Genomic DNA, 72,089 nt, shown 5'->3' on the forward strand with positions numbered 1-72,089 from the left:
TTGCTAGAGCAATTAGAACTCTTTATTATTTGCAGTATATTTGGTGAAACGAATTTATTTTCAGTTGATGAATTTTCTATAACTTACTATTCCATTTGCTGTTTAAAAAATTGTTTTCAAATCACTGTTTTAAAGATCCTATTTTATCCAGGATTATTTGAAAAACTGAATTTTGTTGACATTTGAAATTTCATGGAAAAATATCAGTCAATTGCAATCACTTCAAAGAGTTTTCAACCAGGTATAAGCAGATTTCTAACACTGATTAAAGAACTCACCTTTTAAAGAGTTTCCACATAAAATTCTTTTTTTTCATCGGAAACCTGACTATTTCTTGATTCCTAACTATAAACTATGTCCAAAACCTTCTGCATGGGAATGGTACTGTGAATAAAACTTTAGCCAACTGATCTTGTTGCAAAAAAGAAACAAAATTGAGCAAAAAAAGAAAATGATTTTTGTTTTAGTAATAATAATTCCTATTACTACTATTATAACAGTTTGGTATAAATCTGGTTGAAAAGTTTTCAAATGCAGGATTGTATATCCTTCGTTACAGTTTCCCTGGGATGACATGTACCAATACCTGGAAGTCAGCGTCATCTAATGCATGAAGCTCAGGAGTGACACTCAGGAAATCCAAATACTCTTTCCATATTTGCCACTTATTTCAAAATTATATAAAAGAGAAATTTACTGTTTTCAGTACCTATATATAGATTCTTGCTTTCAGGTTCCAAAGCACCAGATATCAAAGAAGTTCTGTTGTGGAAATGGTAGATGTGTGGTACTTTGAAAATCTGCTCCCATATTCACTTGCATATATACGGATGAGCTTTCATTTTCTTTTATTTTGTCTTTTGGACTCCAGTGCCTTGGTGCAAGGAGTGTGGACATTGGCATGACCACAGAAAGAAAACAAAAAGGAGCTTTAGAAAATGGAGATAGATCACATTGCTGAGGAGTTATGTATGTTGGTTGCATTTTAAGTACTTGAAATTACCTAAAATCTTATTTAGATCCTGGTTTGTAGCTATTCAGAATGTTTAAGAACAAAGTGTGATTTTAATTACAAGTTAAAATCCATCATTTGCCTTTACTTCCTATTTAATTTTATGTGAATCAAAATTTCTTTACATGTCAAAGAATAAACTAGGGCTGATTCTTTCTTCCTAGAAGAATTGAGGACTTTTGAGAGTAAAATAGAAAAGTAAGCACAAGGCAGTTCTGTCTGTTCATATTCTGTTCTCATGGACCATCTCTCTTCTGTGTATATATGTATATGTACAAAAGGAAAGAGCCAGCCCATTGTTACTTCAGCTGCCATCTACTTACTCAATTTTGGAAGAACCTTGGAGTTATGAGGTAAAAAGAGTAGAATATTATTTTAAAGCATCATGTTCCATCTGTTTTTAAATTATATCAGTGCTTTCAAATTCTCCATTTATATTGCCCAAAAAGTGACTTACTCTTTAGTGAAGCTGTCTTTGATTATGTTCCTTATTTTTCTTGCTAGTTAAATCCACTACCTTTTATGGCTCAAATAAATTCTTAATCTTTCAGAATTTACAATGGATCTACTTTTAGAAAATCTATATAACCTGATGAAGAAGATAATAATTCGGTAAGTGTGTTTAGGCTTCCAGCCTGATGAGCTTATAAAGTTTCTTTTGTGAAGAAGATATCTAAAGGATACATTTTTCAAGCTCCTGTTAATGTAAGTTATGAAGGGAATGATTTCTTCACATTCAGAGTAATAAAAGTGGGCCTAAGTCTAGATGATCCTCTGCAGGCAGAGGTTACTTGCTCCACTCATGCCCTGAGTCAAGCAGCAGCTGTCTGGCCCCAGCTAACAGAGTATAAAGGCTTGAGCCGTGTGTATTGGATGCAGCCACATAGCTTTCATCTAAAAACATGGGAAGAGCTAGCTCAGGTCTGCCCCCAAAAGACCTTGTAAATCTTGCCGAGGATATTATCTTGAGTCTGACTCTGTTAAATGATCAGTTGAGCAAATTGTACAGTAATGTTTTGCCACATACAGACAGTCTTGAAATATTGTAGTCTCTCTCTATATACATGCTGGTATGGGCAGGGTGTCAAGGCTGGATTGTCGTAAAAGATGTCTGCTTTTGCCTTGAAGTCTACTTAGAAATGTTTAAAGTGAATGCCATTTGTTTGGGAAACCTCAGCTATACATAACTTTGCAAGAGAAATCTAGTGTAGAGGCACTCTGTGTAACCACGTTTGACTTTTAGGCACCACGGACGGAGTGTTGATGGCTGCTCCTTTTCTTGATCTCTCACTTGTCTCCTTGAGTGGAGCCATTTCCCCGAGTTATGCCTATAGGTTTTCCAGACAGTAAACGGGGAAAACTGGGCATTTTAGAATGGGGTTCACTAAAGCCAACACTAAGTGCCCAATGCCCAAATAAATGAATGTCTTGAGCATTTTCACCTTTGGGGAAGCAGGCACCTGCTTGTTTCGTAGGGGGCAATACCTGCCTGATGGAGATTCCTGGCACAGACTTTCCCTACAGTTAGCTACCTCTGTCATGACTTTGGAAAGCAGCATCTCCTTGTATAAATTCACCCTTTCCCTTCACTTTTACAAAAGAATCAACTTAGGTGTGGATCACTTACCTAGGCATGAGCAAGTTATATTCATCACCATCATTTGTCTGAGGGATCTCAAACAAACCTGTGTCTCCCAGGGTAGTGTTGTACCTGCCTTGACTGCAGTCTCTTTTCCCATGACATATTTCTTTATTTTAGCCATAATAGTTTAATGTAGAATACAAAAATGGTGCTGAGAGTTAGGGCAGGAATTCAAGTCCCCCCTGTGACACTAAATGCTTCACTACACAATCACGTGCCCTTTTTGCCCCATCTGCATTGCTAAATTACAGGTTTAGAGGGGGGCATCAGCTTCTCATGTGTCTCTAAGGCTTCACTAAGTATCACCTTGCCCCTGCGTCAAGCAGTCCTGTATCACCAAGATACTGAAGCATGCGTTTATCTCATGCACACATTTAACAAGATAATTTAACGTAATTTTGCAGACGGACACTGGACAAAGAAAGATCTTTAGTTTTGGGAATCAGACAGAAAATTAATTTCAGATGAGTCTGTTTTATTCCAGTGATGTGTTTCTTTGACATGGGAAGAAACTGAACACAGATTTCTGCACCTTCCCTTATCCAGTCTCATCTAGCTTGCTTACAAAGGAACAGTTATAATTCCAGAGTTAGAAGAGGTGTACAGTGAGGTGTACTCAGATGATTTAATGAGACTCTCCTGGGCAAAGAGCACAAGGAGAAATGTGAAATTTCAGAGTCCAGGTCAAGAGGCATTTTTAAATTGTCAGCCTGCCTCTTGGATGTTCTATACATGGTGTTGAATGTTTCTGTTGTATCACTCAGTAGCAGGATAATGCAGCATCTATTGAATTTCTTATTTCTAAGAATGTCCTGGAACATACAGAGGTACTCTGGTGTTTCAGTGCTTCATCAATAATTGTGTTAAAGTGATACTTGATGAATGAAATTTGAAAACTGCTTAAAAAATCTAAAGCCTGTTCTGTCTAAATGGTGTAGGCTAACCTGGATGTCCAGTGTGCCTGCTGTATTTTCATACTAAAACTGGTTTTATCTCCTCTTAATTTGTCTTATCAGTTGATATTCAGCAGTCAATATTTTTCCTCCAAAATGTTCTTATCCACCTCCAATGGTGAAGTAAAATTCGCTAGTATAAACAGTTTTAAGGCACCAAGAAATAGGGCAGGTTCACATCCATGAACAGTTACTGCAGCTGGGCTGAGCAGTGGTAACTTGCTAAGCTGCTTTGACCTGTGTGCCTGGAAGGCCATCCAGTAACGAGGATGGTAGCCCTCCTCAAAAGCTGCCTAGTGCGGCGGATGCTGTAGCTCACATAGGGGGATGCAATGCTGCTCTGTAGACGCCCCATCACTCTGCAACTGTATCTACCCTGCTAAAACAACATATTACTTTGAAATGTTATAGGAAAGTTAGTTTTATTAATCCTCTAGTTAAAATGATCAGTGATCCTATTTTAATTCTACAAGATACAAGTCTTTCTTACAAAAATATTTTGTCATTCTGTAACACCAGTGAGGTTCTCAGGGAGAATACATTCCCTTGCTTTTATAGATATGCTCGTGTCCTTTTTTTTTTTTTAATGCTAAAAACATTGGATTAGGAGGAGGATTATAAAATAAGCTATTGTTTTAGATAAAAGAAATCTCATATGCAACCAGGAGGGCAGCTAGCAGGAGATTTGGATCCTGCTGATAAATTTTAAAGTTAAGGAACACAGTTGCTAAGTGGAGACTTGTTTTCTTCCTTCTTGGATCTAGCAGTAGATGATAACCTTTTACAAAATAGTAAAATCTTAGATATGTTTGGATGGTCCTACAGGCATCATATCCTTTGTCCAAAAGTCATGAGAAGAGGTGGAAAATCTTAGATGGAATAGAAGCTCCCATAAATAATGGGAAGGTGCTGTTGGTGAATGTACTAAAGATGGAGATGATAGTCAGAGGTGTCAGAGGACCACGGAAAGAGGGCTGGGAGGGTGGATAACCTATCCACATGCACTGTAGGGCATTTCTGATTGTCACCTGTCTGACCTGTCCTTAAAGATCTCTAAAGCTGAAGACTTGGCCACCTCTCTAGCAATTCATTGCTTCTCTACCCTTTCTTATTTGGAAATCTTTTCTTTTTATCTAAGTATCATTTTGCTTTGTCACACATAAGCAGAATAATGTTATATAACTACAAGGAAAGATCTATTAAATACAGAGTGCTGTAAAAGATTTTGATGGCATCAAAAATGACATCAAAGTGTTTTCCATTTCATGATGAAGTCTCCTCTGAATAAGGGTTTCACATTAGAAATAGTCTTCCTTTAGCACAAAGATAATTTTGCATCTGACTAAAATGTATTGTATGTTTGATCCAGAAAGAGATTTTTTTTCAATGGCTAATCAGATTTGGCATGTGTGTTTATCATGCAAACTGCAATTTTCATTGTTGAAAACCTTTGCATTTTTGTACAACTCTAGCGCATGTTTCCATACATTCAAGCCTTCATTTTTAAAGGCAAAACCATTCCAAGTGTTTCTATTCCAGCAGTATTAATACATGACCATTCTGCACATGCCACGTACAGGATCCGGTGGTGCCTGGCTAAACTAACTTGGCATAGGCAAGTGTGATCTGGCAAAGAACAGATATTTCTTTCGCTAATGAATCAGTGTGAGCAATTCAGTTTGGACAGAAACAAACTGTAAAATGCCAGATCAGCAGGAACACTTCCTCGAATACATCAAAGCTGTTCCTTTTTACATGGCACAGCTGAGTTCTTTCCAAGAATTTCTAGGCCAATATTCTTGCTTTTCAAACTGCTTTTAAATGGGTACAAATCCACTCCTCCCAAATGCCCCAAAACAAACAGAAAAGGATGTAAAATTAGAAACATCAAATATTAAAATCATCAGTCATGTAAAGCATCAGCACAGCTGGATACAGTGTCCCCCTTGAGATTTGCTTATATCCCAACTGTATTTAAAATATACTTTATGCAGTTATTTCTGGGGAAGCAGATATGCTAAACATCCTAGTTTTCTCTATCTGAGTACTTACACTAACTTTTTTTTGTAATGTTCAGTTTCCTCTAAAACTAAGCACTAAAGCACTTGCTGGATTATTGGTCTGGTACAGATTTCAGCTGCTGTATTGTAACTGGGTAGCAGTTTTGCCTATTTCAGCAGAATGTGATAGAAGAATCAGAAGTAATGGCCAAGTTATAACAACTTACAGTACTTCCAAGGCCCTGGCCCAGTTCCGTGGCATATGTTACTGTGCCCAAGAAGTGCAAAGGGGTAGAAAAACAGTGAATAAATGTGCTATTAATCATAAAAATGAGAGAGTAGTTGATGTCTCCTGGTTGTCCACCATGTCCTAGAGTATGAAATGGCACTTCTGGAGACTTGTGGGGACCTGATGAGACTGCACTCAGCAGAGATGGGAGTGTGAGTCATGGGTGAAGGGGACAGTGTGCAAGGAGAAAGAGTCTGTTGTGAAGGAGAGGGACACAGCTGAACTTCTGAATTGGCTCTTTGGCTGAGTGTTAAAAAGTCTTTGCCTAAAATACAGAAGAACTCCAGGAGAAGACCATACACTTCTCTGTCCCTTTCCTTGAATGAGCAACCCAAGCACAGGAAGAGGGCCAGTCTGCCTTTCACCTGTACATCAGCCCATGGCCTCAGTTGCTTGGTGGTGCAGGAGGTGTTCACTAGTGTGGCAAGTAGATAGAGAACATCTGGATTTAATTTCCCTTGGATAGACCTTCACCCTTGGTATCACACTTCTTGTACAAGTAGTGGCGCTGGCTGGTTGTCATGAAAAAGATGGGGACAGTCAGTTGTGCAGGCAGCAGCGATGGGAACATTGGGCTCATGGGAAAGGACTTGCGGGTTGCCTGGCTCTTTGCCTCTCACTGCATGCATCAGCGCAAAATAGGGAGGAGATGGCAGAGCTGAGTGGGGAGGTTTCTGGCCAAGTCAGGCTGGATTTTCATTTAAATCCCTGAAGAGTGCTGGCCCTGTGACTTAACTTCAGAAGAATTTAGGTGGACTGGATCAGACCTAGGCATGCTATGGATTAATGATCTGTTGGAAATAAAATGGATTTTTTAATGCCAAACAGAAATTTGCATATGTAAGAGGTAAGAAGGAAAACTTGGACATGTTGACAACTAGGCTAAGGTAGGTCCATCGGATAAGGTAAACTGTGCTAAGTGGCATACCATGATTTTCAGGTATTACTCTTGAAGTCTAACATGCTGGACAATGCTCCCACCAGAGCTGGGGTAGAATGCCCTAACCAGGCTCCCAGCAGAGACTGCTGGGCAAAAAAAGAGAAGCTCCTTGGCACATTTCAGGAGTTTTCAAGCACTGAAGGCCGCAGCTATTGCTGATTACCTCTGAGATCTGCTGTCAGATGTGGCTTGAAAATGAATTTTTGTACAGGATGCATCATTCCTGTGTGAAGGAAGGGTCCTCTGACAGCTCCTGGGATTAAAACAGCTCCTGTTACTTCTGGGTGAGCAAAGCAAGCAGTTTGCATGGTTTGGATGGCTTGTGCTGGCATCCCAACTGGTTCTGCTGAAGCCGCCTCAGCAAATCTTGATGTGTCAATAAAGCTAAGGGCTGCCCATCTGTTTCCATTAGCTGTGCTGAGCACGACTCTTCACAGCTGCCCCCGCGGCGCTTCCCACTCCTCAGCCTGCTGCTCAGGCCTTGCCTGTGCGCCACTGCCGCTGGCACGGATGAGCTCTGGATCCACAAAGCAGGGCGCAGCTCCCCACTCAGGGAGAGAAAATGCCTTTAACCTCAGTGCAAATGTTGGCAGGGAGAGATGACACAGATGCACAAAGATGGCATGGAGGGTATGTAGAAAAACAGGAAATAGGATGGAGGGAAAATGAGGACCTGGGAGGAAAAGAGTTCTGTGGGCTACTGAGACCTAAGGAGAGGAGTAGGTCTATTAAAAAAACAGTGAAATAATAAAATATGCAGAAGTAGGGCAGAGAGCACAGCTGAGAGGATCTGAGAAAGACTGACAAAGGAAGATTAGAGAAGAGAGAAGTTAGCAAAGCCAACAGGGAATGAAATGAATAATAACCACATTAAAATGTGCAGGGTAGGAAATGTACTGGAAATGCTTAGGCAAAGGGAACACAGTTAATCTTGTAAGCAAGGCAAAGGACTAGCTCTGACTCAGACTTACTATGTGACTCTCATCAAAAGTCCCACTCCTCAATTTCTCTGCATGGAAAATGCACAAATTTCTATCGTTAACTGTAAATAAGTAACTAAAACCATGAAGAATTTTTAGCAGGTTACTAAGAGTGCGATATGTTCACCACCATTTGTGCTCAGATTTATCACTAGCATTAGTTACCCAACTGAGGTATGAAAGTTAGTGGCCAAGGGCTTGAGTAGCCAGCAAGGTGGATATTTGCACAGAGAGTTTCAGGTCTGATGTCTCTCTCCTGAGAGAGAGCATGTAGGAAACCTTCACTCTTAACTAGAAGCTTGAGGTGGGTGGCAATGCAAGGTGGGATAAATCCAGGACGTCATGCATTCAGATCTGTTGTGTACTTTCTAAACCACACACTGTAGCTTCTCACAAGCTTCTGATCTCAGTGCAGGAATTACTGGATGATTTGTTTATGTGCCAGAGGTCAAAAAGATGACCATAGTAGTCTCTACTGGTCTCAAAAATCTTCATTGATGTTCATAAGTCTGCAATTTTTTTGTCAAAATGATTCCTTAGCAAAAATACATTTTTTTCCCCACTGAATTTTTCTCACTGAAGATGAAAGTTACCAAGAGAGTTTCCACCTAGAAACTTGAGAAGGATTATTATCAGAATGTTTCTATTTGTTACACCAGTGCTGGCAGTTTTGATTTACCCCTGTTTAACAGCATGTGGTAGCTGCAGTTGAAATTCCTGATCTGAAGTGAGGCTCTTTCTCAAATGACCCAAGAGAGGCCCTGCTCTGACCAAGCTGCACAGCAAGTCACAGGAGTCACCTGGCTGTAGGTGAACCACAAAAGATATGGGCTGGCCAGAAAAGGGGAGCATCAAATTTTCAAACTATAATTTCCTAGATTTTTTTCTTTTTATGATTAATTTCTGAGTCACTTCAACATAACATTTTTCTGTTTCTGAACTGAATCAATGCTCATTTTGAATATTTTAACAGCTCATTTTCATTTGCAACAAAAAAATCTTGACTTTCCCATGGGACAAATTCTGTAGTTTCCATTCACATGACAGTTGTTTTGAAGATGCTATTAAAGTTTAAAGTATTGCTCAATAAAGAAATGAAAGATATCTGTAAATCCTTTCTGATATCTTAAATAAGCAAATAAAACATTTCTAAGTTCAGGGGGGACATAATGATAGGCAAGCATTTAATTAAAACCTTTGCGAATATGCTTCATGTTATATGTTTAAGTCCAATAAAGAACATATAGGAGAGGAAAGTGGGACTCTGTCTACATGCAGAATGGGCAGAATGGTGGTTCAGATTCTTCACCCAACCTTAGAGGCACTTCGCTTCAATAGGAGCCTTTTTGTGCGATTTGGATCTCCAGATATTGAGAGCCTACTCCTGGGCATACCCATAATTGCTCTATGCTGAGTATTTCAGCACCTACCCCTTTCTTGAGAGCAATTGGGGTCCTGAAATGAAGTGCAGCTCTGTGGAAGTGAATTGTCAAACTTATCCTCCCTGACAGAAAGAAACATCCATCAAAATTAAGTAACTGCAACTAGTGATGGAGGTGGTCGTTGCTTTTTTATATAATGACCTTAACAAGGCGTAAGAAGTTTGGGTTCAGATCTGTCCTCAGCCTGTTCTCTTCCAAGCCTTGTCAGTTCAAAGTCCCATCCCCACCTGGCCAAAGGGTACTCTCACAACTGGGGTATAAATCATTGCAGAAGGAGTGGAAGGGCAAAGAGGACCTGAACAAGCTTTATTAAAGCTGTGACAACTTGCTGCAAAGCATGGCTCTTCATGGGGCCAGAGAGAGAGAAATAGAGGTAGGGGACACAAAAGGCACCTGGACTCTGTATCCCAGTTATTTGGTGTGGCAATATTGCAAAAGCAATACTTAGAGCAGGAGCTTTAACATTCACACCATCGTTTTCGTAAAATAGGCACCTAAACAGGCATTTGGTGTAAATCTGGTTTCAGTCCTTCAATGCCTTAATTCTCCAAGTAGAAAGATAGGAAAAATAATAGATGCCTTCTCACAGGGAGGATGTGAATATAAATTCTTGAACGTGCATGAAGGTCTCAGGCACTATCTTGATATTTTCCATAGCAATAAGTGGGATGAAATGAAACAATGTGTCTTTAGGTAAGGCATTGAACAAGTGGGCAGCTAGTAAGGATAACACAAAACATTAAATAGCCGCTTATGGCTTTGCAGCAATGTGTTATTAAAAAGAAGTTTAAGTGATAACACTGTGACAAAGAGTGTGATAAAGCTCTTTACTAGACAGAAAACACTGTTCTCTTTAACACTTCATGTCTCTGAAGGGATGAATGACCTAAATTCTGATCTCCAAAGAGGGCTGTTTAAAGACTCCATGGTTAGAATATGTTCTACTACTGATATTTAAAAACAGAGAAATGTCTTGAAAATACACAAATTTTCCCATGTTCGATACACAGAAAAGTTAGCTGGCACAGTCCTGTCAATGTGTTTTTCAGATAAACTGTTTATGTAACATGTCAAGCAAGAAAATATAGTATCTCCTGCAAATGGGTGGCGGTTGCATCTTTTTCAGTATGAAGTCATGTCTTTGTGTGACTGAACGTGACTGCATTCTCATATTTACTCTCATTCTGCCATGTGGCATATGCTGGACACATAAATATTTTATCTGTTTTTAGACTAGAATGGTCTAACAAGAGGTAAAATTATTTGAGTATGCAGAGAGGGTCTTGTAACAGATGGGATCACAGAGGAAAATACAAGCCACACAAAGGAGTTACTGACTTGTCACTAAGCTCCATTTAAGAAAGGGTCTAAGAGCATTGCTGAGAGAACCACCCACTTCCAGTTTACTCAGCATTTCATGAATGGTCTTGTTTATAGAAGTGGTTAAAATTTTTCAACCAGTCTCACTTCTTTGCACACAAATTACAGCTCTACATTCCTAAATCATACCTGTTTTTTGAAAGTTCCCTTTAGAAGTCACACAGAACGCTTGTGTATTTCTGTATTTACTGTACATAGATACATATTTTAGTAGCCCAAAATAATTTCAGTAAACAAACAAGAAATTGGTATCTAATAAAACCTTACATTCAATAAATTAGGGGTTTCTTTTGTTATCTTCCACCAGGATCTTAAAGCCCTATCTAGCTAATGCTTTCACTTTCCAGGATTAGAAATGCTTTTTAAAGTCATTTATCTTTTACTTAGCTTTTAATACAAACGATTAAAATGTACTAGATAGATATCAAAGAATTAATTCTATTTGATTTGCAAATGGCATGACTTTGGATCTTGAAAATCTGACCAACTACTTCCGTAGCTCAAATCTTCACTTTTTAAGATTTTTTTTTTGCTGAAATAACAAGAGTATTGCTCAGAATTTCTTGTTTACCCGTATGATTCTATAGTGTGGGAATTCAGCCTGTCGTGTAGGTAACCTTTCAGCATACTTAGGTGTCAAGCATTGGTATTCATTCTTTCAGAGCTGTCAGCAGTATCTGGGAGACTCTGAAGTCCAGCTTTTTGAAGTTTACCTGTGGGCACTGACTGCTTAGGAATTTCTGTTCTTTTATCCCCGAAAGGCCTCAGAGGAAGCAGATGTCACTGGTGAAGTGCTCTGCAAGGTCTAGCTCCCAGCTTCCGCTTGCACTCAGGAGAAACCACTGGAAGGGTCAAACTGACTTGGGCCACAAAGCCATCAGTACATAGATAATATGCAGCTCTGCCTTGTTTTCCAGCTGTTAAACTTTTATACCAGTTTCAATATGACATAAAACCCATCTTTGCATATGCTAGGTTGTTGTGTTGTGTCCAGTGTGGAGCTAACTGCCTACCACTTGGCATGAATTTTTGTTGGAGATGGTGTGCGAAGAGCTAAATGGAAGATAACCCATGAGCTATTGAAAGTTTCTTCTGGCTGATGAGGGATTTCAAAAAGTAGAGCAGTGCACCAGTTGTAGAGCCAATATACTTGAATCTAGCTCTCACTCTGTCATTCCTGGAATGGCAATGCAGAACAGCTGAAGTGCTTTTGCTAATAATTTCTACATCTAAAGTCTAGATGTGAGATATTTATGGTAGACAGATCATGTGATTTCGTTTTACTCATGGAGCTGCCAGAATTTGCTGATCTTCAGAGTGTGATATAGAGCTCATCCTAGCCCTCAGGCTTCTGCATAAAAACATCTGGTGTGCATGAAGAAAGTGTTGAAATGGGTGGCAAATTCAGTCTTCAGTGCTTCTACTTGGAAAAGAGCCAGCTACCACTTCAGCTGAGAGAAGAAGCCCTGGGGAGAGCAGATCACAGGTGAATGAGGAAGAGGACTGTAATCTTGCATTGGCGCACCCTGCAAAGAAAATGTAACTAATTTCAGGTGTATGGTCTAACGGGTGATTTCCTTTGGCTTTTTTATTAAAAAAGTGGCTATCAAAGGGGATTGTTAATTCAAGGGGAATTTGTTTACTTTTCTAGGTTTTCTCTGAAACTGTGAAAAGCCTGCAGTTCTTTCCAGGTATCAAAAAGTCTTCCATCCTGCATGCCAAATTTAGAGCCCTTTGAGTTTCTAACCTGACACAGCATCATCTGGTGGCAGAAATGCAATACAGCAGTATTTCTTTTCCCTTCTTTTGGGAAAAAGGATTTACTATTTCTCAGTCTGTCTTGTTTTTTTCCACTTTCTTCCTTCAAAATTTTGCCACTGCTTAGCTCTTTTTTGACATCTTTGTGCTGACAAGGGAAGTTTAGATTGATGGCCTCTTACATTCTTCCGGTCAGAGAAGATGAATCAAAGTAAATTGTTTTACTAGCTAATAAAACCAATCAACTTCTTCTTGGCAAAAATAACACAGAGAAAAGGAGTTCAGGGAGCACTGACTGGTAAATGACAGGGGAAGGCAGTTGGATGTAATACAGTGGTGGTGTTTGCTAAAAACTGAAGGTGGCTGTAGGCAGCTTGCCAGTTTGTTCAGACTGAAACTTAGCTCTCAGCTCAGGAGGGAACTATCTTAGTCTGTTAGGTCTGTAGTATGAATGAATGTAGATTTGGTTTTGTAACCAGAACTAATATGATTTAAAATAGCCAAGCTATTTTACTGCATAGTTGACCATGGATATATTTCTGTTCCTCTTCTGTTCACTGTTAGTTAAAGAACAGGTGATTCTTGGAAAGAAAGCTATATTTGTAGACCATTATGCCATTAAACCTGTCATTTTTTGTTTTAGGTGGAATATGCTTCAGAAAATTACAAAAAAGCCCACAGAATAAAATCCCTCATGTGATAGCTATCCTTCAGCCTCAGGACCATGTATTGCTATTTATTGATATAAAACTTGCTGCTATTTTGGGCAGAATCCTGATTCAAAGATTCCTGTTTGGATCACTCTTACCAGGGATTATGTCTGGCAGACATCAGATCTACGCCAGAATTTGAGAGATTCCATCACAGACATTGGAAAGAGCAACCTTGGGCTCTATCGTAAGTAATACGTTCTTTTACTTTTAGTAGCACTGACAATGGTCAAAACCCCAAGGAATTTCACTGTTTAGCCTTGATAGCCAATGTGCATGCAATCTGTGAAACATTTTAACATTTTTCTTTCTGGCCTTCTTTTTCAAGAGCTTAAAGAGTCTTCAGGGCCTGGGAGCCAGCATGGTGATATATGCTGCATGTCTGCCAAAAGAATCCAGCATCTGCTGAACTCAAAGCAGTGATGACCACACAGGGAGGATGCTATGCTCCTATCCTCTCATCTTCAATCAGGTCACCACATAGGTGCATAAGGGCTTCTATACTGTATCTGTACTGCTAAATCGCTCGTGCCGTATTTCCAAGAAAATCTTCAGTGATTTGTAGATCTTGTTCAGCAGATATGGAGACTACTTCTATTCCTGGACAGGGCTTGTCTTGCTTTCCCGTTCATTTCTCTCACTTGCCCCCTCATACTCTACCTCACAGCAAGTTACAGCACCTGGTCCCTGGCTGCACCTTGACTTCTGTACTTGAAGCCCTCTGGTTCTGCTCTGCCCTTCAGCCTCAGACCTATTGGTTGCTCATTATGTTTCTCTTGAACATCTTCACTTGCTCTTTTCCAAATTACTAGCTCTCCTGAAGCCTGGTTTTAAAAATTGTTTTCATTTTTAGGGAAGCACATGGATTTGGTGATTTTTAGTGAAAGGATAACAGAAAAGCTTATCCAGACAGATGTGCGCCCTCGGTAGTTAAGAGTACTCATGTGGAAGTGGTGCTTAAAAACTGCTAAAGTTCTTTAAATAGAAATATCTTCACATTTCTAAGCAAAGCTTCTGATGAGTTTCTTCACAGCCTGGGCATATGCAGTTTGGAGACAGTGAAGTGAGGCTTGATTAAATTCTGTGTGAACGTTTCAAGTTCTGGAATAGTGCTGACATCTGCTGTTTATTCTTACCACATACATTAAACATAGGATAGGGAATTACTGCCTCTGTGCTTTTTGCTGTCTCATTTCCATGCAAATATTGCAAGTCATTTTATTTCCCACAAAGTAACATTAATGGAAGTCACAAGATACAGTAAAATTTACCATGGTCAATAAAGGTGTGGGATTTTGAGACAAGAAAAAAGGAGTTCACAGCAAAGAAGAAACTGAATATTCATCCTTTTAAATGACCATTGATGTTTTTAGGTGAGAAAAGGGCTTCAGAAAGGTGGGCTAAGGAATGAAGTTCCCTGTGCACAGGGCAAATATTTAGCCTGAAAGCTCTTTGGTGCAGAGACCACTTTTCAGTCATCCATTTCTACAGGAGCTCTTAAAATGCTGGAGTCCTAATCCACATCCAGGAGAGCTGGCTGCTGTGGCAGGATGAAAGAATTACAACAATAGTGGAAGAGCACAGCTGCCTCCTCCTCCTCACGTGCCTCCATGCCAGGCTTCAACATGGCCCAGCTGCATCAGTCCAAGGGGACTCACCTGCCAGCAAGGCCACAAACATGGGTACCGGTCAAGGTCGCCTGAGCAGGTGTCACTGCTGAGCACTCCAGGGAGTGCACGCAAAGAGCTGGCGTGAGACACCAACTTGTTTCATACAGGTTTTGAAAGAGCTATCATGGGCCATTTTGTCACTGCTAGGGCTGGGCTGGATTGGCAACATGCAATGTGCTTTGCATTTCAGCTCTTGCCAGGCATCCTCCCTTCTATCCTCACCCTCCAAAATTGTTCAGGACAGAACAGTTTTAGATGACGAGATTTTTTTTGTGATGAGGTCGCTGTTACAACAGACAGCAGGGAGAAGACAAGCACAGGAGGGGCTGTGGAAATCCCAGGTGTATCCTGTTAGTGTGGCACCCGAGAACACTTCCTGTTTCCATTCTCAAAAGAAAGCATATCTTTTATCTAAACTAAGTGGCCACATGCACTGATCTATGCAACTATGGTGGTTGTAAATTGCATTTCCTTTACTAGGCATTGCAATTAATCACACAGATATTTCCGGTTTTAGGATCTGCTTCCTATGACAAATATCGTGAGTCAGAGACAAGCAAAATTTTCAGATTGGTTTTAAAATGCAAAAGCCTTTAAAATAACATTCCAGTTCTTTTTGTCTGCATTGTGATATTACAGTCCATTATAGTTTCTCTTTTCAAAACTTTTCACCACAGCTGTCAAGCCTGTAATATTTTTTTTTTCTTGTAAAATGTCTCATTCTCATTCGTGTGAATCCAGAAGCTAGGCTTTTAAGACGCTTGCAATTACATTGGGAGAATTGTGCTGCAGCCTTCCTGGGAGACAATGATAGTATTTTAATGATGTCACTGCCAAGGGTCAGGTTTCTGGAGTCTTTGGCTTTGGTTCTGCAATGACTTCCAATGAATATGCTGAAGTTGGTAGGGTTCCCTCAGGAGCAAAGGTGGCAGCAGGTTATATCATTGAGAAAAGCTTAAGTCATAAATACAAAGTAAAACCAAAATATCAATCCTAGAAAAAGCTGTGAATTTGAATATTCTTTGCATTATAATAGAAGCATTTGTATTCCCTTTCTTAAGAGAGCACAAACATGAACAATAGTGTGATAAAAAGACAATAATATGCCTGGCACTGAAAATATTTAACTTTTTTGCATATGAATTAAATTAACAAGTACAGTCAGTCTCAAACTTGTTATTATTATGTAAAAATAGTAATAAGTGAAATTTAGAAAACATTCAAATCCCATGAAAGATAATTTCAGTAATGGAAATTAGAAATAAATAGGTGACATATGACACTGTCTTGGGCTAGAAAAGATCTCGACCTTGGAGTTATAGTCTCAGTGAGTACAAATAATCTCTAAGAAGTCACTGAAGTTTCACATTAAGCCAAAGCTGGGGCTGGCACAATGCCTCCATCTTGGTCTCAGCTGGGAACTGGCCCATGCTCCCTGCACCCCTGAGACCGTGGGAGAGCACGATGGGTTTCCAGCATGCCCGTGTGCCCCTTTAGGGGCCTGTATGTGCCCAGGGAGCTGCTGGACTCAGAGTAGCTGTCCTTACTTACACAGCTGAGGGTTTCCCTGCATGCACATGGTATCACAGCGCGCTTGGCCTCCCATCACGCCCCAAAGGGGGTGCAGAGCAAAGAGGAGAAGCAGAGCCATGCCTTGCTCATAGTCACTGCTGCACAAGCACCACTCTCCCTGCCTGCAGGGGATGATTGGTGGGGAGGACAACAGGTAACCCCCTGCATGAAGAAATTTCCATTGAGTTTTATTTTGTGCAGCTTCACAAAGTTGCGAGAGTTGCTTTAGGTTTCATGGCATCGCACAGTTCATTTCACAGAACGGAGAAAGCTGTGGAGAGCATGAGGGCAATTACAAGTCAGACCTAAGGAATCAGTGGCATTTTGAGTCTTCTGTGCTAGAGAGTCTTTGCTATATTAAAGACCAGTGATTTTATTTTGCAAAATCCTTTTAGTTAAACTTCCCCTGCCATATACCCAAACTTTTGTCTCACTAGCCACTCAAATTTTATTTATTCAGCCATTAGAATTTTTGACAAATTCACCTTTGGCTGAATTACTAGTTCTCCACAAGATGCTTTGGTGTGACTACATTATTTTGACATGGCTGTGAGGGGTGACGCTCTCTAAGTGGTACTTTTGTTATGACTCTCATTCCTGAAATGGGACTTGATTTTCATGGTCAGTTAGAGAATTTGGTGGGAGAGCTGGAGAAGATGCAAAGTGTAACAATGACAGAGATAGTCAGTGACATTAACCTGCTCTGATGCCTGTGTATAATTGAAAAGAAGCCAGAGACACGGAAAATAAAATTGAGGTTTCAATGGTGTGATTAGCTGATGCAATCCTATTGTAGTCTGAGATGCCCATGGCAATAACCTGTAAACTGATAAATAAAATAGTTTTCATCACTTACTTTAAACAAGAGTTTTTCTTAAACTCCCATTAATTTAATAGGATTTGACTGGGAAAGACCTTACTACAGGTGTCCACATGCAAGTGTTTTTAACAAATCAAGCTTGCATAAATTCTTTCTCTAAGGCTGAGCCTCACAAGAGCATCTTGTAATTTTGCTCTTGGTGCTTTGGAGTGCTCAATGACTTTTTTCCCTGTGGGAATCCTCATGAGAATCCTCATCCTCCCTACAGGAGCAGGGATTAATCTTAGCTCTACTTCTACAGGTCCCAGTACACTGCCTGTTGTGTAATTCTTCAGGGGCAGCACCATTACCTGACTTAGACAGGTGGTTAGTCTTTCTCTCCTACTCTGTCTCTCACTTTTACTGACAAAGCCTCACATCCAGTCTCCTCTTCTTGCCATTGCTTAGATCTTGGGGATGATTCTTATTAATACTAATGAGGGGTTGCTGCAAGGAGCAACCTACAGAGAGAGTACCGCAGTGAGGAAAGGAAAAATCTGTTCTCCACTTCTGCTGCTTTTGGACAAGAAATGATGTGCATATAGTGCAGTAGGGAAGGTTCAAGGTAGACATTAGGAGTAAAAAACCCGCTTTTAATGGCCAGGAGAGTGAAGTGCTGGAATAGATTGCCTTGGGAGATGGTGGAGTCTATGGAAGACTTTAAAAACAAGCGAGACGAGCACTGTCAGGACTGATATGGATAGTGCTGGTCCTGCCTGACGGCAAAGGGATGGAGTTTGTGACTTTCCGGGTCCCTTCCATCCAGAAATTACTTTGCTACACACAGTTTGGTTTTAACTAGGTGAGCTGCTATTGTTTCTGCTTGAACTTTGATACCTTTATGTTACCAAGATTGGGCCTCGCGCTCATGAATACCCAGGTGAATGTAAACTAACACCTCCTCTCCTTTGCTGTCCCTTTACACAGCTGGGGCAGTGGAGAGCAGCAGGTTGTAAATGGAAGCTGGGTGCACCATATTTAGTTCCTTTATCCTCTCTGCAAGCAAAGAATCTTTTAGCATCTTCCAATAGCATAGAAGGAGGAGGAACTGGGCTATAAATTAAATGCAGGAAGAATCAATAGGAAACTAGCCTGCAGCATGTGTAATCTTGGTTAAAAGATTGTGCTCTTATAAATGCAATGCTTTGCAAAATCTCTCTTTTGCTCTTATAAACTCTCTTACTTGGTGTTTCTGTAGTTCCTGCTACAATGGTGCTCTGAGGTTTGAGTGCACTGTTGTAACAAGCTGGAGAGGAAGGAAGCATCTATGGAAATATTACACCTTTGCTCCATCCTACTATAAGACGACACCTTCTAAGAGCACGAAGAGCTTGTCCCTTTCTTTTTATGTTTGCTCTGTTAGGTAGTGGCTTTTAGCATGTATATCAAACTAAGCAAACAAAAAGCACACACAGTAATCGTGGACTACGTATGATACAGTTTCTTCCTGCATTTTCAGGTTTGAACATTAACTGCATACAGCCAAGAAAGGATATGAATATACAGATAGAAAAAAAATACTACTTAATTACTATGCAAGCTAGTTAGTGCCTAGACTCATTGCGTTTTTCAAAGAGACTCTTAAAATACTGCATCAATACAAGTGACTGAATACAACCAGGATGGAAGAGGGCTTGGTATGTATCATTTGGCAATAGTGTATAATGGGTATAATATTTGTAACAGCTGTTAGGTACTCTGAAGCTACACCACATTTATGGAATTTTCCATTGAGCTCTAAATATTCAGGTCACATACACAGTTAAATTTCCAGCAGTGGCAGTACAGATAAAAGCACTCCAAACGTATGCCATAATTGTGCTCTATTTAGAGAGTGCAGCAACTCAGGCATTTTCACAGCAGTCATCTTAGATACGATATACATTCTGCTTTATAAATGCCAATTCATTAGCACATGTAACACATAGCATGCTGCTTTTAAGAAAAAAGAAGGAAAATGCTGTGTTTCAGTGAGGAGTAAACATACTGAAATAACCTATTACTTAGAAGACAGAAAAGAAAAATGCCGAGAAAAATGCCAACTTGTTTCATCCTGTATGCGAAGATGATCTGTGGAAGATCAAAGTCCATTTTGTAAGAGGTTTCAAATAAGTCACTTTGAGTATCCATAAAATAATTGTAAAAAAACTTAGTTGATTGGAAATCACCCCTTTAGGATATTGAATTGCAATACATGAAATCTGCAACAGAAAGAGTATACCTTTCTGTTACCTAAGAACTGGATATGGTTTTATAATACAGTGAACTAGCATGAATGTTTTTTTTTAATTATTGATAGTGATGCTAATCTAGCTACAATTCCATGCTGAAAGAAAGACAACAATATTATTTTGATGCTTCATGCTAAAGGCTTTTTACATTTAGCAACTACTGAGCCAGCAAGTCTGACCAAAAATGGATACTACAAATAAAGGTCAAATCATTCTATCACTGCAATAAATTCAAATAAAACCTCTAGAAAACACTGGAGCTAAAAACACGTTTTTGTTTATTACCCTGAAGTGGCCAAGAAGGAATGCTTGCCTGTTGTACTATCAGTTTTGAGACAACTAGCATAGCTATGTGAGATCAGGTATTCATGAAAAGTAAGTCAGTTCAGTCAATCAGATTGAGTTCCTGGTCTTGCTGGGCTTATGAATAAAATATTTTGTACATTTTTTTACAAATGAAAATGCTCTGTCCTGAACAGCATAAATATTAATCAGTTTTAAGATTTATTATGATTGTAAAATCTGTCCATGACCAAAATTTGGATTATTAAACTCTATTTGTTAGTTGCCTTTTTTGTGACCTTTCTTTTGTAAGTTCAGTTCATATTAGAGGAAGATGATAAAAAAAATTGACCTTACATCTTCTTCAAGCTAGAAGCCCAAGGGAAACAGAAAGACCTTTTGCTCTCTCCTTTGCCCTTATGCTGCCCTTTCTCCTATAGTATCTGAGTAATTCGTCCCATGCAGAAGTTTAGTCCTGAGACTAAAACCTGGAGGAGGTCTGCACAGAGGTGAGGCCTGGGATCAAGGTCATGGCTAGAACATAGCTACAATTCTTTGTTACTGCATATGTTTTCTGCAGCCAAGGAAAGCTAGTTATAAAAAAAGTTGATGGCTCTGGCAAGTCTGGCAATGAAGCTTTACAACGTTACGGCCCCATTGGCCACATTTTCTCTTTCTTGCAGGAGTTTACAGCCCCTTTATCAGAGTTGGCAAAAGGGAACGCCTGATTCATGCCAACCACTCCAGCTCATGCCAGGGTGTATAGGCCTGAACTGTCAGCAAAGGTACGATCAGCTCCTTGAAATAGTGCAGGACAGACACACGTTCCCTCTGGCCAGCTTGGCTTTGGGGTCCATCGCCTGTACAGAGAAACTGGAGGTAACACCGAAGCAGGCTGTAGGCTCTTGCTTTGCTTGGTGGGAGCCCAGGCCCTGAGATGTCTGTGAGTGGTGCACAAGAGCTTCTCGTGCTGGATCACAGCAGGGTATGTGGGCTAGTGGAAATGGTCTAGGGGCTCTCTGAAGCTCCTAGAGGAAAAATGCTGCTGTTTCTTGCGTGCCTTCCCACCCTTCAGCACCTCAGACCAAGGACTACTGTAGTTCAGGTTTCTTCTCCTTCCGACATGCACCTGGGTCTGACAGAGAAACAGTGCCAGAATATCATGCAGTATCTGAAAGGGGACATAGACCAATTATTCAGCACCTCCCAAGACTCCTACCTCTTTTCCTCTCTGCCCTTGACATCCAGATTTATTGAACTGTTGGCCATGTTAGGAGTTGTTTCTGCTGGACAATACCTACCTTAAAACATTGCTCTAATTTGAGCCAAGGAAGGGCAGAAGAAACCGAAAGGCAGAGAACCTCCTTCACTTTGCCCTTTCTGCAAGATAACAGCATCTTGGAGAACAATTACAATAACTTACTCCTAGTTTCAAGACACCGAGTTGATTATTACAATTCTGATAAGACTTGGACTGTTCAAGGGGAGTATTAGTTTTCTTTCATGTTTTTCAGAGGATAAAGCTTTCATGGAGTGACACTCAAACTCTATTAGAGGCCTCCTTCTAGCCATCTGCCCTCCAAATGCCACGAAGCAAAAATAGATTTCCAGATTCATTTAACTGACTCACAATGTTAGAAGAAAAAAAATCCTCACTTTAGGAAGTATTTGGACATCAAACACCATGACCACATGGCGTTCCACAATTTCTATCACTAAGCCTTTGACTAAAAGGTCTGATCCACCTTGGTGATATGGCTGGATGAACTGCGCCTATAACTCTGGTTCTTTGATGTCCTACATTGCTTTGGGTTTATTATAGAAATGTTTAACCCGGATGCCATAAATGTAGAGAAAAACTGCAGGCATATAAAGATGCAATCATGAAATAACAGCAAGATATTTTTGATAGCGTGCATGCAATGCCTTATAATACTGTGGCTCTAAACAAACAAACAAACAAACAGACTCATCTGTCTAAACCAAATTGCAGATGCATTTAAATTTTCCAAGACTGACTTATGAATGAAAAATAGGAAACCGGCATTAGAAACTGCAAACAGGGCTTGATCATCCATCAGATGGACAAACCTGATGGCCTGAGAAGGCTGCTGATTGTATCAGGGTTTTGTCTGTTTGCTTTCTTAGTTAGTTCTTTCTATAGTCATTTCTATTTTCTACCATTTGTGCAGTCTGTCTTGCAGTTAATACAGGCAGAAACAGTTACTGCAAAAACAGTGGAAGGAGCAAGGAGGCAGCCCTCACTGGCCCCTTTGATTTAATTTTGTCATGTGCCTCTGTCTGCAGTCTGCAGCATAAAATAAAAAAGATTTAAAGTTGAGCGGTCTGAACATTCTCTCAGCATGTGCAGGTCACCCGATCAGTTCTCTGGCAGGCCCTGACGCACAAGCCTCTTGAGCTAATAAACCTTGGAACCCCGTGGCTGAATTTCAGCACACAAAGTTAATGTAAATAAATCAGCAGTTACTTTTTTTTTGGTCATTTTAGATTTTGACACCTTTTTCCCCACTGAAGATTAAAGAAAGAGTTCATCACAGAAGTACAGACAACAAATTCAACGACTAGCTCCCTTGAAACAGCTGAAAAACTTTACGGATCTAACCTTCATGTCCTTTTAAGCCAAGTCTCTCTAATCTTTCAAATCCAGTTCAATCTTATTATCAACTCACTTGGCAGAATTAATATTGTAAAATGGGTCCTCTGCCAAGGTTTTTTTACATTCAGTTTCTTTCCTGCCAATTCAATTACAAATTCTTTCTTTACAAAATGTAATCATATATAACAAATTAAGGCATGCAAAAAGACCAAAGAATGTATGGCTGACTATGCTACACCCTATAGAGGTAAGTAGCCTGACAAACTGCACTTCTCAGGAGAGGATATTAGACAGCTATATTTATGCTGTAATACATTCAACTCTACACAGCGGGTAGAAATTAAAACAAGCTTATCCAGATCTATCAGAAATGAAGGTTGTTTCATTTTCACACTGATATATCAAAAATAAGTGATGCTAAATGGAGATCTCTCGGTTTTGATTTGGGTAATGGAACATTTACCCACTTTGTCTGCCTAGCCCAGAACACCAAATGTGTTATAACTTCATTACTTAGCACCAAAACAAAACTAATTTGGTGATTTACTGCTAAATCACTGCTGTTCCCAGCAAGGCTTATTAGAATTTAGAATTACTTTGGCCACACTGGGGATGGTAACAATTGTGCTAGCAATGTGCTAATGACCTGAGCTCAGAGTAAAGACACAGGGATGATTTGTATCTATGTATTGTCTAGGAACCTGTTCATACCAATTGTATTGTCACCAAACATAGGGTTGTGAAGAATGATCGAATTACTTGTGCAATGGTAATAGGTTTCCTGTGGACCTTTCGTTCAAAATCTAGGATGTGACCATTATGAACAACTGTTTGAAAACTATCAGTAGTCACAGATTGGGACATGGCCATCATGTGAATCTAGCTATTACCTGAACACACATAACATTCTCAAAATCTTTTCATTAAAAGATAAAGAGGTGTTTTTAATATTGAATGAATAAAGAATTCTAAATCTATTTACCTAAAGACTCATTAAAAATAAACAACACTGCATATGAGCCAAGACTCAGGGACCCAAGTTGTGAAAAAATTCAATAAATCACTGCATTGAATGCAGAAGAAAATTTCATTGAAAAAATTGGCCTTGGCATTTCATGACATCTACTGCAAAAAAATAATGTTATTATTTCAGGTCACTAGAGGCCTTGGGTTACTCTGGCCTACTTGCTCTTATGTAAAAAGGTTATAGAAAAATACACACACTTAAATACACACACTAGAAGACTTTTCAGCAGCTCCCAGCGAGCTCATGAGGAAACTCTGTCTCTCTCAGAGACAAGCTACATTTGGTCAGCAGAGATAAGCAGGGCTTTTTGTCTGCCCCTGAAGTTTCCTCAGGTTCTTCCTGAGATTTGGCACTGCTTATGAGCAAAACCAAATGAGTCTGTAGTTTCCCTTGGGTCAGTCCTGCAGGCTCATTTGAATAAAACCTTTCAGTACTTACCGATAGCTAGACTTATAGGATGACTGTCACCGCCAGTGGCTATGTCCTGGGGAATGGTAATAGCCTGGGGTGGTGAATAGGCATGATGAGGAAACTCTGCCTGAGTGGATTTACATCCACTTATTTCCAGTCTTGTTCACAAATCCTGGCACAGGTTGGTGACTGTGACAGCCAAGGTAGTGGTTACCTCCCAGGAATTAAGATTCGACTTTAGTGTAATCGTAGGACATCTGACAACATGTAGTGAAAGAGTTTAAAAAGAAAAGTTTGGACAAGTGGCTGCTCCATCTTGCCCATTTTATGATGTAGCAGTCACTAAGCTGAATAATGCAGCTGTGTCTGGTACTTTCATTATCTTTCCTCCTGTCCAGAGACATAAAGAATGTGAAAATCCAGAAGATTATTTTAAAAAATTCCTTTTGGCATTGGAATTTTAGTAATAGGATTAAGTGGTGATGTAAGACTGCATTGTTTAGAGAAGAAGGACCAGGCAGATCAAGCACAGAGCTGTCCTCAGAGCTGGAAATGTTTCTTAATTGGTGAAAAAGGGCGACATCCACTCAGGAAATCCCCGTTCTGACCTTGTCTCAGTTACCACATTCCTCCGAATCACAGTCTGTCCCTCACCTCTAACCCTGAAACAGGGTTAATCGTCTACTTCACAGACAGGCTCTGAAGCTATAATCAATTAATAGATCGATCATATTATTAAGTGCCAAACACCTACAATGGCCCAATTAACTCTACAGGGCCCCCAGGAAAGTGCTGAACCATCCTCCAGACCTGAACACCTTTTCATACACAGCACAGCTCTATGCTACATGGAGAGACTGTCAATACCAGGATGATCGAGGTGTACATACAGCGACGAACACAGAGGCCTGCCAGACTCATGGTGCGCATGGCTCTTTTGGTCCATCTCTAAGAAAAATTCAACTTGTTATCTCTTATGGACCCAGAGGTTTTAGGTCACATACAGGAAAGTTTGCTAAACTTCAGTTCTGATCATTTTCTTTTCATGTGAATGTTTCACAAAAGAACTCTAGAAAATAGGAATGGTAACCAACCACTGGTCCTTCTGACCAATTTTCATGGCTTGCTTTTCATTCTAACTAGTCCAATAAATTATTTAATTAGTATAACTATTCACAAGTCTTTTGTGTATGTATTTTGCACACTCACCCGTACTTCTGTCACTTACCTCATTTTGACTGATCACAGTATGAATAAATTCTTTTTAGTAGGATTTAACCACTGTAACGTGCCATTGGGAAAAAAGTGTCTCTCAGTATTCCCAGTATTTAACAAAAAACATTTGAAATAACAATGAAACACATATTCTGCAAAAACAGAAAAGAGCAGGGCTCAGCAAACTTGAGGAAGGTCTGTCTCCAGTCTGGTTTGAGTGAGACCGAGAAGTTTTCACAGACTGTACTTGAGTCAGCGCCTGAACTAAAAATTGGCTGTTCTGTTCCATCAGTTCATCTTATAAATTAGTATTTTGCTTACTCCAGGCAGATTATACATCTTCCAAATAAAAGTTTTTAACTAATACAACTTAGAAATATGTTAAATGAGACAATTTTGAATGCCCAGCACAAAAGCTGCCAGCAATAGCCTTTTTATAGTCTTGCCATTTCTGAAATATTGTTTAGAATTGCCTTGGTTCTTCAAGTCTGATCAAGGTCTACATAACAAGCCAAAGCCAAAGCCAAAAGTCAGTGGCAGAAGGCCCAAGTCCTAAGATTACAATTTCTGTCTCCAGTCCTTTTCAAATGATTTGAACATAACCTTTCTAAATGGAGTATGGATAGCCAGTGACTTACTATGAGGGGACTGGGGATAACCTGCATAATGGAAAAGCTTATATCCAGCCTGCGTGCTTCTGTGCTGTGCTGCATTTATGGGAGCAATTTAGCCACTTTTGTGCGGTGCTGCCTCTGCTGAGGCTGGTGATGCACTGCCAGGGTCTTTGGCACTCTAGCCGCAGGTTGGTCCCCTGCTTGGCCGCCAGCTGCCCACAGCTGCCTGTGGGTTGACTGCAAGCCCCTCTTCCATCTGAATGCCTGTTGTAACACTACAGAGTGCTTTCCAAGTGAAAAATACAAACATGCTGCTGTGTTGTATCAAACATAAAGAGATCAACCTGAAGGAAATTATGCAGTCACTACCAGCCCTCCCAATTTTAATACTATAAAACACAGTAGTCCTTTTTGACAGCATCATAAGAAGGAGGAAAGTTGGCCAGAAATTATGACATAAAATTACTCTTCTGTTTTAAGGAGTTTTATTTTCATTTTACCACTAACAGTGGGGTTCTGTGTTAATATTACGAGTGAATACTTCATCACATGTCTAAAGCATAATTAAACTGTGTAACTCATTGCAATAGGAAGTCATAGAAACCAAAGATATAAATGGCTTACTAATGAGATTTGATGAATTCATGACTAAGAGGCTCATCAGTGCCTGTTAAATACCCTGATCCAAATGCAAACTTCAGCTCAGCCAGTTCCTAAACTGGAAACTACTGAAAGGGAGGTGTTACCATGAAAGAAGCATTGTGTAATTGGTCTGCTTTTAATAAGCTTTTCTTAAACTGGCATTGCATGTGTTGTCAAAGACAGATACCAGACTAAATGGAGTCAGTCTGACTCAGTAGAATTTAAAGTATTTGACCTTCCTCTCACTTGATAACTTTACTCTTTCCAAATGGAGATCTTGTCATGTAAGACATACTTGTTAGCAATGTTCGGTATGTGCTCTCAGGTGATGCAAATGCAGGATTTGCTGAAGAGACACTTTATCCATGCCATGTTTCAAAGGAATTTTAGTGAGACGTCTGCGGGCACTTAATTGTGATTAGTATCACACAAAAGTTTGGTCACTACTGTTGGCTTTTTTTCTCATGTGTCCAGGAAAAAGACTGAGCTCACGTCAGCTGAGATCACTGCCCTTCCGAAAGTGCCACCTGCGATCTTCTTGTGCAAAGATAAGCTATAGAGTCCATGTTCGCTTGGCTCTGGAAAAGTATTTCTGGGATTATAGATGATCTTGTAGGGATTAGATTGTATACAGTGTGTATAAGACTGTTTCAGTTTCTCTAGGCCTGTAATTCACTCTTACATGGAAAATAAGATTGCAGTGACAGAGTCCTAGAAAAGGAGTTTCTCTGCTCCACCTTTGGGATACCAAGGGGGTCTTCAGCAATCTCTTTCACTGATACATTTGTTAGACATGACAAAGGTGAGGGTGATGCGCTGTGGCATGTGAACCATATTGCTTACGTGCTGCTTTAAAGAAATTGAGGGCTGCTGTGAAGGTATCACATATTTAAAGAGAAACCAGTCAGTGTTTATAAACATAGAAATAGATTTCTGCTAGTTATTTTTAATAAAACTGGAATTATTTCAGCAGATTTATATTCCTGTTCATAAATTATATGAGGGAAAATGGATTTCATTGCAAAGTGATTTAGCTAAAGCTTTTGATCTGATCTGGTCATTTATGGATTTATGGTTCAGTAATTTATCTAGCCAACAGTTACAGTGGACATCACACTTAAAGACAAATGCAAAGTCCTACAACTAGGAAGGAACAAGATCTTGCAACAGTATGGGCTGGGACAGGCTGGCTGGGGAGCAGCTCTGCTGAAAAGACCCTGGAGGTCCTGGTGGACAGCAGGCTAAACACAAGCCAGCAGTACGTCCTGGCAGTGATGAAAGCCAACAGTGTCCTGGGCTGTGCCAAGGAGCACAGCCAGTAGGTCTGGGGAAGGGCTTATTCCCCTTTACTTGGCACTGGTTAGACTACATCTGGAATACCAGATCCAGTATATCCCCACTCCCAGTGTAAGAAAGATATTGATAACCGGGAGCAAGTTCAGTGGAAGGCCACCACGATGGGCGGAGGCTGGAGCACTTGCCCTGGGGAAGAGGCTGAGGGACCGGGGATTGTCCAGGCTGGAGAAGAGACAGCTTTGGGGAGACTCAACAGCAGCCTGCCAGTGTCCATTGAGAAACTAGAGCCAGGCTCTTCACCATATTGCATGGTGGGATGACAAGAAAGTTGTACACTGAAACAGTGAAAGTTCTGACAGGATATAAGGAAAAAAAATCAGAATGAAGACAGTTAAATATTGGAACATTGCCCAGAGAGTTTGTGGAGTCTCTATTCTTGGTGGTTTTTAAGACCCAACTGAACAAAGCCATAAGCAACATCATTTGAATTTAGTGTTCATTGTGCTTTGAGCAGGAAGTTGGACCCAGTGACCTCCTGAGATCCTTTCTAACCTGAATTATTCAGCAGTTCTGTTATTACAGAAGATTTAATTCTATCGGTAACAGTTTACAAGAAAAAATAAAATTAACCTCAAATGTTAGTGGCAAATTCTTGATCCTCTAAGATGGAGTTACTTGTGGAGGAAGAATTCACACAGTTCAAGAGAAAACAATCTGAAACAGAAGATAATATTAAACTTGACTTGTCAGAGAGTTGCAAGCAGTTCTGTGATATGGGAATGTGACCAAGAGGAGAAATCTCCAGAGATTTCAGAATCCAACAATATGTTCTCACCTGAGCCCATTTTCACATTATCATTTTATTAGCTTTCCCAATGGAGAAAGTGCTTCTACCCACTCTCTCTCTGTTGTTATGCTTCTTTGGTCTGGTAATGACAGAATACTCCTGGTCCAAGTTTCAGCTGTGGTAGTCACACATCCAGCAAGACAGGAAACCCTGCTAATTGCTTTACCTCTCTACAATATCTGATCACTGATAGGTACTACATGAGCTATTTCTGCTTAGCTGAGTTGCAGATTGCCCATCTGATATCCAACTGATAATGAATTGTAAAGGCCATGAAAACTCATCTCTGATTAAAAGAAAACTAGACTGTTTAATGGAAAACTGCTATTCTGAAGCAACACAATTTCCCTCTGATCTGTTTTCATTTCAGAGGTAGATGTCAGCTGACAGATTGACAGAGCCTGTGATTGGAACTACATGCTCCTGTTGGCTTCAAGCAAAATCAGCCCTTAACCTAGCCATGTTGCATTCTCATTTAAAAAGCAATAACAAAATATGGGTTAAAATGCATACATGCAGACATACATGCAGTCATGCAGACTGTTTGATTCTGTTAATGCAAGATCCTTACAGGACTGTGATTTTGATCTTAATTATTGTGGTAATTGATTTCAGTGGAATAGGACATCCTGTGAATGAGATTTAATTTGATTGAAAAGTTTTAAAAAGACACATCTCTCTTTTTTTTTTTAAAGCTGGAAAAAACATCAGCAGTCTATCATTTGGGAATTTTGTACCTAAGTCCAAAATTGCAACGAACTACCACCTCTCTTTGAAGACTGACCTTGCTAGCAGCCACACTCACTTACATCTAAACTTGAAAGCTTTGCAGTCTCTATGGAAGTGGCACAGAGGAGGCTAAAATCCTCCAAAGAGGAGGAGAGAATTGAATGGGGCATCCTATGTCTTAGCTGCATAGTCTAATTACTGAATTCTTGTGTAAAAAGGGGAAGTAGCAATGTCCTCCTGCATACTTTAAAGAGTGACATCTGCTCAGTCTGGAAAGAAATGTCATAGTTCCTACTTTCAGGAGAGAGTTACAGGTGATGAGTGTGGGTGTATACCTGCCTAGGCTCTGTTAGAGGTGGATTGACATACTTTAGTCAAAAGACCTGTTGAAATCACACACCACTTCTGGCATTGTCTGTCTGGTGCTGCTGCTGCTGCCCCTCTTCTCTCCTGTCCTGGGGGCCCCTCTCCTCTTTGTGAAGGAGCTCAGGTCTGGTAGTTCACAGCTACTACTTTTCCCTCTATAAAGTGGTGATATAGAAAGGACAGAGCAGTTGTGCCCAGCAGTCCGAAGAAGCTATATTGATACCTCCCTCGCTGTGTTCAGCCTGTTCGCTAGGTGATTGCAAGGCAGGTTTGCTGGCTTTATCTAGATTGCTGCCCAAGAGGATGGACGTTTTGCAGTGCCACACGCAGAGGTGCCCAGCTCTCCACGCTGGCTGCATCCAGGGCTTCTGGATGCTCTGTCAGCAGCGTTCCAAAGAAAGCACCAGGATGTGTCATCTGCCAGGACTGGAGTCCTGCTCTGGTTATAGCTCAAGCCGTTCTAGTCCTGGGAGATGAAGGCTTCACTTTGTGGGTATAGACCCCAAATTTTTTATTGGAAGAACCATCTAGAAAAAATACTCAGAGTGGAATAACACTTCTATGTCTAATCATTAATGAACCTTACTGAGTTTTTAAATAACTTGGCAGTATTTGGTTATTAGGACTCTATTTCTACAGGCATTCAGAGACTGTGGTTTGCCTATTAATATTTCTCTGCTGTCGTGCCAGCAGCAATAGTCATTAGTTTCATGCGGTGATGCACTTTTATAAAATCTGTATGGAAGGCGAATGATCTTGTAATGAGCTAATACTGCTGCACCCTTTGGTGAAGCTTTGTGCATTACCTACATCATTTAAATCTAATGTTCCTCATAGTCTAAGAAGCCTTCATCATACTGTGAGATGATACAGCTGATAGACTCGCATTCCAAATGAATAAATATTTAAGGAACAAAATCACCACCAAATATGCCTTTGGAGAATCAGGGTTTCTGAAGGCAAATGTAAGGGACAGACAGCTGGATACCATTTTAAAAGTGCTCTGTTTCCAATATTAAGCACTTAGAGTGCCGGCCAGTATGGAAATTTAGAATCTTTTATTTTTCAGAATCCAGGTTCAGAAAAGTATTCTTGGCAGTACTACCAAGGACTAGTGGAAGAGAGCACATATCACACTTTGATTTCTTTAACCCTACCATAAATTCTTACGCATGACAGCTTAAAGTGCTAGGAAGGAGCTATCTGGAGATCATCTCTTTAGTTACTAGTATGTGAAACGAGATCAAGCTTATTCTTGTTTGTCTAAAACTAACTGTTTTACTAGGGAGAAAGGCTACATTACAGTTATTCAGGCCTTTACAGTACTAGTAAGATGAATGTATACACCTTCTGTGCTACTGCACCTCAACAAAGGTCATTGAGATTCTGGCTTAAAGGAGGCCCACCTCCATGCTCGTGAGCTGGTGGCTCATACACTGGTATCCATCAACCCACAGGCATGTATAATTAGCATAGTAACTCGCTCTCTGTGAAAAGTGGCTAACATCTGAACAATGTATATAAACGATGCAATGCAAACAAACTCCTCATTTTTATCCAAGCTAATTCCTTCTAGCCTATCATTATACTCTAGATATCATGTCATATCCATAGTTTCTGTCTCATTTTACCTGACAGGCTGTAGCATCGTGGAGTTGGAGGAAGCTTGGGTCTGACCTGGCGAGCAAGCAGTTGGTCCCTTTCCTTGGGGGCTCTGCCAAGCCCTGGAGACTCTTATTCTGCTCCCTGTGCAAACCCAGGGCTGAAGGGTCATGTTTTCAGGGATAATCCAAGCCCTCATTGTGTCTTAAGTTTACTTTGCCAATGGAGCAGTAGGAAACTTGGAACTCTTTGGATCCCCTGCCCATCAATGCGGTGTGTGTGCTCCTGTACTCATTGGTCTGTGCACCTGAGACTGCTAAGGCCACATCCTGTATTTCTGAGCAGGCAGAACCACTCCTCTCTGGTGGAGTCTCCTGGGGCACAACTTGCCTGTCTTTCTGAGCATGCAAAAAGCATTGCAATACTCATGGGGTTAAGGGCATGCTGCCTTTCACCCTTTCTACACAACACTTGCGTCAAATACCTATGAATTTTGCTATTTGAATTTTAGCCTGTAATCTCTACTGGATTAGCCAATGTGGTTAAAGCATCCCTGAAGCTGAGTAAAGGGTTATTGTATAATGACAACATGTGACAAGCAGGCAGTACTTTGGTTATATCTCAATTAAAGTTTATAGTGATTACAGGGTCATATACAGGTGTTTTCTTATAAAAATAAAGCCACATCTAGAGTAGCATCAGCTGCATGTGTTCATCTTTTATAGCCATACTAGTTAATGCAAAATTAGTGAGTAAAAATTAAAGAAATGGAAGGGATTTTGTCATAGTACAAGAAAAGAAGATGACACTGCTAGAGGTTCTTCCTTATGCCACCCTTTTCTGTTTTGGTTAATTCTGGTGTTTTCTAGCAAATATGTCAAAGACACATACTGTGTTAACGGATTGACCCCTTAACTCTGTGTACTGTCTCAGAAGAGGTTGGAGGTGTGTCTGACATATCATGAGAGGCTTCAGAAGAAAGGTAATGGCATGAATCCACTTAATAGTATTATCAATTCCCTGTGGAGCAATCTACTTTCATGGCACTGCTGAATCTGGGATCAGCAATTGCTCCACCTTTGACTCTTACAAGTACACAACTAACCAACCAAATGAAATAAAGCTTTCTTTTTCTTTTTCCTCCTTATTTGAATGACACAGCGTCAAAGAGTGATCTGGTTCTGCAGCATTATTGAGATTCCCTCATTTCTTTTTTCAGGGGAAATAGGACTTGGCAATAGCAATAGGTATGCAAAAAAAGGAGGTAAGTGAGCAGATGTGCAGAGAAAATCACTGGACAGAAAGCTTCCCCTTGGGCTACTGAACATATTGCAGATGAACTCTGCATAAAAGCTCTGTATCCCTTGGCTCTCTGATAGCAATTATGATCAACCTGCAACCAAGCAGCTTAAAAGACTTCTCAGCAGCTGCATTTGCTTGGTGTTCCCAGAAGCAGCCACGAGTCAGAAGAAACAAACCCAGATTGTGTGACTCTGCACAGCCTTCTGCTGACAATTGCAATCAAGATGGATGGGAGACATTTCTGAGATTTTTCTCCCCCACAGAGGGGCCCTCTGGAGACCACACACGCACTACTGCAGTGGCACCATGGCAGGTCAATAGCAGGACAGAAAACTGTGATTATTGAACAGTCCGAGATTACCACCAGAGCCAATGCAACCCCAGTAAAAAAAACGGATGCAGACCAACTGCAGAGTAGAGTTGTCTAAAAAATACTGCCAGGAGGCTGTTTCCACAGAAATATTCCTTTTTCACCCCTTCCCCCCCTACTCCCTGAACAAATCTATGGTAAAAATATCCAAGCCTCTCCATACTTAACTCTGACACCAAACACAAAAGCCATAAAAGGAGGCTGACACCAAATATAAGATAATAATGCCTTTAGATTGCATTACCACTACATCTAAATAGCAGCCACAGGAATGGCTGCAGTGCACTGACACACAGTTATAATGCTGGTTTAAACCTGTTGGGTGCCAGCAGCAGGCTGGGTGCAACTTGGGACTCATGAGGGGTAGTTTACATGTATTATAGTATATTTTGTGGTGGTTTTTCCAATCCTGCAGAGCTTTGGGCTGCTGCCATTGGGCGGGTACCATGACCAGAAGCTAGACAGTTGATAGCATCATGGGTCAAGATTGACATATCAGCAATGCTGATTTAGGCTAAGTGAAATTCTGACCCATTATCTGGTTACACTGGTTCAAATCAAAATTAAGATACGTTTTTTCCAAATCAGGATCCACAACAGAAGAACTGGACTCACAGTGTCCAGGTCTCATCACAGTGTGCTCTCAAACAAGAGTTCAGCAGGCAGCTGAATCAGTTTCCTGTGACAATAAAGTCCAGTGTCAACCATCGCTCCATCCTACCTTTCCTTCTCCTCATAGCTCAGCCCTGGGACCCTCTGCTGAAGGGGGGCAGTGCAGCATGTATATGACAGCTCCACCACCCACCACATACAGTTCAAGGTCCGCTCTCTCTCCTGGTGTCTGTGCTTTCCTGTCATGAAGTAAATAAAACCAGGCTCAACCAAAATCAGCTGTTAATGGGAACTGAAAAAACAACAGGAGCTGTTATAAATGGTGCCCCAGATACATTGCATGTCACACTAAAGACATTAAGGATGTCAGGGGATGAGCCACCCATAGTCCACACAGATGAGGGAGAAGGGAAGGACATTAAAAATGATCCATGATGAGAGATGTCCCAACACATTGTCTTTTTCCAGCACAGCAGAACGCCAGAGGACGTTCAGAGTGGGGCTCTTGTGCCAGCATCAGACATCTACAGGGCAAAAAGCTGCAAGCTAAATTACTCAGACACAGGCTGTTCACTCTGTGTTGCCAGGGTACTGCGGCCAGGACAACAGCACAGCAACCAAAGCAAGTGTGAGTAATGACTACAGGCTTCAAGACTTTGCACACAGTCCCACAGCTGCCAGCGAGGCCAGAGCTGCACTGTACGCACACTGAGTGATGCTGGCTTGAAGAGCTCCTGTTGCCCCCTCCCTGACAACACAAAGATGAACACATGCAACCCATGTGCTTTGTTGTTAGTCGTGGGCCACAGTACTGTGTATTTCATGGTTTTGTGATTTGTTGGCTTCCTTTTTCCATGGGGTTTCCACCAGGACAATTTCCACCAGGCAGCTGGCTATGCTGCCCAGCAGCAGTGAGATGTCCACACACTGGTGTTGCCAGGGAAGTGAATGTAAGCCAAGATAGCAACCATTATGAAGGGCTTGGGGAGGACAGCGGAGGGGTAAAATGAATAGTTCCTGGTACAAATAGATAATCACCGCTGGCAGCAAGTGTGCTGCTGAACCTATTACCTTTCCGTGGCTCAGGCCTGCCCATGACAAATATCCCAATCGAGGCTCAGTATGCAACTTCAAATGAGTCAGTAGGGCTGTTTCTACTGGAAGGCTATGATTGCAGGGCCTGTAGGCAGAGCTGGCACAGCTTTTCTTTAGCTACTGAAAGCAACTGAAGTGCTGGAACATAAGTCCCAGGCCTGAGTGGAAATCCTGCTGGGCACTGTATGCACTGACAGCACCCCAAGCCTGGCTGGCTGTGGCTTCATTGCTACCGTACCTGAAGAGATGCGGAAGGTCTATTTGTGCTGTGGTCACATATCAGTCTGACTGCAGAGGAGACTTATCCTAAATCTGTCTGTGCTCCAAATCGCAAATACATCTTTTCTTTTCTGCTCCATATGGGGACAGAGTTAGGAGAAATCAGGCTGCTTGGACAGCAAATTCTTTGAGGTGCCAATAAGAGTACAGTGTTTATAGTGCATCTGTTCATTGAGTACCTTCTGGAAACCTGTGTTAGCTGAGAGCCCTTGATATTAAACAGCAGCATCACTAAATAGCTGCCAAAGGGGAGGCCTGTCTTTCAGTCCCTGCAGTGTGTCTGAAGGCAGCTTCTGTCTAGCTTGCTCTCCTGACTCTGCTGGTTTTGCAGTCTCAGCTGGGCAGCAGCCCTGTTTCCACGGGAGGAACAGAGTGCCCTTCTGCAGTCTAGCCTGGAAAATCTAGTCTGGAAATTCAGATAGATGGATACACTTTTATAAACTGTTGTTTCAATATTACTGCATTGGATAATTACTGCTAATGCATGTCTTCCTATAGCACAGTGACATCTACAGTCCATGTTTAAAATGAGGAAAATGTTTTACTAATGTCATATTGTTATGCAGTCTAGGGCCCTGCTGCTCAAAAAGGAAAGCAGGCATTGTCTGAGATATCTAAGTGCTGTATTGCAGGGTGCTGCCAACTCAGTGTGCTTAAGCTCTGGACCAGCAGGACATGAGCCAGCTCCAGCCTAAAAGCTGTATGATTTGTTACTGCTATCATGATCCTGGTTGATGACAGGCTTCCCAAAATAAAGATATGAAGCTTCTATATGCCTCATGCAAGCAGATCCTCCTTTTCTGTAGAAGCATCTTGATGTTCAGCTCTTGTCAGTGTCTGTAGCGTGTCTCAGATGTTCTGTCATGACTTCCAGTCCATGCTCTTTGGACACTTTGTCCTATAGCACTTGCAGGTTGTCAACTGAAGCAGCCCCATTAGACTAGCCCCATTTTCCTGAGGCATTTTACTATTCCAAGGAACCTCATTGCCCTTCCATTTCTCCTCAGACAGGCAGCCTCCCTTTGCACCTCTTGCTGTATTAACTCTTCCTTCCCTCTTTCACCTGTACAAACTTAACTTCTTGTCTTGTTTATTTAGCATTAACTTATCAGCATGAGCATTTTCCTAAGTTGCTCAGAGCCATCTGTCATGCTTTTTGCTATATAAATATATAGTTAGATCAAAATGTCATCTATGTAAACTTTAGACTCAGCTGTTAAAAATATAAGTACAGAGGAATCTTGTGGGTTTTGGTGAAACACCTGAAGCTGAACCAACTCACACCACAGTCTGAGACACTGGCTATGACTAAACAGTTGGATGTGAGAGATCTTTCAAGAGCTTAGGTCTGGGTGCACTTTCCAGCTCTGGCCTGACCTTTTATCAAGTTAAGGACAGGATAGTCAACATTTTCCTCTCCACCTTCCATGGCTTGGTTTCTGTCAGGTCCCCAGTCTGGACAGCAGGGAAATAGATACAGGGCTCAGGAATTTCCACAGACTGCATCTGCTATTCATTTGAGATGCAGACAGTGTCTCCCAAAGGAGGTGCTGAATGAAAACAAGTATGATCTGTTTTTTTCTTAACCCACCCATCAGATCCATGCTGACACGTCAGTCATGGAAAAAGCATGGACATTGATCCTCTGTCTCTGCATTTCTCTTTGTCAAAAGCTGAAAATGTTCCCTTTTTGTGTACTTGATGAGGCCTACTTCCAGTAACTGACCAGATGGAATTTAGGTGCTTGTGTCCAAAATGTGTGAACACGCTGTTCTGCTGCTGCCTGACTTCTTGGGGGTGAGTAAATTCCACGGGCATTTCACATTTTGTCCTGGAAGGCCTAGAATAATGCCTTTGCACCTGCCTTCCTGAACAGTCTGAATAATTTGACATCTAAGTCAAGTCCGAGCTCAATCTACTGATTGAGCACCAGAAAATAGGTGCTCAGTTTTTGACATGCTCAGTTCTGCTGTATCAAAATACATGAAAAGAAATTGCCAAGAGCATGATCAATACACCATGAATTTGGAGCCATCTTTTTTTTTAAAAATGGTGATGAGGTGTCCTTTGCCATACTATCCAATTAGATTGGATATTAGTGGAGAATGGGGGGAGATACTGAGGGCATACTTTTTGGGCTGAAGTAGCTAGCTTAGGGACAAATCAGATTACTTAGGGCCTCAATCTTAGATTTGTTATTTGGCCAGTGAAGGAGTTGCCTTTGTATGGCTATACAGTTAAGACAGTGTAAATCTCCCTTCTCTTTTCTTCCACACTGTGGTATCCCAAAAAGCAATCTCTGCAGCTTGTCTTTTAGCTTTAGGGTGAGGGGTATTTTATAAGGCATAGACTGGATTCTTCCAGATCTATTCTACTGAGAGCTTCCCTGCCTGTCCTATACAACATCCTCAAACTCTTTCTTGTCCTGTTTGGTCCCCTACTCTTGTCCGGTTCCTACCTTTGATGGATATGAGACCTTGGTTGGGATATATTCTACTCCAGTTACAGGGTATTTTCTTTCTCTGTGGCATTGTAACAAATTGGACTTACTAAAACCTTTTAAGATCTGAATTTTTCACTGATCTTTCAGTGTTAGTATCATTGCTCCTTGAGCCATGCTGGCTTGGACACTTTAAATAAATACATGGTTCACTTGCTTTCAGCACATTGGCACTTTCTTCTGTTGCTTCTGCTTTCAGCTCTTGTCCATTAATCTCCGATTTTAGAGAGACCTCTTCAGTAGTCTTATTGCTACCATCTTTTGTTCCTTGCTCTGTATTTTGAAGTGGTAGCTGCAATCTCTTGTGAAGCTGATAATTCATTCCAATTTTTGCGTCATTTACCAAGTCTTGACTTGCAGAGTTTATCCTGGAACATCTGCTTTTGCGTGGACTCTGATTTTGAGACTTTAGGGTTTTTTGGCTTTATTTTTTGCCTTGGGTCTACTTTTCTGTTCTGTTGGTTGGCAAATGAGAAATTTTTTGACAGGTCTAAGAAGTTAGTTTTTGAGGCATTGTAGGGCTTTATTTCTGGGACTTGGTCCCCTTCCAAATGGCAAAGCTTGCTCTTTCATTTAGGAGATGTCAGGTAATGATCCAGTGGGTGATGCCATGCTGGCAGCTGCTGGCCTCCCTTGGGGTCATCCCACAGGAAGGATCATGGATACAAGTGCGTGTGGGGCAACAGAGAGGGCCCTGGAAAGAGCGGCTGGGAGAAGGGAACGTGCTGTGCAAGCAGTGGGTGTGTGGACACCGGGGCCCTCTCCACTGGGACTCCCTGACAGTTGTAGTGGTTTTGGTGTTCGTCCTGGTACGGCCTGTTTCCCCGAGGAAAGCCAGTGTGAGGGTCTGCTTGTGGCAGAAGCCCTCCTGAGCCAGGAAGAAGAGCGGGGTCACTTCCCGGGATGTTGAGCCGTGCTTCCTCCCGTTGCAACGGCTGCCGTGGCCATGCCCGGCACCGGCCTGGGCACTGCATCGCTTGCTGCAGTCCCCGATATTCAGGGGCTCTTCATCACCCTGAGATATCCTGTCCCTTGTCTCCTGAGCGGCAGCATTGCTGGTGTCCCTGCTGCAGTGGGTGGGCCTCCTGCACTTTTTGCATTTTCTCCTGTGCGCTGCATATACATGTTATTCCTAAATGTGCCAGGGCAAATTACCACACTAATGATTTTGGACAGCATCAACAGTTTCATTGTGCTGCTTTTTTACTTGAACAAATTAATCACTGAGGAAAAGAAAACACAGAAAATGTTAAGAAACTTTTGTAGATTTTGGATATTTGGGGAGTTTCCTTACCTCCTAGAACATTAAAGCAATGTTCCTCCTTGGAAGCATGGTCGTTTTTTTTTACTTTTCAAAAGCGTTTGTTCTGTGGTGTCTTCATCATGTGAAGCAGCAGTGCCTATAGGTCATGTCATAAACTACCATTATATAACTGGTTGGAGTTGCTCAGAAAGGCATCGAGAATACCTCCAGCACAGCTGAAGGGACATGGAAATACTTAGCGTAGGAATTGTAAGCAATAAGGGTCATATTTTTTTGGCAAAGGTCTTTAATCATAATAAACACATAATATGGTGGGTAGGGAAAAATAAATGTAATCACCTGCTCCGATCAGAGTTCTGCCACTGCAGTGTTTCTCAAAGATTGTTATAAAGTGCAGTGGATCTTAAATATTTCCAAGAAATTGCCTTGTCCAGTCTTTCTTATTATCTGCACATTTAAGAATCTAGAGGCAGATCATCTGAGGCCAGTCATTAATAAAAATCAATACATGGCAAAACTTTCAAAGTCTTGAGGAGATGCATCAAATGCTGAGTCCATTGCGATTGGTTTGTCTAATTACAAAACATACAATGTTCAAAAGCTTGAGAAAATAAAGCAGAATGAAGGAGAGCTTTGCTTCATCTACGGTAAAGCAGATGAAACATTAAAGGCATAAATCCATAAACCTCCATAAAGAGTGTAAGCATGTAGCTAGAAGCAAGGAGGCCAGAAAATCTTGGAGGCTATATTCATGCCCTCCACATTCATTTTCACAAATGTTTACCAGATTTAGAAGGTGTTGATTTGGACCTCGAAGGATAAAGTCAGGAAAGCCTTGGGGACCACAAGCATTTAAAGGATGTGTGCATCAGCCATATCATGGCATTATTAAGAATTAGGTAACAGAAACTGCAACTACCCCTCTTTTGGCATAAATGTGCAAAATCTCCTTCTGGTTAATGTGTAGCCTTAGGAGAGAATTTGTCTCATTAACTATGGCAATTTTTTACCCTTTAGTTTAAGACTTTGACAGTAGGAAGGATTAGACCTTTTCTAGATAGTGCTATGGGAAATTGAGTCTCTTATTGTCAATGGTATTGGAATAAAATAGATTTTTCTCAGATTTCCCAGATGCTTGTTTTCTGGTCCTTATTAGTTTGTGCCAGTCACAGTCATTTCTGTTTCTTCCCCAACTAAATTTCATACTGAAAGAGAGCAATTAAGATGTCAATCACATCTTGTTGTTCTTACAAATCTGCTCAGAAGGCAAGAGTAGTAAAACAGTAGAGAAAGGCTGAGGAAGCGCATGCCTGAGTTTGAAATCACTGCTGTGACTTGGTTTCTACTGGCAGCAGACAATGAATTTTGCAAATTCAGAATGTAAAGGAACAACGTTACAGTGAAGAGGCTTGTTTCTTGGACTTTTCAGTCCTAAGGCCTGAAGATTATCTTGTCTGACCTCAAGTATGTCAGGCCAGAGAGTGAAAGATTATAGCTGCTCCTAGTTCAAAGCCCTTGAAAGGCAAGGAGGAGAGTACAGCATTTAAGAAAACTCAGCTAAGGAATAGTGAAGAAAGGAAGGTTGTTCAAATTCTGCATGCTAAGTGTTAAGCAAAGATTTCAAAGGCCTTAGGAGATGTTAATGCATAGCTTACTAAATAATTGCATGCACCTAAATCACTTCCAGAGTCTTTAGAAAAGAGTTTTTGAACTACTTCTGAAGTTCCTTCTTCTTAAAGGTAGATATTAACTTTATATGAATTCATCCTTTAAAACTGTCCGACTTTTAAAAGTTATAAACTTCACAATAATATTAAATACATCTTCTATCCCTAAATTCAAAATGACATGACTTTTTAAATATAGGTAAGCTTTGAGTGTTTCCTTTTCTATTGCCCTTCTGGAACAGCTGATCAGACAAACGGGGAGAAGGTGAAAGTACAGGCCAAGTCAGGTTGACAGAGGAGATCAGAAGTCTGTGGTTTTGTCCAAATTAGATATGATGCACTGATGATGTTCAAAATTTTCCATGACAAAACTGTGCCACAAATCATGGATTTTCTCAGAATTTGCTTTATCTACTATTCTAAACTGGGCACAGAATCAGGTAGGTTGGTTTATGTTTACCTCATGGTAGGTCTTTTTGGTGTGTGTAGGTTTTTGATTTTTGGTATTTTTTGTGTGTTTGTTTTTTTTGCTGTTCCATATGTTCATGAACTTATCTTTAAAGTCTGTTATGTGTGGAACTGCCACATCCCTCACCGCTACGCTTGTTTTCTCTGTGGAGGTCTTGCACTGAAATGCTTACAAACTTGACTGTTTGGGACACTGAAATTAAAAGAGAGCCTAAGGTGTTATCCAAAGCATAATTTTAATTATCAAATTTCACTCCATAAATGAAAGCTTACTCTTGGAAGAAGACTAGTGACTTTGTATTCCAATAAGCTAATATGAGCAAGAGGTAAGTAACTTGGTTCTCTGTAATCATAATTCAGAAATATAAAATGATTTTTGCATCTGGGTTTCTATTCTCATCTCACTATTCCTTTAAAATATATTTTAGTAGGAAATTATGTCTCTCCTGGAGTTAGGAAATATCTGAATATCATGAAATAGTTCTGATGACTGAAAAACTAATCTGAATTTGGTTTTTTTCCTTTGTCCTTTAAACCAATATACTTTAAAACTGAGTTTTACTTTGTTCTACTAGAATGGTTCAAAACTTCCCAGAAATCTTAAAATAAACATTGGAAAAGAACATGTTGAATTTAAGAAACAAAACTTTATAAAAACTTTTAACAAAGATTTTTCTTTTAAATTCTATTCACCTTTTTCATAAATATGTCTTAAATGGAGTATTTGAGTGAGTGAAGAGTTTTTGATTTCACATCATTCCAAAGATTCCAAAATTAAGAGAAAGTTTTTAGCTAATTCTTAATTCAGGCTTTAATGCTGCAGTTTGCTTTTGGCCTAGCTGAAAGACTGGGACTCTGATATCTCAGAACTGATAGCCTAATCTGCAATGTTATGACAGCTTCTATATGAAGGATATCCACATTCATAAATCGTTTTATGGATGTCATTGCTATTTAAATAAAGAAACCAAGTTAGCTGACTCTCATGGTTACTTAGGTAAGGTGGGACATACTGTCAGTTTCTAGTTCAGATGTAAGTTTTGCTATATAATGAATATCTAACTGTGAACAAAAAATATACAAGAAGGAAACAATCAAAATTTTTGTAAGTTATGACAATTGCAAAGAAACAGAAATCAGCAAGAGTTTCCTTCAAGAGATCTTATGCAAACATTACTAATCACTAATTGATGATTACTTTAAAAAGAATCTGTTAATAAAGATGATGTATGAGCAAGACACTGTCTTGTTGATAGGAGGTGCGGAGTGGAACAGGAGCTACACAGCACAAAATGAAGACACTTTCCACCATGATTCTTTGCCCTCTTCAGAACTAGAAATTATCTAAAATATTTGCATATCTTTCTAAAAACAGCTTATTATTTTCTAGTTTAAGTTCTGAAAACCCAATACTTACAGTTTCCTTGCTAATTAAAGCCATGAGTACAAAGTACTGTGCTTCTTTTAGCATGATGACAGAAAAGATTTTGGCAGGTCAAAGGATGCAGCTGTTGCACCATATTTGTTCAATTGGCTGACCTTTTTTTGGTCCTGTGCACCCACTCAAACCTTAAGGATTTACCTGCTGCGTAAAAGACTTTATTTACATTTTCCAGAGCCTGTCTGTATTTGTTCTAAGCTATCATTTGACCCTCTGGTTGAAATGTTTTCTTTCTCTCAGCTGACATTGATGTGCACCAAGCAAATGTAGTCAGAATATTTTGCCAAAGAATTATTTATTTTCAGTCATGCCACTGAAAATGTTGCTTCAGATTATCTGCAGAGACTTTTGAATATCACAGTGCTGTGATACCATGACTCTCCAGTTCTTTGATGAAATGAGATGCCAGAATTGCTCACAACCCCTTAACTAACCCCACTGTTTTATCTACAGTTTATTGAATAGGAAGAACCTGCAAAACTCTCTGACACTGATGAAAACTTATGGCCTTGTCTGTAGTAGACAACCTTGTTGAACACTGTCAGTAGCTTATCTGAAGTGGCAAAGAGGCATCATAGGGTGCTGGAGTTGTCTGCCTCTCATCTCACACCTCTTTCCCTGTTTCCATTCCAACTCCTGCCTCCTCAGTTGTTTTCTTGCCTTTCTGCAGACCTCCATACTCAACTGGCAAATCTCAGGATGATCTGCAATGAGTCCCTGGAGTTTCCCCATAATGCTCAAGACCTTTTCTTCCTATTCCTTTGGATTTTTTTTTTTTTTCTGAATAGGAAAAGAGCAAAAAGCATGAAAGAGCAAAAGTGCAAAATTCTAAGATCAAGCAGCTATTACTGTTAACCATCCACTTGATACCCCCTGTGAAATATATAAAAACTGTCTTAACTTGATTTTCTCATGATAAGTTCAGAGAGAGAAGTTAATACAGAACTAAAATTCTAAGGCACTTCTGAATGCAAATTGAACACTTTCAAAATTTCCCTATTTGAACAAATACAATAAACTTCCTCAGAAACGAGTTAGGTCTAGAAGGAATGAATTTGCTTTATAACTGAAAATAGAAAATTACTATTTTCTTTCCAAAAATACTTTAGTAAAAGGATTGAAGCTTTTTACAAATTTTCCCAAATATTGAAAAATATTTTACCAGAAAGAATGACAGAGGTAAGAAATTTTCTTTCTAATAATTGGGTGGAAAGACAAAAGTGTCAAAAATAGGTTTGCCTCTGGAGGACTTTCTCTGCTCAGGTGGGGCACTTAACGAGTAACTACAAGACATCCTGTAAAAATGGTAATAAGAAGTATGTTGTAGAACTACATTTTATTCTTAGGAGCTCACTGGAAATTCTGATGTTAAGATACATCTGTATTTGGGCAGGAGTCCTGGGCTTAAAACATAGAAGGCTGGTGGTCATAGGCTTGGGAAAAGTATAAGGTCAACCTTGATTACAAGTATAGGTATTGCCTAGATGACTAAAATGGCCTTGTTATTGAAATATACACAAAAATACCATACCAACACCTATTTCTCTAACTCTTTCAATTCAAGAAGAAGCTTACAAGAATAAGCCTTCTTAAGATAAAAAGAGATTTTTTTCTTGTCTTTCAAATTTTCGAAGATTTTTTCTAGACAATGAATGTGACCCTTCCTTATGTTTCAGAGCCTGAAATAATTGCTAATTTTTCAGTTTACACCACACGTAAAAATAGTATGTGTTGTTCCTAATTCCATGCTTTTTAAACAAATTCTTTGATGTCCTCAACATCCATACTGAAAATGAATGCCATTCAGATGAAGATCTTGCTTTGCATCTGTGGGCTTCATTTTGCGCTTGAACTGTGAAGCGATATTTTAAGGGCAGGTGTGACAAAAGCAGCAGACATCTGTAAAATCAGAAATGAATTGCCAGGCTTGTTGATACATGATGAGATCCAGTCTATCAGCTTAGTTTCACACATGAATTTTTGATGCAGGGCCAGTTTCAGAAACCTTAGTTGACACAAGCTGACTTCACCCTGAAGTCTCACTGAAACAGCTATGACTACTTAAGGACCTAGGTACCATTCAGGGTGGTTAAAGTTATTAGAGTTTAAGGTGTAAGTTGGGAAAAAGGGGTGTGGAAGGATAAAATAAATCTGTTAGGAATGTATTTGGCTCAGAAAGGGTGGTTAAAGTAAGAACAGCTTTTTCTGCTAATTAAAACTAGGGTTCTCAAGAGCAGGATTACTGAAGAAAAGATAGTTGAAATCCTCTCTTTTCTTCATTACTTTTCATAGTAAGAGTTATATGTCATTAGATTTAGGTAATTTAGCCATGAAACATAGCTTTTCTCCTCAGATTCAAGGAGAAAACCCTCTCCATCAAGTGTTTTCAAGTGTCCTTCTTCCCCTCTCCTTCCAAACCGTTATTTTTTAACTTGTGTGACAAAGGGGCAAGTCAAAAAAAAAAAGCCTGAATATTGTAAAAAAGCATGACTCACATGAGCTGAGAATTAGCATTTGCATTTTATTTCCTGGTCATGGGGTTAGTGAGGGTGAGGAGGGTTAAGAATAGTCATTAGGGTTAAGCATTTTATTTGTTGTTCTGATGCATACATTCCACAAATCTGAGCCACAAATCAGTCAGGCTCTGCTTGCCCACTCTCACCTGTTTGAGCCCAGTTAGAGTGTAAGATGACTCAGAAACAAGACTGGTTTCCGAGAAGTTATATGATTTAAATACAAGCGTGTAGAACTTAATTCACACAGTCAGTCAGGGAGGGTAGTTCAGTGCTAGCCATAATAAAGACGTGAAGCGTGAGATCATATAGCTACTTCTTGTGCTCTGAAGAGGTTGGCTTGCAATATCCTCAGTTTCTGCTGTAAGCGTCACCACACAGCATTCTGGGGAGAAAATGGCTGCAGAAACTGGCACAGAGCCGTTGCTCTTGTGTGTTCCTTCAGGCACTACAAAAGCAATGAAAAGGGACTGTCCTGGCCCTGCCTTGTCATCTGCCTGGTTCCCAGTTTGAAGGAGGGGAATGTTGAGGCCCATACTGAGAGTTCAGCACCCACTCAGCCTTTGTGCTGATCACCATGATGCCTGAGCACTCGGAGATACTGGGAAGACCACAATCACATGCTAACCGCGTTAGTTCATTGGTGGTGCCAGTTCGCTGGGTCACTGGCCTGAGCTACGAATACCATGAGCTACACTGTCTTTCCTCACACTCTCAACTTCTTTACTTCTCATTATCAGTGTTAACCAGTCTCCCTGAGTTGTGCCACAGGCTCCTTAAATGCTATTTCCTGTGCCTGATTTGTGCAATATTCTTTTTTACCACTCCAACTCTGTGTTAAATTTGAAGTTCAAATTCTTTTACTCTCCTGCTCTGCACAGCTTTGATTTCCCCAGGTACTGAGTTACAGACTTTGTGTAAAAAGAGAGGCAATGATTTTCTAGAAGATGCTCCATATCTTTCATGTGCTGCAGATGCTCCTTCGTTTCATCCAGAGGACCTCTAAATATATTCCCCAAGAAAGTTCTCTTTAAATTTTGATTACTTCATTAGTCACATTTAATAATTATCTCTTTATCCTAAAAGCCACATTGCAGCTTTCTGCCTTAGTACGATTGGCTTTTTGTTCAGCCACCAGGAAGCCTGTGGTCTGGAATTGGAAGCTGTTGGCCACAGCACTGTGTTGGAATTGTTGCTAAACCTGTATATTATATCGCTATGTACTGGTCTTTTGCTGTGTTCCTTGGCCTTGGTTCCAGGGCTCTGTGACCTGTCAAATTTTTCTGTCAGTCTGTGGTAGTGGTGGGAGGCAGGGGAGGCCAAAGTTGGGTTTTGAATCTTTGGTGGTTCTTGGGCCATAACTGTGGTGCTCTGTACAGATTTTCAGAAGGAATAGTAATGCCTGATTAAAAGGAGACATGTTCCAGATCAGCACTTAATACCCACTTTACAAAAGTTACAAAATCTGAATCGTACAGCCAGACTCCATATGATCCAGGCTGGATGCTGTCCTCATCCGTCACCTTACATAATGTGTGTACTTTACCTCATGTGGTACTCTGCTAGCCTTAAGAGTAAATCCATTCCAGGACAAACATTTACTGTCTTTTTAAAAGAGTGTTTGATTAATGGCAAAGCCCTGTGAATAAACCATTTTCGATGTCTTTTCTGTCTTATTTATTAACACTACTGCCAAAAGCATTTGTCCTGTCTTGACAAGACTGATGAGATAGACTGAAGAAGGAAGATTTTGAACAATCACAGTGAAAACTCTGAGAAGCAAGGTAAGGACTCAAAAAGCATTCCTCATTCACCAGGAGAAAGTGAGTGACAATAATTCAAGACACTGTAGACTTCAGTGCTAGGAAAATGCAGAAATGCTTAAGTTGCTGACTGCAAACATAAGAGGAGGAGAAATGAGACATACCATTCTGGTTCCTGTTTTAATCAACTTTTAATCTTTTATATTTTCTTTAAAGGTACAAGCCATTAGGCATTAGCACATGACCAAAATGGGCTCTACACAGTAGAGATTATTTTAGAAAACAAAAATTATTAACTTTCGCTTGATATGTTATGTTTAAAAGTTCACTGTTGAGAACAGGAAAATAGGGTTTTTTTTGTGTGTGTGTGTGTTTTGGTGGCTGGATGGCATGCCCAAGGTGCCTATTCTCTCTTCTGTTATAATTTGTTATTTGCATTGTGGTGTCAAGAGTGTAGTATTGTAGCACTATACAAGGCACAGGGAGTGCTCTTCAGGGATACCCATGGTAACTGAAAGCAGAAAGGGAATTATTTTCTGCCTGGTCAATCAGTGTTTTCTGGATCAAATCCAGCATTACTGAGTTTGTAAATCTAGTTTGTCTGCTGTATCCTGCCAAGCATTTGAAAAGATGGGGAAAGGCTAAGAGCAGAACATGGTCTCTAGATGACAGCCATATTCAAACTCTTCTCCTTCGTATCTTTTTTGTGTTTTATCATGATACACATGCTATGAACCTACTAGTGAAGAACATGGAGCACGAGAGACATCATTTTGGCCTAGGAGACAGTCACAGTCAGCTTTTTGAAAGAAGACCTGGTCAGGTGAGCATACTGCTGGCATCTGAGACTATGATCTTGAGCCTGAAATCTCCATGAAGGGTCACAAAGCTTCCAAAACAGTGGTGGTGTTTCTTGGGAAATAATGGGTCAAACCACTGAAGTAGGATGGAGACAAGTGGATGAATGAATTCACCATGACTCATTCATGTTCATCATTACTTAACTGGTCTCCTAAACAGATGTTGATCTAGTGAAAACTGTATCTCTTCTGGAAAAGGGCATTAGTATTATGTTTCTGTGGCACTTACAGTCTAGTCCTGGATGCTATAGAGCAGCTTTTACCTCTTGTTTCTCCATGATTGGAATGTAAAATTTTATATTTAAAATCTTTGCCTTTCAACAGCTGCATAGAGTGCTTTACTGAACTGTCAGCAGAAGCTACAGAAGTTAACAGAATAATAACCAAAGCAGTGCAACGTATTGAATATAGTATGTATTTTAAATATAATCAGACTTTTCTCCCATTCCGAGTGGAGGTTTCTGAATATCTTCAGATATTACTCCAAGCCTAAAGAGAATCTATGGGAAAAACGGGAACTGGAATAATCTCTGTCTTCAGACTAATTTCAGTGAATTGAACAAACCTCCTCTATTAGAGGGATTATTTTATACCTTGAAGTCCAAATGACTGAGTTCTTTCATTCAAATGACATTCCAAATCATGCTAAAATGATACAAAGCATGGTCATTGCAAGTCACATCCTTCACAGGTGGCATAAATAACCACATTAAACAGGGATATTTTGTCTAGACTTATTCATCTGCTTCCAGCCCTCCTGACCTCCTAAAAATCTTATTAAACACTTAATTAAATTCACTTAGACTAGTTGCTGTCTCTAAAACAGTAAAGAATGTCTTTGACAGATAAAATAGAACACACCAGCTTTTCTTCAGTTTTTTTCCGTTTTCCTACTGTGATTTTCTAGCTTCCTAAGCAAAAAACCTCTTTTTGATTTCTGTTGTTTTAATTCTCAGCAAAAGGGGCCTGAAATGTCATATGGTCCTTAATTTTTCTTCAAAATATGCTTCTTTATTCCATGTGGAATATAATTCCATCCATCGTGATTTCAAAACTTTTACTTACCATTTCTTACACAAGAAAGCACATCATGTATTAGCACAACTGATTATCATGTCTTGAAGGGCTTATTGTTAATTCTGTGTCTGAGTTAGCTTTGACCTTTAATAATAAAGCATTATATTCAAATATTCTTGCAATTACTTGCTTGTGGCTGGGCACAGGGACAGCCAGGAAATCATGATATATTTTTGCAGTCAAAAGGATTTCTGCCAGTCTACCTGGAGAAGAACAAATAAAGGCCGGGCCTCTGGCTCCAGGCTGTTCTGCGGTGCAGGTCACTTTAGAGCCAGGGATGTGTTTTTTCCTAAGGCTCGGCAACAGGCATCTTTGGAGCTTGGAGACCTCCCGGAATGGGAAACTCTTTGGAGGCTGGATTTACCAGAGCCTTGTGTCTCAGGCTTGCGGCAGGGAGAAGAAGAGCTCAGCTATGTCTTGCTCTCTGGTTCTGTGTTGGCCAGGGACGGAGCACCCGCGGGGCGTAATTCAGCAGAGCTAAGCCTGGTAGGCCTAAAAAGGCCTAATCAAGAACAGTGTGGAACCTGAGGACAGACAAATTAATGCTAGGATTACACTATCATGCTATTACAGGATAATTGAGGCTGGAAGGGACCTCAGGAGGTTTCTAGTCCAAACTCCCACTTAGAAGAGGGTCACCTCTAAGGTCAGACCAGAATGCTCAGGGCTTTATCCAGCTGGGTCTTGAAAACCTGCAAGGATGGAGGCTGCACAACCTTCCTGGGCAACCTATTCCACTGCTTTACTGTCCTCACAGGGAATGAGTATTTCCTTATAACCGGTAGGAATGTTAAATGGCAAACACATTTTTATCACTGATGACTACCGGGGTAGATCTGCCATAGGAAGTGTTGGATTCCTTGTCCTTTGTCACCTTCAAGACTGGGTGATTTTCTGGGAAGTATGCTTTTTTCAAAAGTTGTTATTTTCTGTTTATCCAGCAGTTCCTTGTGGCCGTAACAACCACATGAAGAGACACACTATTGCCTACTGGGAAGAGATGAATGAGGCTGTTTTAACAATTTTGGTTTTTTTTGCATTTTTCTTCAAAACACCTTTTAAGTTAAATTGCTGAAATTATCTTATAGCAATGGAGTTTACATGAACTGAAAACTCAGTGAGAGGAGCTGTTGCTTTTTCTAATCTTTCCATGGCTTTTGAACTTCAATACTTCTGAGACGTTCCTATTCCATTTAATCAACAGGTGACTTAGAAAAGAACGAGAATATTCTCAGAAGCAGGAGAATAACCTAGTTTATACTTATGCAAAGCCATTACAAACCCATTGCTTAAAAAAAAAGACTTCTGTCTTTCATGTGATAGTGAAGTAGGCTGTTCCCTGCCCCAGAAAACCCAATGTTTCAAAAACTTCAGTTGCTGAGTGCTATGCATCACAGATAAATGGGCTGTTCGGCTAGGGTTGCATACTGAGCCACAGAACAGCAGCCCCATGAGGGTGAGGGGGGGGCATATGGGGGCACACAGGTTAGTTTAGGCTCCTCTGATATTTTCCTTCCCTGCTGCCACCATAGCATGGAATACACTAGGAAAAAGGGGCTTTCCTTGGTACCCGCCTTCATCATGCGGATGCCCTGCTGTATCTTTGGCCCATTTATACTTGTTGCCCTCAGATTATTGTGAGGTTCCATCCCAAAAGAAAAAAGAAAGAAAGATCAGAGAAATGCAATACTGAAGTTTGCAATACTATTCAGTATTGACCCCCAAACCCAAACCCAGTGGCATATGACTGAGTAAACTCACTTTCCCAGAATTCAGAGGCGGGCAGAGAAAATGTATAAATTTCAGATGATCCAAATTAGAAATAGTTAATCTCTGCTTACTTGCTTTTACCTGCGACTGCAATTCTTACTCAAGCGATCTGGTCCAAAGTTGATTATTTGTCACTTGGCTTTAGAGAAAACAGAAATAGGTGGGTGGATATGTATGGTACAAAATTTCTGCCAGGCCATGCTGGAAGAATCATCTACCAGTTCTTCTTCACTTTGAAAAACTCCCAAGATAAAAGGTCAGAAATGGGAGAGCAAAACCTTTTGTTTACTTATACCTGTATGCTCTAGATCAAAAGCATGAGGAGAGGATGGTGCACTTGCTCTAAAAAGGCATGGCAAAAAGAGCTTTGTCTTTCGCCACTACTGAAAGTTATCAAGCGATTGTTTTACTGTTGCATTGAGATTGCAGTTCAGTGCATGTGTTAACGTGTGTATGTCTTCAGGAACAACGTAATTGATCTCAATCGTTTTATGGAGAAAGATAAGGCTGTAGGAGAGTAACATGACATACTGATACTTTATTCAAGCCTCATCCAGTTTTGTGTGCTATTCCTACTTGTCATTTACCAAAGTTATGAATTTACTAGGGCAAGAATTGCTCTTTTGACTTCATGTGGCCACAGTATGTAGCATAATGGGGGCTTGGTTTTCCAGAAACTCATGAGCATGGGGAAAATCTATCTCTGCGTGATAAAAAAGTGAAGTGACTGTCGGTGACAAGTGACTCCCAAAGATTTTAGTTCAGCTGCAAAAGTATTCAGGATCTGAGGTATAATTGTGATCTGATTCTTTGTTGGTGATAGTACACTGCTCCCACTTTTGGGTGCTACAGTCTCATACTTTCAGAGTTTGTTTGAAATGCAGATGCTGGCTAATTATACAGTACAAAGAGATTTGACTTGAATGAAAATTTAGGAAAAAGGAATCTTGTGTAATGCCCGCACAATTATAAAAAGGCTTTGTATGGAAAAAAAAAAAGCTTGAATCTGATTCCTAGTCAAGGATGCTCTTTGTAAAAAGAACTGAATGAGTGCTAGGGTAGAGATAAAAATACAGATAAAGAGAAAACAAATAATTGTTCGCAGCAGAACAGAGAGATGTGGATCTATTCAGCATGTGCCTGTGTGGGCAGCTACAACCTGGCAACTGCAATGATGATGCTTCCACCACTGGGAGTCCACAGAGAAGCTCTGCAGCCCATCTCATCCCACACATTTCTGGGTGTGCTGTCACTGAGCTCCTCATGTCCCTAGTCAGTCAGGAGGTGGGTAATACTTTGCATTGTGCCATGTCGACTGTCAACAAGAACCACGCACAGGAACATGCAGTTGCTAGAAAAAGTGGGCAAAACTGGGAGAGTTTTGATATTTCCTAGGAAGAGCTGGGCTATAAATAAGGCTCATCATGCAACAGAAAAATAGCTATTTTAGCTGACTGCTTAGCTAGTGGTAGCTAAGGACCTTCAAAGTAGATTACTACTTATTTTTTTCCATGTTCTCAGGATTTTGATTAATCCTTTAATGAAGATCACAATAATCATATTTTTCTTTGGCTGAAGAATGCTTTTCTTTCTTAAAACTTTAAAGTATCTTCAAACACTTCACTCAGTAATGAGTTTTGACTGTTTGAAAAACAAAGCAGGTATGTTCCACTGAGATTGCCATTGTATTTAAAAAAAAATTCATTTAATTTCAATGTTTAACTGGGCTAGCCAAAACTTAATCTTTATTTTAAGTAAATGCTGAAGATAATAATTCTAAATAGGAAATATCCTGGGGGAAAAAATTGTCTCTCAAGGTTTTCTTTTTAAGGATCATTTCTGATGAGTGTGTTTTCACACGAAGTGCTTTTTGAAATCCTTGCTACAGAGAAGGCTACAGATATGTCAGTGTGAACAGACAGAGCCAGTCATGGGCTTGGCTTCCACATGCTCCAAGACACCCAGAAAGCTTTGGCACTGCATCTGCACAGGGGGTTGTGAGACTGAACTGAAGGCTCTGATCTTGCACACAAAGCTATCAAAATTTTAAGGAATATTTTACTGTGCCTTTTGCAGTCATATTAGATGATGGTTGGATTTTGAAGATTAACTAGAGAGAGCAGTGATGATGTATTTTAAACAAGACTGTAAAATTTTAGTGCTCCCTGGTATGACTCAAACAACTAGAACCTATAGGAAGGTTTTAATCTTTTGGCCAGAAATAAAACACATCATTGGAGAACATGAAGTTTATATCCTTGTGGCTCTTGGGTTAAGTGAGATAATAAAGTTTATTTTATGATCTTGATACAAATTTCTGGATGATAAACTGGCTAAAAAGTTTTTCTTTTATGTTAGCTTTGGGTGAGGCTGTGGAAGACAGATGCTGGTGAACTCCTCCCACACCATTTTGAAATATAAATAAAAACAAAAATAAAGCACAATAAGGAGCCAGGTATTTATGTTAGAGTTCAAATCCATTTGTCTCAGCTTACACTCCTAAACCTGGTATATTTTTGCTTCTAGAAATGATGAAGGGAAGGACAAGAAAAGACCTCATATGATCTTCATGTGAAGATTCATTACTATCTGTTGGGCTTGTCTGAACCGAACTTTGCTGGTGTCCTGTCAACCCCAAATTTATCCTAAGGCCATCTGGCTGCCCTTTGCTAGTCTTGATGTCATTTATGCACGATATTATATACAATCCATGCAGTTCAATACTCTTTACAATCATGGTAAAATTTTTGTAGAAATAGAAAATAAAGGATACCATAACAGCATCATTCCAGCCTTAAGTCTGTAAGAATATTAAATAGCTAATCTGGAGAGTCGGATTTCTTGTAGAAGCTCAGACCCCCACTGACTGTGTATTTCTGATTTGCTTTGGAAAGTTTGAGATATTACTCCATGTGATGTGGATTCAAGCTTGTTCTTCGTCTGAGAGAGCATTCATGAGAAATGAAAGTACATTATCTAATTAACTTTTTTATTTTTTCAGCTGACTTCTGGGCTTTTTAAAAGATCTGATTTAGAGTGAATGCATGTACCACAGTGAGAAATGCTCATCCTTCAATAGACCCCTTCCAAATCGCAATCTTGGTTCTGTCTTCCTAGAAACTGAAGCAGCAGTCACTATGGTTCTGGGAGATTAGGTTTTAGTGATGCAACATTTCTTTAGGAATGGAAGATTTTGGGGTTCATATACAAGAAGTTACCATTCATACTGGTTCTGTTCACAGCTGTGGGTGGCAGCTCACTCTTGTTATTTTGCCCCAGGTAGCAGCTGAGTTCAGGGCTACAGAGATTCAAGGCTACTAGGCCAGCAGACACTATGCCAATAAATAGCAGAAAGACTGTTCCTGTGTCAAGGAACTTATGCCATGGATGTGAGAAACGACTTTTAGCCTCATGAGGCCAATGTTCCTGCACTCCTTGTTTTTCTATGCACGCTGAATTTAGTGATTCAAAAGATATTGTCATTCAGACATTTCGACTGCCCTCTGTAAAAGGGGCACTACCTCTCTGTGTAAGCTCTGAAATAAAACTTTTTTCAGGAAGTAAAGTTGGGCTCAGAGAACACTCTTGTCTGTATCCAATCTGGATACAAGAGAAAAGAGGCAGTTTTCAGGAAGGCAGGAGATAAGAAGTGCTCCCAGATGGAAGCTAACATCCTGTGTACCAGGCATACCATGGCATGGGAATCCCCCTCACTCCTGTACCATGTAGTTATCATAGCAAAGAACGGCCTTTCTCTTCTCAGAAAGAGAGGCTGGCAATATGAGTTCCTTTCCAGTTCAAGGAGTGTATCTACACAGGAAGAGTGGGACTTGGTGAAATCACCTTCTGCCTTTGTCATCCTGCAACTTTTAATTTGTAAAGTGTTGAGTTCATCACAACTTTGATGCAGAAGACTATGAGTCTGTGACTTTCTAATAGTAAAAATGTTTTGAAAAGATGCTGAATAACTTAAGATTTTTATATTGGGTTGTTTAGTTTTCCTCTGTTTGAGGAGTAGCTGGCTTCCAGAAGTTACTGAACTTTCAGCATGGAATTTGTGTTAATCAACTTTAGACATCTATGAGGCATTTGACTGTAAGTGAGCTAATCATCCAGACCCCCTTTACAGCCATTAAAAAATGAATAAGTACTTCTAGAATGCAGTTCATCTAATCTTAGTGTAGATATCCAATATAAATGAGTTGAGCAATTCTCCAGAAGTGCCCATTTCCCTCCAGTAAGTATAACATGAATTTAGACAACTAACTTCAAGGTCTTAAGTTAGTTAGTATAAATTCCACCCAAAAGTTATCAGGTTCTCCTTTAAGTTCAGCATACCTTACTATGAAAGATGCTTGTAATACTCCCTTCGCTACCATATTTCTGCTACTTTGGAAGATGTCAAACATTTAATGGAGAAAGTAGGTATGATTTATATAGTCTAAACGGCATCCAAAAGACTTTCACATTACAGGGAAAAAATATATGAAGAATGTTCCTGAAAGGAGGAAGTGAAACTAAAGTATCTGTTCAGTTAAATAAAAAGTTGACAGTATGCCAGGGAATGAAGCAGCAAAGACTCAAAAATTAGTAGAGAAGAAATACTATTGCTACTGAAATCCATTCATCGGAAGTGTTTGTGTTCGTGAGTCAAGTGACCGTGTGACCAAACTGCTCTGACTGTGTTGAGAAATGAAGCAGATAAGTAAGCAGATGCAACACTTTTCATGGTGTCTGAAGCCTGATTTCCAAAGGAAACCCCACTTCCTTGGGCAGGCTGCCCATCCTCCCCTGCTCATTAACGTTTGCACCTGTACACCCAAATCCATGCCGAATGGGGCGTGGTGCCAAAGCCTCTCCACTGCTGCTGAAGCCTTGCAGACCCTCCCCTGCCCTATGCGATTTGCGGTGTGCTGCCAGGCTGGGATGCTGTGCTGAAGTGGGGGCTGGCAATGCTGACCTGGGGCTGCCCCAGGGACCGGCTACCTGGGCTCAAAGGGGAGAATGTTTCACACTCAGTGGGGGAGACTTCATAAAGGTGTGTATTATAAAAGAAAGAGAAAACAACCACAGAATGGTATCAATAGGAATTGTGGAGAAACTCCCTTTTTACTTTGGCACAGCTACCACATGGATATGGTGGCACCTGGAAGTCCTGCCAAGACCCAGACCTAGATGTGTACAACAGAGTAACCTGCTGCTCCAAGGACATCATGGTCTAAACAGAAAACAGGCTGGGCAAAGGAAGAAGTATGCCCAGTCAGCTGGTAGGGAACTGAGGCAGAGATAAATCAGAGCATGTCCCCAGAGCTTGGTGATCTAAGTCACCAAAGGTTACATCCATTCTCAGCAGCTTACACAACTATTTTGGCTGGTATTTCTTTTCCTTTATTCAAAGATCTGCATCAGGATCACCATTTCAAGGATTTGAAGGAAAAATAGGCAAAACTGGACAAAGTTTTATTTCTTCTTATTTATCACTCAGAGATATGGCAGAAATGTCAAAAAAAACTTTTTTTATCTTATTTTTTAATTATAGCTCCTCATTTTCTCATGTCACATTGACACAGTTTGTTCCTAAGTCTTATCCTGTTATCATAAATGCACTCATGAATATTTAGTACTTGAACTAAGCTAAGTTACAGTAGTATTTTTACTGCATTGTTGGTTACAGTTATATGGAATGAACTTAACCAGATTAAAGGAGTAAGAGAAGAATCTGTAGTGCCAGACCACCTCTCATGAATTTTTGTGTATTATTTGTACAGCTAATCTCTTCACTGGATTTTATCAGGAATGTTTGCATATCTATCCAACTTAAATGTTTTCAGCTATAGTCATAGTCCTGTTTTCTCTGTATGTATATAGACCTCTGTGGAGCACCATATACACTTTCATGCTTGGAAAACACCAAGACAAACCAATCCTATGGAAAACAGCAATATACAGAATCTAGTATGTGACAAACCTTGTGCTATGTTAGTACTCAAGCCATTACTATCTTACAAAATTGCTCTGTGAATAGTTGCATTTTTCATTCTTCATTCACTGCACAAAGAGAGAATGACTGAAAATGCTACTAACTAGCCTGGATTCATTCCAGCCTGTGAGGCCATTGTTTGCGAATCTCCACCAGGCATAGCGCAGGGTGGCACTGAACCAAAGCAAGGCACTTGTAGGATTTATGCAAGGACATGGAATTTTCCACTGACCAAGACAAGTCCAAAATCGTACACATAGGCATACTTCGGTAGGCGACCATAAAAATAACATCGTGATGTGTTGAGTAACATTCAACTAAAGGTTAATGTAATTACCAGGAAAAAAACCCTCTGCTAATTACAGGCTGTCCTAGCTTTTAAAGCTATTATAATTGCATTGCTTTCAGAAAGGCAGCTAAAGCTCAGTTAATGTAGCCTGTTATTTGCATGTATGTGATACCTTGAGCTAGCTTGAGTGTCCTCCGAAAAGTATGTAAAACAATAGTTTTACTGCTTCAAGGGTGAGGGACAGGAGCCTGGCAGGGTCTAATGTACTTCTGTTACAGAAAAGTAAGGGACAGGAGCAAAAACGAGGGCTGAGAATGGGTGCAAAAGGGAGAGAGCGAAGGCTGCTGCAACCACTGCTTCCACTGACTGGAGGAGAAGGTGGATCACTGCACATCTCCCTACCCTCTGCCCGTGGCCTCACAGTCCCCCGTCCCTCTCAGCTGTCCAAAGCTCGGGCTTAGGTAAAATAGGCAGTGGAAGTATACTTATTTTGCTTCCTGCAGTACTTGCCTAGTTCAAGTCTTCAGGCACTTATTATACAGAGAAGAGGGTCTAGTCTATAAGAAATCATGTATTCTGCAATGTAACACCTAATCGCAATGAGTTAACACTTAAACACACAGGCTAAGTGGAAAAAAAGTATTGCAAGCAAGTGCTGTGGCTTACTTCTGAATAATTTTCTTGCAGTCCAATAGATTTTAAAAAAAGTGCCATACACAAAAAAATTGTATACATGTCTATTGGTTTTGCCTTGATCTTCCAGATGAAAAGACGTGAATACAAAGGAAACAAAAATAACCACTTCCAAAACTGATGACACCAGCAACAATAATAATAATAATACAATATTTTAGACCTTTGCTGCGATGAAGAGAGTGAATTTCAGAATGCTGGAGGTAGTTTTCTCTTGTCTAAGACAAACAGGAACCCCATTCAGTTTTTGTTTGGTAACAGCTGAAATAATGGAAATTGACCCCTGAAAACAGCACTACATAAAAGCCTGGACAGGTGCTGGGACGTGTGGACACTGGGCTTTCTGTGGGAGCTTGTAACTAACGCAAGGGTTGGAGATTAGCTGTTGAGTCGGGGTCAGACAGAGACCCCAAATGGGATTTGCTCACAGCTATGGCCCTGGAAGAGCTTAAGGAATGATTTGGGTCCAGACAATGTAGAAAAAGCATGCAGGAGTTGTGATCAAAAAAAGTGCTTTCTGTTTTTTGATTTCCTGCTGTGCAGGAAATCAGCTTCTCCATACATACTTTGCAAATGCTTACTTATGTCCAAAGAAACACTTATGTCCTGCTTCCATTTTCCCTCCTGATAAAAACTAAAGGACTGAATATCTACCAACATGTCAAGTGATTCACTTCTGTCTAAGTATCCACTTCTGTTTGCTCCCTTTTGGCTTAAGCGAGTACATTCTCTTTTCTAAATTTTCCACATATTTTAAATTAGTTATCAAGCATTCTGTATTTCCAGTCCTTAATCTGTAATTTAGAGATTATTGTGAGCTGGAAAACCAACTGTTAGCAATTACATCCTTGGCTGACTTAATTTTAGAAATGGGTTAAATTACTGGGAGCTGCTGGGAAACATTTTGGTGCCCTTCACTTCTCTTTAATGGACTCTTTCCAATCCCTCTGCCCCTCCAGATGTCCCCAGAAAGCTGCTGCACCAGCAGCAGTAGTAGCAGCAGCCTGCAAAACATGCCTTACTTGTTCCCTGAGGTGCCCCCACACTCAGAAGCATGACAGAGAAGCATAACGGAGAGGAGCTCTTCGAGTGAACGCAAAGTCTTTCCCAGGAGAAAGGCCAATTTAAATCAGTCTCAAGCAGCTTTGATTACAAGCGGTTGCTGATGTACAGTGGAGAGGAAACAAAATGTTAAATAACAGATTTTCCCTTGCAACTTCCCCACAGTTTCAATGCTCCCTGGACTGTTATATTTGAAACAAATGTTTGTACACGCAGGATGCAATCTTAAGGATGAAAGCTTATTCTAATTCACTGCTGTGCTGGCTGCTGAAATCCCATGAAGACCTTTGTGCTTGTAATAATGACGAGGCTCCTACAAAATGGATCTACTGAAAGAGACCGAATGCACTGCTCTGAGTACTTCCACACATCTCAGTATGGTATCACATTCCCCTTCAAGGGCCCTATGATAATCCTGTTTGAACTCACCCACTCATTTCCAGATCAAGTCCACTACGGCGTTCGCTGACATTTAGCTCTGTCTAGCTCCAGGCAAGGAGCTGCGAGGTGTGCAGCTGCAGTGGAATCAAAAGGAGACGGAAAGGCTGTGTGAAACATTTCCTGTAGAAATCTTTGCGATTCCAACAAGATCTGTGCTGTCGAGCCTTAAAATGTCAGAAATTAATTTGAAACATAAAAGTAAAAATGCTCTTTATTCGCTATCAGCTTGCAGCACATCAAGCCTCTGTTTACTTGCATACAGATATCCTGCATTTTTTACAATACGCTTCATAGATTTCCAAGATAACAAATCTGATGTGTAGCACACTGTTAGTTTGCCATCTAGTGTTATAGTCAAGAACAGGTTTTACACTGCATTTCAACGAAAAAAATTCTCACAGATGCCCAGGACACAAATGTGAGCTGATTTTTGTGCTGTTTGATCTTAGAAACCTAGCAGCAAAACAAAGTCCATTACCATTTGCTCAGTGATCATTAGTTAACATATATTGTTAGACCTCCCACGTGGTTCTCCACAAGCAGATACTGGCTCGGAGCGCGGATGAATTACAGGCTTCTCAAAAGAATCGCCTGTATAGATCCGATTGCTGATATCTGTCTTAGGTCTTACTGCTTTCAGTGTTACCATGGTCTTTTTTCAAGGGTACAGATATGAGAACAAAATGAATCAGTTCTTACACAAGTATCAGGGACTCCCCAAAACAGAACTTCAATGGTGTTTCAGCAGGCGTTGTCTGTATGAGCATAGGCCTTCCATGAGAAGGCATGTCAAGGTAGGCTCAATGAAACCTCGGAAGATCTTGACAGGTATTTGTTCAGCCTGTTCTGCAAAGTTTTCTCATTCTGGTGATTTCACAAACCTCTCTAGGCATCACAGTGCATCAGTATTACTGCTGTTGGAAAGCGTTTTTTAATGTCTAAACTATCAGAACTTTGGCCCTGTAACTTCTCGTTCTGTCTGCCATGGATGTGGAGAAAAACTGCGTTTCTTTCATCTTTGCAGTAATCTTTTAAATACCTAAAACTGTTATTATGCCTTAGTTCTTTCTTCTCTAGATTAAAGAAATCCAGTTATCATAAATTATTTTCTTTTAAATCCTCAATGTAGATTTTTTTCTATCTTCTAGATTTTTCCCACTTTCTGTACCACTTCCTTGAAATGAAGTTTTTTAAAAAAGTAACTGGATATTCATTAATTATAATTTTTAAAAATAGCTTCACTACTTAGTCTAATGAAATGGAACGTTGCTTCATAGAATAAGAACTACCACTTTCCTTCCTTGCTAACACAGTCATAAGCATGCCTGTTTCAGGGATGAACAATCATTAGGAACATTTAAAATTTCTTCTGACCATCCTCAGATCCTGCATCTTGTACGTTATATTTGTAAGTACTTATACAGAGGAACTGTATGTAGATTAACAGATTTTGGACTTGTATGTGCAGATGGCTTGTCGATGTATAGACCTCAAAGATTGTTTGCCTCTCCTGTTCTAGTTTCACTGATTTCCTCTTCATGTGTTGTTAGAGAGCAGCTATTTTATTAAAAGCAAAAGCCTTCCAAAATCACTGGTTTGAGATAATGTGAAGGTGAACAAATACATGTTTCCCACTGAAAGGGTTATGGAAAGTTTCTCTGGTGTCGTGAGTACCTATTTTGCTTAGCTTCCTGGGCTATTCAGGTCTCCTGCTTTTCCCCTTCCTGAGGTGCTCAGGCAACTTGACCTAGCTGTGCCGTAGAGCTGGGTCCTGCCTGGTGCCCTGCCGAGCACCCGAGTGGGCTGCCTGAGGCTATGGCAGTTTTCCCTTACTTCCCTGTGGCGCCCAGGAGCGGTGCTCAGCCACTGCTGCGTGGCAGCTCTTCGCCTCCTAACCGAGCGATCGTGGGAAAAGGGACCTGATAATATCTGAAGGGTTCCCCAGTCAGTTTGAAGAAGGTTAAAATGTCAAGGGAGCCTGGCTTATGCAGCATAAGCAGCAACCCATCACCTGCAGTTGCCGGAACAGAGAGGTGGTGAAAAGCAAGGTCAGGGCTTGGGCAATGCTTATACGTAACATCTGCTTTTTGTTTTACTCTGCTGTGAGAGAACAGCTAAGAATGTTTTCCCCTTCTATAATAATCCTCATGCTTTTCCCTCCATCAAATATGATAGGTACATGGACTAGTGTTATGGATAGCAATCACTCGGGTACTGGTTATTTGTTGTTGTGAAGAGACAAGCTACAGTTACATCAGCACAGAGTCTCAAGGCAGCCAGACAACCACGATCTGAAGCCATTGTCATCGGTTAGTTTTAACTCCCCACCATTTCAATAGCTGTTCTGGCAGCATGCTCAGCCAAACAAGCCACAGCAGACTTTGAGCAATTTTGATCAGCCAGTCATTTCTGGTTTAAATAGAGAAGAAACAAATGAGCAGAAAGAAGAAAAGAATCTTGCTTTGAGAAAATTTGGCTTTGTGAAAAGTCTCAGATGTAAAACTCCACAGGGAAAGGAAAACTGGAGAGGGAGACTTGTTTTGTCTCTTTGTACTCTAAAGGGCAAACAATCATTTTCAGCTGATTCAGAACTTAATTTTCTCACCCTGACTGCAGCAGTAGTTGGAACAGGAAACTAACTTCACACATTGTAGGACTGAAGCTGTGAATGGAGAGGGAGGCTAAATGCATGTGATTTGTTATACGAAGCTGTGTTTATCATCCTATGTATTCACTAGGAGCAAGATGGGAAGGAGAGAGGAGCTGGACAGCCACTTTAGGAAACAAGTACTGATAAGTGATGGGGAAATTTCAGTTCAGGTCAAGTTCATTTCATACAGGCAGTTCATTTATTCTGCATGTTTTATGTAAAATGGACTGCCCCTCTATTTTTAGGGCGTTTTTAAAAGGGGCAATTACAGGGTAGTGAAGAAGTAACAGTGTGAACAGCAGAATGAGGACCATTTCTGAGGAGCATGAGTCATCCAGAAGGATAAGAAATTTTCAGAAATATTGCTGTCAGTTTAAGCTCGTTGGGAAGTAATATGGGAGAAATAAATTCAATTTTTAATGAAGTGTACTGTATATTTAGCCTCAGAACTGACAGCAATGGGTTGTAGATCTTGCACTTAATAGAAGACCAGCTGTGGAGTACTTCACCTCGACCTTTTTCAGTACAAAACAATTTTGGGGAACTGGGAAGTTCCTGCAGGGAAAAAAGCCAGGATGAATCCTCTGCACAAAATGCTATGACACTATACTGGGGAAAACAAACAAACCAAAAAAAAAAAAAAAAAAAGAAAAGCCAAAAAATTGTTACAGTGCAGGCATGATTTCTTCCTGGAAGGAATAGAGGGGAAGTGATGGGTGGAAAATAAAGTCTTTTCTTGTGGTGCTGACATGGTACCATCGGGAATATCTTATAAGAGATGGTGCCAATAAGACTGTAAGTTTTGTTAAAATCTAAGGCAGATCCCTCAGGCAAGATGCTGGCAAAGTAAAGCTGGAAGAGCTGATGAAAGCAAGAAGCAGTAGCAAATGCAACTGCTGTATGTAGTATAGACTTCTCTCCCAACAAAAGGGAGTCAATACATTTACATCCTTTATACTAAATATGGAGAAAGATATATGGAATGACATTCAAAGAAGTCTTCATACTGCTCATTGAAATCAGAATAGGTCAACATTGCTTTCCTTTTTGTTCCCTTTGCAGGGGTTTGGGCTTGTATCAGCCAGCACTGCAGAAGGGATATGGAAATGTGGCCTTCCAAAGATGATCTGAACGGCAATTCTCAAAAGCTCCAATTGGCAAGGTATTTAACAAATACCTGACTTTAGGTATACGAGCAGACAGATTGATAAAATGAGACTGGCCCCACCCCACCAAACTGAGAAAAAGTGGGAATAGTCCCTCTTCATGGACTTACTTGGCTCTGCTTTTTTGAATTTGATGTCTTTTCAAACACCTGGAGAAGAAAACTTAGAGGTTTTCTTAGAAATTCAATTAATTGTACTTACAGTTTTGCATTGAACTGTTCATAATTGCATACTATACTGCTTTTAAATGCTTCCGAGATTTGCAAAAAGCACGATACTCTTAGAGGATGGAGATTCAAAGGTAACAAGTGACCCAAAACCAGGACACTTGTTTTATATTTCAAAGGTATCTTGACAGTGTCAGCATCCCATGCAACAAGTTGTTTCCAGAAGTTTTTGAGGCAACAGCTATGGTTTGGTGAAAGGAAAACAGGAAAATCAAAACTGCTGTATCCATTACCCTGAGGAGAACAGACCCATAACAACAGGCAGAACAAAAGGTCACCTTTACGGTATCGAATACCAGTTGGCTGATCTGGTAACTGAATGAAGCTGCATGTGCTAGGCTGTCTGGTATTATCCACAGGGAGAAAAAAAATCCTATTAACTACAACAACAACAAAACCTACCACCATTTTTAGTTTATTGAGGTGCAGAGGCAAAAAATTAAATGGAAAATAAGGAAGAAAATTGCATAAGTCTGTATGGTACAAACTTTAGAGACTAGAAATATATTTGGCATGAAGTTTACATATACTTTATCTATAAGGACCAAAAGACTGTAAGACAGAAGAATCCTCTTTATAACATAGCTCAGTCAATCATGAACTCTCTGATCTCAGTTAAAAATGATAGGAGAGCTATCAAATTGGGCAGAAAATTCTGTATCTCTTCTGAATTATGCCTGTCCTTGTCTTCTTGTATTCTTTTTCATCTCACAGCACAAGAAGATGGTATAGCCATTGAAGAGGGCCTTTCTGAGCTGCTTGCATTACTCAACAAGCTGCCTGAATGCAAATCAAATGTTAGGAGTTTTGGTAGAGTACATCCCCTACCAGCTGCTAATGTTGTGACACCAAAACTCTGGAGTCATTGCATAAATATTGACTACATCTCTTTCCCTCTTGCAGAGGAAGAAAAGTAGGAGGACAAAATATACAGAATTTGTGTGGGCTGGTACCTCCTTGAAATGTGTCTTTTAATTTTGTAGTGGTTCAGAGCTAAGTACTATTACTGGCAGGAGAAAAAAGATGTAATTAAACAGATGGTCAGAATCACCTAGTTGAGGGGAGAGTTGCTGAAAGAGAATAGAAGCTACATCAGTTCTTTTGTTTGAGGGAAGCCTTGGAAATCCTTCTCTGTTCTGTCAAATTTCCCCCCATTATACTTAGTTACTTTAGGTAGATTTTGGAAATCTGAGCTATTCTTCCCAAGAGCAGAGGTGGAGAAGCCACTTGAGTTACTTATTCTTAATGCCTCAGTGAGGCCCATTTACCACTGCATGACAAACCCCAGGAGGACTCAACCAGGTTAAATTGCTGGCCCTGGCTTGAGAGGACTTTTTCATTGGTTTAAGCCAAAACAAATCTGTCCTCCTCATTCAGCTATAGCTTGGGTTGTTACAAAGCTGATTATAAAATCCTTAGGGAGCTCAAATATTTCTGCAGCTCTCTGCACTGAAGCTCACTTTGGAATTGCAGCTGCTGAGTCACAGAAATTAGAGGGAGCAGTAACCTGTTACAGCATTTATTTTTTAGCCTCATATTGAATTAGTCCCAAGAGATACTATCCCCACCTCTTCCAATGAGTGGTTATTTTATAATCAACAGGGTTCATTATCAGGAATTTTTTTCTGATGTTTAGCCAAGTTATCATTTTTTTATTTTATTTTTTTCTGTCTCTATGTAATCATAACATTCCAAGTGCCCTAAAATACCCCTGCAATGCTGATAGGAGACCTCCGAGTCAGGGAAAAATGTTTTGAAAGTAAAAAGGGGATTAGGCAGTCCTATTGATTGCAAGGAAGGAACTGGTGATTAAGGTCCTGATTTTGCCAAAGCTTAAGCACCTGTGAGAAAGCAACAGAACTAGTTATATGATGCAGCAGCTTTTTTGGAACTATGTCTTTAAAAGAGTCTGATTGCTGACAGGAAAAAATACTGCCTGCTTTGTTGTACTTCCACTTTAATTTGGGAGTTGCACAGCTTAGTATTTTCCCCAAATATAAGTTCTAATATTGTGCAGTCTCCATCTGTTCTGAAATAAGCAACAGGGATTTTAATACCCTCCCATCTGTACTGATATTTTTAGCCACACATTCAGGTTTGTAATCTCTCTGCTCCAGTCCACATTCCTGGCACGAAACATAGTACTTGTTGTTTGTTGATCCAAAATTTTAAATTACACTTGCGTGTGCACATGTCTGTATGCAGGCACAGTGTTTTTGACTCTAGTCAAAAGTCTAGTCTAGTCTAGGCACAGTGTTTTAACTTTAGAGAAATCATTTGAAATTCATGTGTCTACAAGACATTTTCTATAGCTCTTAAATCTTCAGAAGTTTCTATTCTTGACTTGTGACTCATCTAGTTCCTAGATATCAGTCAGAAAAGCACCATAAGATAGAGAAATGAGAGGAAACACAAACATGAGCTGAAATGTCACTGGGCAAGGTATATTGGTAAGTATTTCTTAAACACAAACCAAGTTATTTTCTTTTCACCTTACTACGCTCATGACTTATTTATGAAGGTTTGGAGAATAAGCCTGAGGCTTGGAGTGATTGATGGATGACCAAAGGAGGAAAAAAAAAATCTCAGATGAGGTTCTGAGTTGTGTTTCTGTAGAAGTGATGCAGAATAAGGGAATAGTAAAGCAAATTAGGTAGCTAGACATGGGGTGTAAGAAATGAGGATTTTCACTGAGTAAAGAAAATGTAATCGCAGGAGAAATGCAGTCTGCTTTCAGACTTCTTAATTGTTCGCATAGTTCCACATTCATTCTGGTGAAACTATTTCCATGCTTAGAACAACCACCTATATGAAGCAGTAGTAAACAGATATTCCAACAACTGAGATATTAACTCAGCACGTGAGAAGCCCAGGGCACATCTCTGTTGCAAGATTGTTTCATGGCAGCTGGAACGCCCTGGTACCCTGTATTCCACATTTGCGGTAAGTCCAATGTATCGGATATGTTGTACATGTGCAAATAATTTGGCATTCTGGATGCTATATAACCATTTCTCAGGTGATATCCCTGGGCTTCCCAGTTCCTGGGTCCAGGTGCATTTGCTGGCTTTGCCCTGATGGCATAGAAAGGAAACACGGATGCATGGAGAGGGAGGTGGTGTAGAGGTCCCCAGGCTGGATGGCTAGAGGACCGCAATGCCTCCTGTGGAGCACACTGACCTTCGGCTTGGCTAAAGCTACTGCCTTTGTCCAGGGCAGTTGATCCAATGGGGTGGACACAGACCAACCAGGGGCCTGGGCTCTGTGGACAGGAGCTGTGAGGCAGCCTTACTCTACTCTGCAAAAGGCATTTTGGTGGTTTTGGACAAATCACTTGCTCTTTGTGGTTCAGTTCCCCATCTTCTTGTTTTAGAGAGGTGATGTGAAGATACACGGTCAGGATTATCGTGCACTTGTGTGAGGAGCTTAGTCTCTGACTATGTAGGGATGATGATTCCCCACTGATAGATACTAGTGGAGCCATGTCAGCCAGACAGAGCCATCCTGGCCCCAACACTAGCTCCTGCCAGATGCTTTATAGGAAGGAGCATGACACAGTAATAAAGAGTTACAGAAACAACTTACCATTAAAGTAGCTGTTTTTTTCCACACAAATTAGCAGCTGGTTTATACCCTGAAACATGAGTCCTTCTATCTCTACTTTTAACATTATATCACATATATCTTGGGAAGTTCTCATTACCAGAACCATTAGTTAATCCTTTCCCCCTGCCCTCATCTGCTGAGGCAGCTATGCTGCTTTGACAAAGTGTTCTAGCACTAAATAATGCATCAAGCAAAAATGTTTCTCTTGGCCCATTTTAAATTGTAGCATTTCTAGTCAAATTGTAGCATGGAGTTCCCCATGCTCTTGTATGATAAAAAGGGGCAAGCAGGTAAGTCTGGTTCACATTCTGTCTGTCTCCTCCTTATTTTTAATGCCTTTAATAAGTCTTCTTTCTAAAGTAAGCTCTCTCAGTTGTTTCATTCTACCCTTCTGCAGAAATTTTTCATGTCTTTGATTCCTTTTATGGTCCTTCGCCATACCATATCTTTGATCAGTAACTTCTTTTTGAGGTGAGGTTGACAGACTTGCACTCAGTGTTCCAGATATGCTAGTCCAATGAATGTACAGTGGCATACAAATATATTTTCAGAGTTTTTTTTTTAAATTTAATTCCCTTAACATTCTTGTGTTTGAGTTGCAACTGCTCTTGGGGCTAAGGTTTTCAGCAGAATGTTGCAGATGTGCTGAAGCTCTGTAACTACTAGGAAACCATATGTCTGAAGAAATGGTATAGTGAATTCCGTAGAATACAAATATCTTTTAGAAGCACAAGAATTCTTAAAAAATTCTTAAAATTCTTGATTAACATGACCAAATATTTTCTCTCTGACAATGGATATTGTCAAATATTTTGGGCAAAGACTTTTGAAGAAAAGAAAAGAAACAAAGTCAAAAAGAGAGCTTCCATTGGCATCACTAGGCTTTGAACCAGAACCTCAAACCCACAGAGCAGATATTATTCAAAAATATGCCAATTATCTAGTAATCATTTCTCCTTCCTACCAAACTTCCCCTCTTCTTTGATTTAACACTTGAATAGTTCTGGCTTTAAATGCCACAATAAGCTTTGAGAAGTGCAAAACAAAAACCTAGCATTTGTAGGGCTCCAATTAGAGTAATTACCAGAGCATTTTTCTGTGAAACTAAGGAAACTATGGATTTAGAAAAAATATGAAACAGTACAAAGATTACAAGCAAATGGAATAACTTTATTTATAGCATACTTCAGATGAAGTACTTGAAACACTGTGACAATAACAATACACTGCTATATGTACTGACCACACACATTGTGATTTAATGGATGACTTCAAAAGAAAATATCACAGGCAAGTTGAAAAGTCAATTAGCACAACATTTCCTAATATCCCACAGATTCATTTATTCCCCTGTGAGTGTCAGAGAAATGTAAAAAGTTGCACATTTAACTCACTCTCCACTAATTTAGTCTTTTCAGGCTCTTCATATTGTTTTTCTTCCATCTTGGTCATTTAGAAACAGTGTTCTATCAGAGCGCAAGGGAAAATGGACATATAGGACTGCTATTCCAATATTACAACATGTGGGAGGAAATTATTTGGAAAAAGCTACCATGGTTTAAATTCACACTCAACATAAATCTGCATTAACTTTCAAGTGTAGACAAGTCCTTATACTTTATTATCTACATAGGGGTGAGAATTGGTGTGAAAACAGCAAGGGGTGGGGGAGACAAAATAGGGAACTATGCTTTGAACAGGAAACATACTTAAAGAAACAGCTGCTTACCCAAATGGGCAAACTCCTGTACTGTTGATTTATAGTTCAGGTGTGAGGAGTGAGGACCCAGTGACATGCTCAGCAGAGATAGATCTCTTACCAGAGGCAGCATTGCTGGCCTACTGCAGTGCTGGCCTCCTCTCGACTACTTAACACAACAAAACACTGCTCATGCAGCTAGACTCCTTCCAGGGGCTAGATATCTTTGCTTGACATGCTGTTGTGCTATGTAGCTGTACTCTCTGCTGTCATCTGCATCTTGCTAAACTCAGCATCTTCTCTGCAATGTCACAGTCAAGTCAGGAAATCAGGATTTCCTGCAAGAGAAAACAATGAACAGAGTTTAAATGGGATCATGTTGGGTCTTGAGAGTCTGTAATGATTATTGAACCAGTCACACTGCTGGTGAGCTGAAGATATTTCTCTGTGTTCACACCCAGCCCTTCCCCTCTGCAGTGATCACAACTCTGCATTTTGAGTCTCCTCAAGTACCTACCCCACAGATCGTGGCACACTTGCTGAAATAATCCTACGGCCCTTAAGCTAAGCTCCCACAGAATACGACCTCTCTGTTGTCCTTGAGAAGGTATGACTTAGCCTGTGCTTTTCTGTACTCTAAAATCCCTTCTGAAACCTGACAACATTATGGCATAAAAATTTCCGTGAATAGGAAAGACTTTAGATTACTGGCACTATATACTTCTAAGCAAGGGACCAACAGTAAATTACTCTGCTGCCAGTTGTGATTTTATTGTGAGCCTTTCCTAGAAGCTGTTTTTCTTCAGATCTTCAAGAAGTCTGTAGAAATCTCAGATTTTACAGAAAAATAAGTTTCAAGCTGGAATGTAAAGAAATTTTTGAAAACTTATTCAAACACTACACATAAAGTTGAAGTTAAGCAAAAAGAAACCCATATTGCCTTTCTTATACTGTCAAGATTTTAGCAAAAATCTCATGATTATGCAGTGACATTTACCCTGAAGTCTGAATGTCCTGGGTGAGTAATACTTACACTGACTCTATGGGAGCTACCACAGGCTATGACTGAGTGTTTATACATCTTCTTCCCAGTGCTTTGCAAGCCTTTCAGGTGTTTAAATAAATCTCAGAAATCTTTAAAGCACTGTTTTCCAAAACTTTTGAATGAAAAAAGTCAGCTGTTAGAATTTCTCACCAGCACCCTGATATTTTTAATTAAAAACACTAGAGTGGCCACTTGTTTTACTCTGGAATATGGATTGACAGACCAGCTGCAGCCTCTTTTGCAAGGGATGGGACAACTGTCAGGTCATGTAACATTTGAGGGGATACAGTGCTAGACTACTGTAGAGTCCCTTCAGAGTGGAGGCGATGCTGAGTGGTACAGCCCTTGCTGTAGTGTGGTGTTCTGACTTCATTCACATGCTGGGACCTCCTTATGCATGGTAGTGAGAAGCTCAAAGTGCTCAGTAACCTCCTGTTTCCTTGGTTTGGGGCTTACAGAATAATGTAGGGACCAGAAAAGCTGTGCTGTAAGTGAGTACACTGAAGAAGAGTAAGCAGTAGGAGAGTAAGATGGAAGCCAATTTTTTCTCTTACTCTTGGAGCATAAGCTTTGGAAGGTTATACAGTTTACAGATTTCCTATATCCACGGCAGTCTGGGAATGCCTTTCCTCTGTTACATTTGCCTGGAGGATGGGTGTCTCGGGTTTATGTTGGTGGGCCCATGTTCAGCCTTTGGCCTTACAAAAACAATGGCAAAGCGCAAGTTCCAGTTCAGGCCTGCTTCATAGAGGAAAAGCTGAGTGGAAGGTTGAAGCATGCAAACAGGCTAATGTAGACTTTCAGTTGTGCTAGAAATGTTGGAGGACCTCTGTTTCTACTTTGGGTCTTGGTCTGAAAGCAGTAGAAAATTTTGCCAGCCTTTTGAAAGGTTTAGTTTTTCATTCCTCTCGTGTCAAGCCATGTAATTTCCTCTCTCCCAAACCACTAGAGGGCCCTGAAGTCCGCCTTAACAAGTGAGCTTGGCCATTTGATGTGAATGTGTTTTCTAGAACTCTTGCACATTCAGGGTTTGCTCTTACTAACGCAATTGCTATGTAGTCTGAGGACAGGCTAAAGAAAATAACGATGTGGAGGAGAAGATGACTTGAAGGAGAGGCAAGGCAGTGTCAGCAAATGACTCCCACCTGCTAGGAAAGAGTTACAGCTTTCTGAGGTTTGGTGTGGGTGATATCTCCTCAGCAGCACCAGGTTTTCACCCATGTCCTTTCTCTTTTTCACCTGTCAGGCAGGTGATATATGGAATAGTGTGTATGTGTGATTGTGTGTGCAGGAGGTTTTTGATTTCATACCAGTTTGCCACTGTAAAGATGGTTGCCTAACATTAAGCCTTACCTACACAGCTTGTCCTTTGACTGGTCAGGAGTGAAATAGCCCAGTTCCCTCTCCTATCCAGAATGAGGAGTGGCCAGGATGAATACTTTCAGAAACAGGAAAAGGCTCATTTTGAGAAATTTACCTTTCTCCTTGTAGATATGGTAGTTAGGAAGGCTGTTCTGTTCTGATTTGGGATTTTTTCCACGTGTATTTGGGGAATGAAAAGGTGGACATATATGAATAGAGAATTTCTTCTATGTCTTTGATTATGCTGCCTCCACTCTGTCTCTTTGGGATCTAGGTTAACACCCTGACCTGTGAACATGTTCAGAAGCACACAGTTTTAAAAATAATTCCAAAGCAATGTTCCTTCTGGCTCGTCTCCCCATTTGCTCTTCCCAACCCCTTTTTAAACAGGCCTGCCATCTCACATGCCATTGTCTCAGCTCTGAAATATTCAGATAGATAGGTGTAAAATGCTGTTAAGTTATTGGCAGCCCTTTCAGGACTGAAACTAAAACCTGGGTCATAGGAAGAGAAAGGATATCAGTGGTACCAACAATTCACTCACTCCTAGTCCTGGAAAAGTCCGAAGTATTGGACACTAAAATACAAAAATGTCAAAGGGAGTTTTATGGCTTTCTCTGAAACCTATATCATTTGATGGATGATAAGCTAAGGCAGCTGATTGCATGGGCCAAAGAGGGCAAAATGGATTCCAATAATAAAATGCTAAAATTGCTTAAAATGTTCCTAAAATACTTTGCCAGTGACATATATGAAAACATACTGCAGAGTGGAATGGCTTTATTGGCATTTGTTTGAAATGACCTCCGTGATACCAGCGGCCTTGTCATTCTGAAGTAACAAGTAGCTATTTGAACTGACCTCTGTTACCCACTTAATGTACTGTGCCTACCCAGCCCAGTCTTTTGGAGGGCTGTCACTGGACTTAAGTGAGGCATAAACTATGTTCTTTCCCTCAGGGTTAATTTTGCCTTTCCAAAATGAATTACACATTAGGATAAGAAATACTGTTTCAGAAAAATGTATGGCTGCCAGGCTAGTGATTGTGATTAGTGATAATGAATGAATGCTAAAGAATGAAGGTCCCTTGTGATGTTTTTGAGCAAATCATTTTCTCATTAGCAGTGATATGGAAAACACTAATGTATGTATGAGTGGACACTGGTATAACCTTGTTTATCTTATAGAAAGACTTGTTAACTCTCCAGCAGGGTAGAATGGATGGGATTCACCTCAGGTGACTTTAACATCTAAGTTAGTCACCTGGACTTCTTCTACAGTAAGCAGAGAAAAAAGGGCACTCTAAGAAATGATTCACTTCATCTTAGTGTAGATGGCTAAAATACATTATGTAGCTCATACTTTAAAAGTATGAATCTCACCTGCCTTGTCAATGTGGTTGTGCAATTCTCACATTCATTTGCTTTAAATTCCTGGGTACAGTCTCTATACTACATATGTGGTAGCTACAGGACTTGGAAGAGAAAAGACATAAGCAGCAGATAGCTGCCAACATAAATAAGGGTTTGGGAGAAACCACAGCTACTGGGAACATTTGGGTAGAGCTCAGCTATTTCAGAGGAGGTCTCTTTCCTGGCTTTGGGCTCTTCAGTCCCTCAGGGGACATGTTACCCCCTGCAGGCACTCTTCTGACTGCTGCAGAAACTGCCTAAGCAGCTAGGCAAAACTAGGACCAGGGGAAATCCTGGCTAAAGGGGCATGGAACATGGATAAAACACTTCCATGTCCTGAGCACCTTCACTGGTTTCCTCTCGGGGCCCTTCTCAGTCCCATCTGCCAGT

At 40.3% G+C, this 72,089-nt stretch overlaps 2 long non-coding RNA genes across 2 annotated transcripts; one reads left to right on the forward strand and one right to left on the reverse strand.

The window, feature by feature from the left end:
• Positions 1-10,073: 10,073 nt before the first annotated feature.
• On the reverse strand, positions 10,074-58,729 carry LOC135327773 (uncharacterized). The gene is made up of 2 exons (XR_010388150.1): positions 58,521-58,729; positions 10,074-12,164 (listed from the first exon to the last, which is right to left on the reverse strand). It is a non-coding gene; the product is annotated as an uncharacterized LOC135327773 (long non-coding RNA).
• Positions 12,288-17,205, forward strand: LOC135327772 (uncharacterized). The gene is made up of 3 exons (XR_010388148.1): positions 12,288-12,329; positions 13,040-13,293; positions 13,435-17,205. It is a non-coding gene; the product is annotated as an uncharacterized LOC135327772 (long non-coding RNA).
• Positions 58,730-72,089: the final 13,360 nt, after the last annotated feature.

Source organism: Dromaius novaehollandiae, chromosome 1, assembly GCF_036370855.1.
Source record: "Dromaius novaehollandiae isolate bDroNov1 chromosome 1, bDroNov1.hap1, whole genome shotgun sequence".
Taxonomy (NCBI): Eukaryota; Metazoa; Chordata; class Aves; order Casuariiformes; family Dromaiidae; genus Dromaius; species Dromaius novaehollandiae.